The 64,526-nt window shown below is 44.0% G+C and overlaps 2 protein-coding genes and 1 long non-coding RNA gene across 8 annotated transcripts; 1 reads left to right on the top strand and 2 right to left on the bottom strand.

The window, feature by feature from the left end:
* Positions 1–30,522: 30,522 nt before the first annotated feature.
* LOC123168756 (probable carboxylesterase 12) lies at positions 30,523–31,991 on the bottom strand. The gene has a single exon (XM_044586622.1). The coding sequence runs from the start codon at positions 31,764–31,766 to the stop codon at positions 30,795–30,797; it is 972 nt and encodes a 323-aa protein (XP_044442557.1). The 5' UTR covers positions 31,767–31,991; the 3' UTR covers positions 30,523–30,794.
* Positions 31,992–44,125: 12,134 nt separating this feature from the next.
* Positions 44,126–47,168, top strand: LOC123165160 (uncharacterized). Of its 6 annotated transcripts, none has more exons than XR_006482812.1 (5): positions 44,126–44,640; positions 44,728–44,821; positions 44,903–45,768; positions 46,256–46,701; positions 46,819–47,168. It is a non-coding gene; the product is annotated as an uncharacterized lncRNA (long non-coding RNA). The 6 variants fall into 6 exon arrangements; XR_006482811.1 differs by having other exon boundaries at positions 44,127–44,640; positions 46,256–46,688; XR_006482810.1 differs by having other exon boundaries at positions 44,127–44,640; positions 46,256–46,688; positions 46,813–47,168.
* A 4,155-nt stretch (positions 47,169–51,323) lies between these two features.
* On the bottom strand, positions 51,324–52,851 carry LOC123169184 (2-hydroxyisoflavanone dehydratase-like). Its single transcript, XM_044587032.1, has one exon. The coding sequence runs from the start codon at positions 52,565–52,567 to the stop codon at positions 51,593–51,595; it is 975 nt and encodes a 324-aa protein (XP_044442967.1). The 5' UTR covers positions 52,568–52,851; the 3' UTR covers positions 51,324–51,592.
* Positions 52,852–64,526: the final 11,675 nt, after the last annotated feature.

The following is a 64,526-nucleotide window of genomic DNA, read 5'->3' as shown; positions in this document are numbered from 1 at the left end:
TCCATCATCATTATCAGTACATCCTGCGCAGGTGTGTTAGGATGCACTTGATCCCAGAAAGGTATCTATCCTTCAAACCAGAGGAGTGCTTCAAACTAACAACAGTCCAACAAAAGAGGGTCGTGCTACAGCAGCAGAATACATGGCTCAGTCTACATATCAGTACGAATCAAGTTGTGCATATTTGCCGTTGGCATGAACCACATCGCCGCATGTCAGGTTTGCAAAAGCCATCCATCGCATGGAAGCTTGATGCCTTTCACACACTGAAGATTATCTCGCAACAAGCTGTGTCGACGAATCTCTGGATATGGTGATTCATAAAACCCAAGGTATGATGTGTAAACACAGTCCCCCCTGGCGAATGGAAGTTGCATAGCACAGTAATCATCGCCGGTGATATGATCGATGATTGGTTGGATGATCGGATAATTGAGCCCGAGGAACATGGAGTGGTTGCCGAGGCTGTAAACCCGCCTCCAGTTGAATACGCCTGGCCCAACAGAGCTGGGATCTTTCTCGAACACGAAGCAGCCATAGCCATCAATGTCAAGAACGCCCCAGGCATTGTACTGCATGTGGTTTGATGAAATGGTTTGGTCAATTTGGTACGTGCAAATGAGCATCAAATGACCACCGTCAGCTGAACGAGCGATAAACCACCACCCATCGGCTGGTATGATTCCAGGTCATGGAATCATGAAGGCCAGCGCATTTGTGTCTGCTGCAACAATTCAAATTGGAGACCAAAAGGACAAAAATAAACAATCATGTTCAGAGTATGTGTGGAATTAAGATTATTATAACAGTGACACATATCATAGATAGAGAATTGCAATGCCGTGGTCATAATCATACCCCAAGTTAAAAAAATAAGCCAATGGCTTTCATATTCTAGCAATATATCATGGTTCAAACATCATGTAACAATGAGAGGAAAACAGATATGACAGGGCCTACTCATATTCTACCATAGCACTTACTACAGTTATCATATCAACTCTAAGCAATAACATGCGTTGTTATAAAAATCCTGGAAATGAGAGTAACATATAGCAATCATGAGGTTATACTCATAATATCTATTCTAACAATCATTAGATACCAATTGTTCTCATATCAACTCTAACAATAACATGTGTGGTCATAAAAATCTAGGAAATGAGAGGAACATATAGCAATGATGTGGTTATAGACATACTATATATTCTAAATTTGTAACAATGAACAGGCAGTCGTATTCTTAAGGTAAAGATGAGATGAGATAGAACAATTACACGATGATAGATTCCACCAGTTTAGGCAGCCAATCTATGCGTCGACCGCATAAACGATGCCATCGTGCACTATAGCATCAGACAGAAGTGTTGGGTGAAGAGGATCGACGATGAGCCATAACCATGTATGGCGACCGGATTCCAGATAGACTAATCCCATGTTGAACACGGCAATGAGCTTGTAATCCATGTAGTCTTCTGATGGTGTGGGCACTTCGCAGATTACAACCTTCAGCAAACAGAGGTCGAGCCAAAAGCTCGATGCGTCTCGTGCGTAGTAGGCAGGAGTGTCTGGCGGGCCGCGAGGCTCGATGGCGGCGGTATCCAAAGATGGAAGGGTGATCTCTCGCTGGGTGTAGATATCCACGAGACGCCACGGACTACCGGATTAGTGGATGAGGACGATCCAGTTGGCCTTCATGCCCGCCCAGTAGTGGCCGCGCATGAAGGGCAGGTGGACGGGTAGTGGTAGCATGTCAAGGGGCACCACGGCAACCTCCGTAGGATCGTCAAGTCAGTGTCTGGGCCACCTGCGAGGATCGGGCATCAGCAAGCAGGGTGTCTTGAAAAGAGCCGGCCGGTTGCAGACGAGTAGACGGTACAAAGACACTGAGCATGCGGCCAGACAGACGGTGCTGAGTAGGTCCATACGATTATAGATCTGCTCCAAGAGAACATCGGGGAGGGAATTCCAATCACGGCTCTGCGTGTCAGTCGGTTCTGCCATTGGGGTTTTCGGTGCCTGTGAGCCAGCGGGGAAGTGGATTCGGGCGGGCGAGCGAAGAAGCTTCTCCTCGTGTGGCCGAGCAGTAAGCGGGGGGATATGGTACGCGCGAGCTACCAAGGAAGATAGCGCCGGCGGGCGAGCAGTGAGCGGGGGGAAATGGTGTGCGGCTGACGATGGGGAAGAGAGGAGGAAGAAGAAGAGAGGAGGAAGAAGAGTGGAAGACGGGGAAGAAAGTGCATTAAATCTCAATTCTACTACTACTACTAGGATATACCGTCCTTCGGATTGTAAATAGTTACATCGATGACATGTGGGTATACCACAAGAGGGCCCATATGTCAGTTAATGGAGGACAGAAGCGTGCTCTACTGGCAAACATGATGGCACTACTGGGTAAGGCTGATTTAGTAACACCAACACGCTGGTTCAGCTTATTAATTAAGTGTCCCATCTGCTGCAGCGTGTATTGTCACTTCACTGCGAAGACTAGTTGAATAGTTCTCTCTGACCGAGATGGGGAATAATGGATCGCGAAGACTTCCTTTCTACATTATCCCTATGCGTCTACGCTCACTTCACTCATTTTGCTCCGTACGTAGTCACTTGTTGAAATCTCTAGAAAGACAAATACTTCGTATTTGGGAACAGAGGGAGGATTTTACTCCGTATTTGGGAACAGAGGGAGGATTTTACTCCGTATTTGGGAACAGAGGGAGTATCACCATATGGAGGGAACAGAGGAAGCTTGAAATATGAACATGTCAATGGGAGGGAGTAAGCCCCATGCATGCATGCAACATGCAACACTCACACGTACACATGGACGCACGCAACACTCACGCACCCATGCGGCACACAACACACGACGCAACACACACGCTCACGCTCAAGTGCTCAACCTACTCCCTACGTCCGTGAAAGACTGTATATTTAGAGATTTACACATTGACCAGGGCATAATTAACGCCCAAAAGTTATGTGTGCATGCGACCATTGAGAGAAGAAGATTAAATGAAGGTCGTTGCATGCTGTAATTAAGGATAGACATGTAGCCTATACCTAGAGCACAAGTTGGTGCATTAGTCAATCAATATCGATTTAGATTAAAGGCTAAATGCATTGGAAGTGTAGATGTACTACACTCTTCGTTTTTTAGCTGATTTCTTTGCTCTGCCAACTGATAGGTGGGACCCAGAAACCAGGTGACAATTTAACCAGTCAACAAAGTGCCACGTCGACTATGTGGCCGGTCAGTAGGGTGCAATACGGTGTTCTACGATGAGCTAGTGATTGTATAATCACCGCAAAACTATATATAGTGACCGTAAAGAGCGTATTGTTACATACGTTGACCGCCAGTGTATTTTTCTCGTTTCAAATTAAGCCATATTAACCGGAAAGGATGCAGTATGGACTAGTACTAGTACTGCTTTGATGTGTCCCGTCAACTCACCGAACGAGGAGAAGCTTGCTTACTACGCCTCTCCCTCGCCCACGCGCGCGGTGGTTCGCAAGATGAGGAGAGGGTTTTGACTACAGCGTGCCCTCTCCCTCTCCCTCTCCCTCGCCCTCGCCCTCGCGGTGGACGTGCAGCAGTTCAATCGGTGTCAGATTGCCAGAAGGATAATGTGTATTGTAGTATCATCATTGTTGGACCTTCCGAAGAGGCGAAGAGCCAAGTGCAAGGTTCACACGAGTACGAACTGTTGAACCTCCCGAAGAGGCAAAGAGCCAAGCGCAAGGTTTTATAGGAGTTGTCGTCCTAGTAGGAGCGTACTACAACTATAGCGAACGATGCTACTGTATGATGCCACCACGTCACGTATATCCAAAGCTGTGCCACCTTTTTTTCTCAAAGAGCGTGTTGGAGCCCGTGCAACAACCACACAAGTTGCACGTACACATAACACATTTACTAGTAATAAATTCTAAAGGACAAATGCCAGTATGCCACACAAGTTCATCTCCAATTCATGTGATAAATTTGTGCACGACTAGTCTACATATATTCACAGCGCTACCGTTCACAATTTACCGTACTCCACTTACACGTTATAGATGGGCTACATGTCCTCCTCCGGGTTCCAGTCCCGGGTGTTCTTCATGGATGGCACGATCCATAGCGGTGGGCAACGGGAATCATTGTCGCAGCTTTCTAGTCCGGTTCCACACGATGGAGACTCATCCAAGCTGAAGCGGCATAAATCAGGGATAGCGTGTCCCAGCATGTCATTCATCCGACGGTGCGCACGGAAGACACAACCATGCTTCATGAACGGCAGGCCTTCCGTGTCGTGCACGGAAGGTGGCATCCGCTTCACAATGGGGTAGTTGTCCCCAATGAAAAGCGAGTACTCTCCAAGAGTGTTCCTCGGCACCCACGTAGCATCACGGGGGTCGAACTCGGCGCCGTTCATCTGGTACACGCGGCATCTCATATCTGGACACATGGTGACATACATAGTCAAGGTACATGCATAATAATGTTGTGCTCAAATATGGCGGTCAGTAATACTGTGCAGAAAATAGTACTACTCCGGTATAGAGGAAGTAAAATAATCGGCTTATTATATATAGCCACTGTTGGCTACATGGATGAGATAGTAAGACATGGAAAAACAAAAATGGTGGCAGCTAGTGGGTTCAAGTCTTCAAGGGCCTAGCTAGCTATACGCGTCCTCCAAGGTAAAAAGTACTCCTACTAGTACGTAAGTAGAGTACTAGTACAACAATGAAAGAGAAGGCGAGAGGGTTAAAAAATGGAATACCTGGGTAGATGGTGACGGTCCGATCGTGGTAGATTGTGTGACCATGTTGCACATCAGTGATACCATGGGTAACGACTGCTAAGATAGTTGATCCCAATATGCCAAAGTCAGCTACAAGGTTCCAGGTTAGACCGACTCGCGGATGCAAATGCACATCTAGGATCGGCGATCTTATTTTGATCGCAGGATGACTGGTCCCTGTAAAATAATGGAGTACCGTTAGGGATGCAAATGATGGTTTGTGCATTTCGTTTGTAATCTCCCGTACCGTAGGATGGCAACCAGATTAAACAAGTCCACTGGCTTGTCACCGTGAAGATGCGGCCTAGATGGCGCACGGCGTCTTCGAACGTGTAGGGGTACAAATCTGCCGCCGCCAACATGCGCCAGCCTCTGCCGTTACTGCATCTTGCATTGATGGCAATCCTTATGTCGAACACCGCGATGAGATAGTAATCATCGTAGCCGCGCCGCTTTGTCGGCGGGTCCGCAATTGCTATCTTCTTCAATCTCATGTAGGCATCATCATACGTATTCAAGCCCAGCCAGTTCGGAAGGCCGATCCCAATGGTGGAGAAGGGGTCTACCAGAACGGCCGCACTGCTGTGGATGTTGTGCAAAATGATGGTGGTATCCGGCCGGAGGTATGCAAGCCAATCTTCGTTGGCACCGACCCAGACCTATATATATGACGGTGGGCAGCGGAGAAATTACGGGATGGAAATGGAATAATTAAGTACTACCTGATCAAACTCCATTACTGACCTGCTCATCGGACAAAATCCGACTACCTCTCAACGTCGGCAACTCTGGCGGAGTCAACGTGCAACCATGGCTAGGGAGCGGTGGATTGTTCAAAGGATTGTCCCATAGAAGAACCTTCTCCTCGAGGACGCATGGAAGACCAACAAGCATGGCCTTTTCCCAAGCCATTTTAAGCACCGTCTTGAAATAGTTGGTGCAGGAAGCACCGAGTCTTGCGGCGGTGAGGACGTCGGAGCGGCGTGCGATTTCTCCCAGAGGATTGTCGTCCAAGGTCTCCTAGCCCCGACGAGGAGGAGAACCGCCTGGCGAATCCATGGGAGCAGCGACAAACTGCCTTCTCTTCGGGGGGAGGGGAACTGGCGAGGAGGAGATAAGAGCGTAGTAACCGCAGGACCTCGTCCCTTCCAACTGTAGATCGTTCCTTCCAACTATAGCGAAGGGGTGAGGCTATTATTTACTACTAGTACTAGCATTATGGGACGTTATGGGATTGCATTACACTGTAAATAATAGCACTAGTAAGAAATTTTTGGCACTAGCTAGTAGTTTTTGGCGTGGATTAAGAAATTTTGGGTATGTTTTTGCTATTTTTTGTACACGCCAACTAGTGTCAAAAAACTTCTTACATTATGTGACGGAGGAGTACGTACTCGTACTATAGCAGTACTAGTACTACTTTCTCAACTAGTAGTGCGTGGGTACTACTAGTGCTATGTACTATACTTCTAGTATAGTGCACCAGTTTTGAACTCTTGAATCTCAGGGCCAAGGAGCTACAGTTGGAAGTGGAGGGTACTACTGTTCTCTAGAACCATCGTTGTGCTATCAATGCAGGGAAAGTACACCTGCGTAGTGGCCTAGTGGGTACTCTCGGTGCTCTATTCAGCCGCTCCTCTCACGTAGCTGGCCTACTCAGCCGTTCCTCTCACGCACACACTAGCAGCCTGTTTATCAGCGACGGTTACTGCGGGGGCAGAACATTTGAGTTATTTGATACAGCGAGACTAGGCTTTTCGCTTCCATTTATGGAGGTGTAATGGATCTCGTCGAACTTTGTTAGTAGTTCCTTCTTTATGAATGAGATGAAGCAAAGCTTTTGCCTCCGTTTCAAAAAAACATGTCAAGAGGAATTTCTTTTATAGTAGAGCCGATAATGGAGTGAAGTCCATGCGTGCAACGCCACAAGCTACAGAGTAGTAGTAGAGCACTTTACGTACAGAGCCATATTGCACAGTTCCCAATGCCCCGCCAGGCTTTTCTGGCTCCTCGGGCTTAATTGGGAGGTGCTAGTTTAAATATGCTACTAGCTGATGAGGAAGCTGCAAGCGAGGTGCGGCTAGGGCGAGCACGCAAGCCACGAGATGCTGGGAAGGAAAACCCGTTCACGTGGCTAGGCTATCCAGTGCACCTAGATTGTGGTGCCGCACGTCCGTTTGACTTCAAAACTCAAACTCCCCGTGTAATATATTGGCTCGCAGTGAAGTTACTATTTTAAAAAAAGTCCGCCGTGCGTTCGGCTGGGATCGAACCCACAAAACGAGGTATACACTCCCGCGACCACTAGTAGTACTCGTTGGAGTACAACGCAACCTAGAATCGCCTTTTGTCGCTAGTAGTACATTGTTCCTTACAAGAAACCCCTAATAATGCAAGAAACCACTAATAATGCCAAGAAACTACTACCACTTGCATACGTGGCAGACTTAAGATAAGACTACCTTATCAACCATTGTACATGCTCTTACCAACCAGCCCTACCAAGAAACGACTACACTACAAAGTGCCGTTATAGGCACGTTTCAACCCATGGCCCTGTTTGGATACATTTGTTGTCAATTTAACCCTGCCATCCAAACACCACTTTGGTTAGAGTTAGTTCAGGGTTAGAATCTAACCTCTGACTTAGAGTATCCAAACAGGGCCCGTGTCGCCCATTAAGTCAACGCCTTCTATTCGACCGGGCGTTATGACTTGTGGGACCTATATGTCAGTCTGCACAAAGATCCCCGAGTAACCTCCTACCTCCGGCCCGTCCACCTAGTCATCCTCGACCATGGGACGCAGCTACCGCCGCCGGCAGAAGGCGAGGTCAAAACCGTCGGCGGTGCGGATCCCATCTTGCGGCAGCCTGGATGCCAGCTCCGTCCGGCGCTTGCGGCCGCTAGCTAGCCAAGATAGCTCCGTCCAGCTGCTTGTCTGCAAGGTTTGCTAGCTAGATTGGCACGGCGGCGCGGCGGCTTGCTCGCGCGCGCCACACTAAGGCCAGCCATCTGGCTCGAGCGAAGGCCAGCGCGGCGGCTTGCTCGCTCGTGAGTCACGCTCAGGCCAGCCTGCCAACCCGTGCGGAGGCCCGCGCGGCATCCGGCCCGTCCGACGGAGCGGCGGCCAACTCGCTCATCACCGGCGCCACCGACGAACACGCATCAGCACTGTTTGAAGTAATGTTCAGAAAAAATAATGATTTGAGGGGGAATAACAGGATAGAAGGTCAGATGTGGGTCCCTCGTGTCAACGGTCAAACAAAATGTGTTGGTTTAAGCTGCCTCGTCAGCACAGACGTGTGGGCCAACCCTATCATAAATGGGTTTAAACTAACCTAATCGGTAGGTGGTAGTTTTTGGCGTGTATTAAGAAATTTTGGGTATGTTTTTGCTATTTTTGTACAATAGATTCTTCCTAGGGCTGGTTGAAAGTGGTAGTTTTTTGTTAAATACTCTACATATTGTAAGTAGGAGTGAAAGTTAAGCTTTGGAACCCAATAAGCAAGGCTAGTTACATAGTGCATACGTGTACATGATTGAAAGTAAATATCAACCATGAGTGACTAATATCTTGATGGAAAACTCGAAACTATGGAATACTAGGGAAAAAATTGCATGGTTGGAAATACTAGCAATGTTCATGTGCGTTGCAACGAATCATAATTAGAATAATACTTATTCACAAACTTGATACAAAACACTCTAATTTTGATATACATATATCACTAGAGATATATTATGTTTCAATTAGAATATATTCCTTGGGCTGTTTTGGTGAGGTCAGGGAGGGATGTGGTTAGTTTTAAGATACTAATTATGGGTTTTTCTGCAAATTGGTAGACAAGTGGGATGCTTGTGAGAAAAGGCAACAACTTACCTCACAGTCGTTAGATGTAGATCTAATGGTCACAAACGACGGATGGCAGATGCACCATCATCACCAACTTAGTCTTCTGTAGGAGTACTAGCAAGATCCGTGCATTGCACGGAACATCAAGATGCATTTTTTTTAATAAAAACACTCGTTGTGATTGACCCATGCGGGAGTAATACCATGTGTAAAAACTAATGATATCTCGAGAAATAGGAGATAAGGTGAAGAGGAGTGGGGCGTGGTGGTGATCGGTGGTCGGACTGAGCAGAGGCATGGGGATTGATGACGCCGGCAGCGGCCACCAGGCCAGTTTGTTCCAGAGGCTTCCTTTCTTAATTGCTCAACAATGAGGTTGTTGGAGATAAGGATGAACGAGGGAAGGCCTTGTCTGCAAATGTGGAGAGGGGTGTGGGTATCTTTTAGTTTAATTTCCATCAGTCAGATATAGATCGGACAATCTATATTGCAAGATGGCACGCGTACCATCATCACCAACTCGGTTTTTTATAAGAGAAGAAATATAAGTATGGAGATACAAACTTATTATCGATACTTGTTTCCGTAAACTAGCATCTACATTCTATTCAACGCCTCAGCATGTGAGGCCTTAGCACAATGACTTCTCGACTGTGTAAAACAATGGTTTTCCCATCGCCGATAAGGAGGGGGTGACGGCGGCGCGCTTTTTGGCTTGCTCTAGTCCTAGTAGTCATACTAGGTGGTCTAAGCACGTGTAGATTTATTCTTTTTCACGTCTCGTGTTCGCCGTACTGTCATGACTGTTGATGAATAGATAGTAAGTTATTCACGGGGAAACCCTTGTTGAGCGTGTTTGCGAGAGAGAGAGAGAGAGAGAGACAGTGTGCGTGTGTGATATGTCTAGAGACTGAGGCAATGATAACAGATTCTTTGTGTCTATGTGTGTGGAGGATAGAGAGAGACATGTACATGGGGCTTTGTGTTGACGTGGAGACACGTATACATAATTAGAGAGTGAGTGTGCGAGATACACATGCGGACATGGGGAGAGATGAGGATCTAGATTAGTGGGTGTTTGTGCGTGTCTGTGTGTGTTTGTGCGTGCGTTTGTGTGTGAGAGGGAGTGTGTGTATGTGGAGTAGAGAGACCACTAATGATGTAAACCTAGTATAAGGGAAGGGGGAATGGTGTGACATGTGTAGTAGTGGGATATCATGGGTGCGGGCGGGGGGAGCAGACTATTTGGAAGAGACATCGATTGTGTGTGGGAGAGGGGTGTGAGAGCGAGAGAGAGAGAGAGAGAGAGAGAGAGAGAGAGCTAGCGACGGAGAGAGAGAGAGAGAGGAAGAGAGGGGGCGTTTGTGTCCATAAATGGCATATAGATAGGGAGACAATGTTGATGTTGTTTGAAATTGGCCTATGTACGGAGACGCAAGGGAAGCGAGTCATCGTGTGTGTGATAGGGACTTCATGAGAGATCTAGAATAGATGGTGTAGAGAAAAATGTGCGAGATCGAGAACGATGATACATTAGGGAGCTATGGAAAGAGTCACGACATATATGTATACAGGGAGGAGCTGGGGCGGGTCCGCATGTGGGAGAGATAGAAAGAGGAGAGTGGTGCACAAGGAGACAAAGTGTGCTTGTTTTGCAGTGGGGTGGTGTGTGAGGTGAGTGTGCGAGAACCACATAACTAGGGAGATAGACGTTTGGGGGCGACGTTTTGTGTGTATGGGAAAGATACACTCTACATAGTTCGTGTGCTTGGGAAAGAGAGATGCCGGGAGACCTAGCTAGAGAGTGGGGGAAGAGATGTGTGCATGCCCAAGAGATAAAGTGATAGAGACCTATATTGGGGTCCGGACTTTAGAAGAGAGAGGGGTGTTAATGTGCTCGTGTGTTGGTGTTTGGGGGAGAGAACGACTTCTGTGTGTATGTGTGGGGGGCGACGAGGGGGGGTGCTTCAGATAAAGAGTGAGGTGTCTATATTTGAGGGACTTTAGCGTAATTGAGATATACATGGTCAATAGTGTGTGCACTCAAGGTTGATCAATTTGTTTCATAGTTTGGACTATGAGATAACGATACTTTTGAACATGCGTGATATACTTTGGTGTACCAGAATTACAAACCTAAGATTGGAATTTTGGAATTTGACTCCATCATTAGCTTTTGTAATTCATTTAAACGGAGGTACATTTTAAGCCGGGATTTCGTGATTTCAAATTCATATATCAAACCTAGAGATATACACATACGGGCATGTTCAAACTTTATAATCATCCACTTTATTCATACACATACACATTTTTGCTTTTTTCATCATATTTAGGATAAACACATTTGGAATTTCATTTGAATTGGACCATATGATGGTATTTGCTTGTAGTAGCTCAATGATCCATATTTGAATTGAATGGACAATCTAAGTTTCGAGTTGGAAACATTGATTTTCAAACTTGCACTTTTTTTGCGTGCAAAACAAACAAATTCTCGGCCATGATATCATAGTCGGCCGTACAAGAGCATTCAGGCGCCAAAAGCTTTCAAACTTCCCGCTCACATCGAAATATCTCGCGCCCGAAAGTTTATCCCTGCGATATTCCTGTTTTACCCCTGCCACATGAACGGAAAAGGGCTGCTCTGGTAACTCCATTGTTTTCCCCTCTTTGCCCCCAACATTCTTCCCCAGAGCCCCTCCCCGACCCCCCCCCCAACCACGGCAAGCCCCCGAATCTAGTCCTCCGCCGCAGCGGTGGACCTCACACCCCGACAGATCTACCTTCCGCACCTTGGAACCCCCAACTGCCAACTCACCACTTCACCGGAGCCGCTTCAGCGACCGGCTTGTACACCGCTCCAGATCTCCTGGACCGCCATCATGGTCCACCGCACCGGATCTGCTTAACCGGCGCCCTCGTCCACCACAGTGTAGGCCCTTCACTGACTCCCTCATCCGTCCCTTTGTTGGCCCTTCATACAAGCCCTCGTCCGCCGCAACAGATCCGCCTCACCGAAAGCACTGTACAACGCGCCCGCCGAAGCCTTCGTCCACTGCACCGGACCCGCTCCACGGACGCCATATTCAACTCCACCGGCCCTGCTTTACCGACGCCGCAGCCTCATCAGGTTATTTCGATCTGTACTCCTTTGGTTTTTCTCTTTATAGTGCAACTGTTCACTTACCACAGATGAGCTTTCTTGTATGTCGACAGGCGCCGCAACCGTAGCACCGGAGCCGCTTCAGCGACAGCGACAGCCGGCCAAACTCAACCGCAACACGAGCACCATCGACGATCCTTAGCTATCAAGTATGCCAACGATACCCATACGCCGCCGAGAATCAGGTACTATTATCCAACGGCCGGCGCCTACGTTCACTTTCTTAGCATAAGCACCGCACCTTTGAATTTCTTCAGGGCATCATTCAGTTTTTCATGAGACGCGTTATTCTGCTTGCACCTGTAGGGCCATACTTTTGGCAGTGAACATGTTACATGTGCTAAATTACATACCAGTGCGCATATAGTTAATATGCTTTAGTTTTGTCCTAAGTATTACTGTACTTCCTAGATATCACTGCCTACTATTTTACTTCTTGCATGCTATATTTATGATAATGGTGTTGTTCTGATGCCACCTGTTGGTTCCATCAGACTGCTTCATGTTCTCTATGATTAATTACACATCAGCAAACTAGCATGTGGTTCCGCTGGTTTTTGTTTGTTTTACCCTACATTTTCTGATGCTAGCTATTACATCACTGCTACGAGCCTTTGTTCATTACTTTTTTGTGTGTTCTTGATCTTCCCAAGTTGCATGACTAATTTGATACTTCTATTAATTATGGAGCTGCCAACCCCATCAAGCAAAATATTTCTTATTTTGGGGCTGGCACCTCGAACAAGCATAAAAATAGAGGGAAGAAGATATATTGTCGTGTATGCACACACCCTTCTTTCATTAGTTTAGATGAACCATTGATGATCAATTCGAACCAGTGCATGCGATTAAAATTAATTTTACATAAATAGAGGGTGCAGAATAAACTACAACAAGTAGATTTGCAACCACGGGATGCTGACGATATCTTCAAAGAACATTGCAACAGCAGCGAGGCTTCATAGCAACATATGGTAAGCCAGTGTGTTTTAGTACATGTGAAATGTAATGCGTGTGGGCTACTTTCTTGGCTTGTGCCCTCAACCTGTAATCCTACAGAATAACAAATAGTTCAGTTGTCTGCTTTGCTGTATTGCTTGATTCGAATGCTTGTTTGTTACTTGTTACGCTATACCTGAGTTGGCCAATATGTCAGCAGTGCCTGCTGTACTATCGTAAAGAAATGCATGCCTAGTTCATTTGAGTCCTTAACTTTTCCTCTGAACTTCATCACAAGACTGTCTTCGTAGTTTATATGAGGCCACACTGTTAAGTGCTTTCTCAGATTATTTCAACTGCTTAGATGCCTTGGCAACTTAGCGGTGGTACACTCCCTTTCAACTAGGGATGTCAACTGGGTTCCGTTTAATCCCGATTAAAGTCCACTAGTGGTATGATAGTTCAAAAGAGTTTTTGTTTTTTGAGGAAAATGAACCAGGGAGCTAGAAAAAACTAACTAGATGGGACTGGCGGATGTCGTTTATTTGCCACTTACATCCCTAGTTTCATCTTACCATTTTAATTTATTTTCGGCTGATGCTGCTTCGAACCATTTAAATATAACTTGCCATGCTCCGCAATAATTCGTATGTCGTTTACCATGTAAGCTTACTGCCTGGATCATGCGATAACTATATCTTACTTATGTCCAGCGGAAACCTTTCAGGATGCCATTCACACTAGGACACAATGTACAACCCCAGAATCTATTTGTGGAAGCAGTGCACCATCCATGTTACCAGATGGTAGCAGTTCAGAGGCAACACCGCCGGAGAGCAGTCTGAGCACAGATATTATAGTTCTTGAGGCTGTACTAGAGGCAGAAAGAGATGGTGTGGCTGCCATGAATGAGGTAATATCGATCTTGAAGCTGGAAATTATGCAACCCAAGAATTGGAGGAAGTAAGAATGTTGCATTTGAAGACGGAGGAGGTCCTGCTGCTTCTGCTATCTGAAGCCCAAGGTAATCCCAGTTCTTCTTTAGATAGCAGTTGAAATTGTCATTAGATTATTGTACTTGCATGTTGTGTCATGTCTCTGAATGGATTATGTTGTAAGACCCCCTATGTTGTCCATGTGTTGTAATGATCCAAAATTTTTAGGCGAGGTAATCCTCAGTACTTGTATGATTGATATAAGGTGAACTGTTTTTCGTGTGAGCATATTGTATTGGATGAAATAACTGTTTGACTCAAAGTGTATCCAACCTACTGAATTCGAAGATCACGGCATTTCTAAATCATAATCATATATAAAGGTGGAATAAATCTTTGTTGTGGTTTTGAAGAAATAAATAACAAAACGTAGAATTATCTGTGGATATTCGTAATCGAATAAAAATTGGATTTGGATTTAGTTGCCAGGGCCCAGGGCAAACATGAATGCTAATTCTCCCAAGTTTTGAACGAAGCGGCTAAACACCCACTATCATTTGTGGGCTGCCCGAAGCAAGTGTTTATGAGATGGAAATTACTGTCTACCCCTGACACTTGACATCCTTATCGACCGGATTTACACTGCTGTCGATAGGGGTAGACTAGTAACTTCAATCAGACATGACACGACGGCCTCTGAGCCCATTCAGACATGGTGGGCGCCAAACATGGGCGGCAAAACACATTTGATTCAAGCTTGTCCGAAAGACATGTGTCTCTCCCTCCATTTCCCCATTCATCCACGGTGGGCGGCAAAACAAACTCTCCTCGTCCGAAATCGATGTAGACTAATATTTTAAATAGGGGCAGATGTGTAACTTCCCTCAGACGTGACACAACCTCCCAACCTGTCAGCCCCGTTCATACACCGTGGGCGGCAAAACACCCTCTCCTCGCCCAAAATCATTACCGGCAAATATTTGGGAGATGCGAGATTACCGTCCTATCCCCAACTGACGTGATGTCCGAAATTTTAAATGGGGCATAAGTTCGTAACTTTCCCACATTTCAGACAAGCGCGTCCCAAATTTTGAGATCGCCCCTCCCCCTCCATTTCCCCATTCATACACCGTCGGCGCCACGACAACCTCCCCACTGCGGCCAGCCTCCTCCTTCCGCCACCCCATCCTCCACCTTGCCGGAGCCGCTACCCCTACCCCGTCGTCCACTGCAAGAGATGGACGTCTCTCATCCACGACGTCGGACCAGGATCCTTTCATCACGTCATCTCGCTTCATCGGCGCCGTCGTCCACTTTGCCGTTGCCGCTCCTACGACCGCCTCGTCCACGGCAACAGGATTTATCCCCCAACCCGGTCGTCTGCCATCTAAAGTCTTCTTCCCCGCCGCCGACAGCCATCGCACCCGCAGCACCCTCAACGTATCAGCAGGGGCCTACACGGCGTCGCAAGAGAGGTGGTACTCTTCCATATGTTCTTAAGTTATTGATATCACCCGAAAAATAGATCTTAAATTGTTTACTGTACTTTTCTTGTCCGTACCAAATCGTAGTGGCTAGTTGAATGCAAACATTGGTTGCGAAGTAGCTTTGTCCGGTTTGCACCTTCAGATCCGCCATGTCATAGTCACTATACTCATAAAGCTTATGGTTTCCCCCCTTTATATTCACTACCATCATCGTAGGTGCTTCCCTGCTTCGTGTCGTGCTAGCACTGCTCCTCGAGACCTCAACCCATCAAGCGAAACAACATGCCACTCATAATTCCAAAGCTTACGTGTTGAAATACGAATCTGATATGATGCTCATATTACTAAAACAGAGAATGTTTAATTGGTCACCTAATGTTCCTATATTCGTTTCGAAAAGCATGTGCGCCACCCACTGGTCCAGCTAGTTCCACTTTCCTGATTTTACTTTTGATGCTTAGGGTTTTCCCCTTTTATCTACTCTACTATGATCTGTGTAGGTGCTTTCTATCATACTAGCATTACTCCACCCTTCAAGCTAAACAACACAACACTCAAAATTCCAAAGCTTAGTTGTTCAAATATGATTGTGATATGATACTAATATTAGTTAACAGACACATTTAATTGGTTAGTTAAAGGTCCCACTTGAGTTTCCAAATGCATGTCGTGATATATAGAGAGACAGCAGAATTGCATTTCTTTGTCACTTGTTGACTGTACTTTCTTGTTCATACCAAATCTTAGTTGTTATTTCAAAGCAAATATCGGTTGCTAACTACCTTTTGCGTGGTTTGCAGCTTCAGATCTGCCATCCCACTGCCACGGTCAACACTATACTCATCATGCTTAAGGTTTCCCCATTTTATGATGACCACGATCAGCCTATGTGGTTCGTGTCGTAATAGCACTGCTCCACCCATCGAGGTAAACAAGCTTAGTTGTACAAATTCAAATCTGATATTACGCTGATATTAGTAAAACTGAGAGATGTTTAATTGGTTAGCTAAATGTACCTACTTTAGTTTTGAAATGCATGTGAGCCACATATGGAGAGACCGGAAGGAATAGTATTTCTCTATGCGCTCTGGTTCATCATGGGTGGCCAACCGACATTATATAGAAAGACTTGTAATATCTTCAATCTGCTTGCTCTTCTTCTCTTCTTTAAGATGATCCTCTTCTCTTGCGGTCGACTGGTCAGGTCGAGTTATTCTCCCTTAGTATATTTTGAATCTGTCAGGTCAGGTCGACTTGTTCTTCTTTACTATATGTTGAAGTTGTCATCTGCGAAGTATCATCACTTCTGGAGCTCTCATATTTTGAGTAGTAGGCCACATTATATTAATGCACACACCAAATTACAGCATGCATGGCACCTCTTAGAAGTTGCAGAGATAGCACAAAGGGGTTTACAGGGAGGAAGTATTGGATTAGAATCACTTCTGCATTACAAAGATAATCTCACTTGTTTTTATGTTTTCATGCATGTCAGGTATTGAACATTATCAAAATGAATATGAGAATGGGCGCACGAGAGGAATATTGCGGAACGATCCACTGGCTAACAAACTTGGCATGGTGGAGGATGACCTATCTTATTCACCCATCAAGGTGCATGCTCTAACTTGGCAAGGTTGTATTGGTCGCACATATTTTGCATCTGACCTCTTGCATTACTTCTACTTTGTTACACCATCTGCTTAGTTTAAGCATCATATATGAGTATGCCATACCTATCCATTTTATGTACCTATTCCATGTGTCGTCATACTATGTTTTTCCAGTCAAATGTTGTTCTTTCGTAATAGATGTCCAAAAGGAAGAGGGTGATTGCAGATCCTCAAGGAGTACAAACTAGGTATTTGGAAAAGGTAGTGATACCTGTTAAATCAGATAGATCAGCAGCCACAGAAAACACAGGCCCAACTATAACAGACTTTACCCCTACTCCAGTGGCCAAACCCCTATTAGAACTGCTGACAGCCCAGCGTCAGGTACTGTCTATGATATCAATTCAAAATTTGAACTCCTAAATTTCTGCATGTGACTTACCTTCTCTCTTGTATGAAAACTAATTTCAGATGAATCTCCTTGCTCAAAGGATCATAGGATCTCACGACAATACTGGGCTCTGCATTGCTCTTGTCAGTACCTCTTGCCCTTTGTCAGCATACTTACACTCATTGCTGTTTGATTATGTAGCATCAGTGTAAATGTTCGCTTCTTTATCCTTCCTTTGCTTGAAATTATAAGATCTATATCTACTCTTAGATAAATATAGAATTAACACAATGGTTATGAAGTTTTGGATTGCTCATGTAAGTACCTGTTGTCATGTACTCCCTCTGTATCGAATTAATTGTTGATCAATTGGATGTATTTATAACTTAATAGTGCTAGATACATCCGTTTGAGCGACAACTAATAACAGACGGTGGTGGTATTACTGTACATGCATCGTGAGATAGTTCATTGTCTAGCATTAGTCTGCATCTTATCTGCCCTGCCCTCCACTTTCTCCAAATTATCATATCTACATTTACTCTTACCAAAATGTTGAATAAAGCCAATGCCACTTCAAACGTTGATGTCTGCATTCCTCTTGTCAGTACCTTTTGCCTTGTAACGCTGTACTTAATTAATTGCTATTTGATTATGTATCATCAGTCTGCACCTGAGCTTCATTATCCTCTATTTCTTCCAATATTATTTGATCTATATTTACTCTTTGCAAAATGTAGAATAATGGCAACGCTTATAAAGAATTTTCTTTGGGGAATTTATTGAATTATATTTCCATCAACATGGAGAAGGGCTTTGTCCAGCCCGTGTTAACATGTAATGCAAGTTCATCCTTCTCAAGCCTTCAAACTTTGTTCTAGTATAGATTTGGATAGGCATCATTTCCTCCACTGCTGTTTACATCTGATTGGATGTTTGCAACAACTACCAGTTTTAAACTGTAGTTGTAAAAGCATGTTCCTTATGCAGAACAGATCCATTTATTTGCTTATATAATTGTGAAACCTGTTACATGTCTCCTTGTTTCTCTTTCAGAGTCGTATCTCTTATGCCAGGCAGAACTTTAGGAAAGATAGTGAGCCAAACCATCTTGAGGACAGCGAGATGACCCCAAGGTCCTGTCTTGATGAAGACAGTGAGTTGAAGCTACTCACCAGCAGGTGTGAGACAACCTCTGTGCAGTCACTGCCTCAATCAGTTCGACTTCTTCAGTCTCAACTTAAAGCAGAAAGGCTTGCTTCAGCTCAGCTCCGACTTGAAGTCAAAGATGTGATGAAGATGTCAGGGGACTGCCTTGCGCACTATGGTGCCATACAGCTAGGGATGAAGCATCTATCGTTGACACAACTGAGGTCTCATCAGCTTGTTCGGCTGCTTGCGGGGGCCCGAGCTTGCCAGGTCTAGTGCCTTCTGAAGTGCTCTCAGCTTTGTATATTCTTTTGTCGGTGCCTTTATATGCACTGGTGGCGACCTTTGATGCCCAGTGTATGTAATCCGCTGTCATGTTGCGCTTTATTATCACCGGGTAGCGAATTTGATTCCTAATATGCCGTAATTTCTTTGTTGTATAGTCTAGGTTTATTCTTTGGTCGGTATGCTGTAATTTAGGCCGGAACGTTCAGTGGATCTCAGTGTTGTTGGTCTTCAGGCCGGCTCGTTACTCATATGGGCCAAAACGTGGGCCTATAATCAGCTTGGGCCATTAGCAGGTCTAAACCTATAGTAGTTTCCCGCCTTTAATAGGCCATGGGCTACATATTTACTGTAGTGACACTGGGCTTCCTACGGGCCGTAGAAACAATGGGCCTTCTACGGGCCATATCATCAATGGGCCTTAGACGGGTCGTATGATCGATTGGCCAAACATGGGCCAAAAACAGACCGCATTATGGCCGTAAACGGGCTAGAGTTGGAGTCGCCCGTTCATGGGCCGACCATAACGGGCCGTCGTTAATAGGCCGTATTTGATGACGCTATGAAAACGGCCCAACGTATTAACGGGCCACAAACGGGCCGACTGTAACCACGGGCTGAATTTGGCCCACAAGCAGAAAATGGCAGTAACGGGCCGTAAGTAACCGAATGCTGGAAATGAGCCCGAGAATAAATGGACTGCAAACGGCCCAATGGATTAATGGGCCGTTAATGGGTATAAAGTGATACACTGTTCATTACGGGCCAGTTTCACCACGGGTCGTTAATGGGCCAAGAGTTACAAAGGGCCTCGTCTGGGCCGAAAGACGTCATGGGCCATACATGGGCCGGAACTTGAAATGGGCTGGAATCATATTGGACAGCCTAGATGACGCTACTGGGCCTAATTCGGATAGGTCGTAACGGGCCCTGGGTTAGCGGGTTGTAAATGGGCTATATGCGAACAGGTCGTTAACAGGCTTTCCATGGGCCGGCCCGCCACCTTTTGACCAAGTCAAACGGGCCGGCCTATTCACAGGAATGGGCCTCTGTTGGGCCGTGCCATGTGTCGATGTATCATAGGCACCTTCGGTCCAATGAGTGGATGACATCTGTCCCAACGGTGAGCCGACACGTGTTTCCTCCAGCCAATGATGATTTTACACGTGGAAAATCCCCATTGGTCGGGGCTGTTAGCGGGTTATCGGATCCAAAACCGGACCCGATAGCTTAACGGCGTTCCGTTACGGTGGATGCCACGTGTCGGTCACCCTTGACGAAAGCACTTCTGTGACGCGCGATTTATCGTCATGGAAGTGGACACTTCTGTGATGATAATTTTGGTAATGTCATGGAACACTTCTACGACAGCACAGGTATGACTATCTTGATTCTGTCATAAAATTGTCATGGATGTACATGCATGACAAAAAATGCGAACTACTGTGACAAACACGTATCATCACGGAAGTGTATTTTTTTGTAGTGACCGTATGCTCATTACCATAAACATGAAAAGTGACATTGCCTTTGTTGCAGTCAATAACAGCCCCTGCAGTATTCAAAAAGGGTCTACCAAGGATAATCGACATACTATCGTCCTCGGGAATATCAAGAATAACAAAGTCCGTTAAAATAGTAACGTTTGCAACCACAACAGGCACATCCTCACAAATGCCGACAGGTATAGCAGTTGATTTATCGGCCATTTGCAAAGATATTTCAGTAGGTGTCAACTTATTCAAATCAAGTCTACGATATAAAGAGAGAGGCATAACACTAACACCGGCTCCAAGATCACATAAAGCAGTTTTAACATAGTTTCTTTTAATGGAGCATGGTATAGTTGGTACTCCTGGATCTTCAAGTTTCTTTGGTATTCCACCCTTAAAAGTATAATTAGCAAGCATGGTGAAAATTTCAGCTTCCGGTATCTTTCTTTTATTTGTAACAATTTATTTCATATACTTAGCATAAGGATTCATTTTAAGCATATCAGTCAAATGCATACGCAAAAGGATAGGTCTAATCATTTCAGCAAAGCGCTCAAAATCCTCATCACCCTTTTACTTGGATGGTTTAGGAGGAAAAGGCATGGGTTTCTGAACCCATGGTTCTCTTTCTTTACCGTGCTTCCTAGCAACGAAGTCTCTCTTATCATAACGTTGATTCTTTGATTGTGGATTATCAAGATCAACAGCAGGTTCAATCTCTACATCATTGTCATTGCTAGGTTGAGCATCAACATGAACATCATCATTAATATTATCACTAGGTTCATGTTCATTACCAGATTGTGTTTCAGCATCATAAATAAAAATATCATTGGGATTCTCAGGTGTGTCAACAACATGTTCACTAGAAGCATGCAAAGTCCTATCATTTTTCTTTTTCTTCTTTTTAGAAGGACTAGGTGCATCAACATTAGTTCTCTGAGAATCTTGCTCAATTCTCTTAGGGTGGCCCTCAGGATACAAAGGTTCCTGAGTCATTCTTCGCCCTCTAGTCACAACTCTAATAGCATTATCATTTAATTCATTGAGCAAATCATTTTGAGCTTTAACACTTGTTCTACTTGAGTGGTAACCATAGAAGCATGTTTACTAATAAGTTTAAGTTCACCTTTAACTCTAGACATATAATCACTCAAGTGTTCAATCATATAAGCATTTCGTTTCAATTGTCTACCAACATAAGCATTAAAGTTTTCTTGTTTAACAATAAAATTATCAAACTCATCTAAGCATTGGCTAGCAGACTTATAACGAGGAATATCACCTTCATCAAATCTATAGAGAGAATTTACCTTTACTACCTGTGTCGGGTTATCAAGACCATGTATTTCTTCAATGGGTGGTAAATTCTTAACATCTTCAGCTTTAATACCTTTTTCTTTCATAGATTTCTTTGCCTCTTGCATATCTTCAGGACTGAGAAATACCCTCTTCTTCGGGGTTGGCTTAGGAGTCGGTTCAGGAAGTGTCCAATTATTCTCATTACTCAACATATTATTCAATAGCAATTCATCTTGATCAACAGTTCTTTCCCTGAAAACACAACCAGCACAACTATCCAGGTGGTCTCTGGAAGCATCGATTAGTCCATTATAAAAGATATCAAGTATTTCATTTTTCTTAAGAGGATGATCAGGCAAAGCATTAAGTAATAGGAGAAGCCTCCCCCAAGCTTGTGGGAGACTCTCTTCTTCAATTTGCACAAAGTTATATATTTCCCTTAAGGCAGCTTGTTTCTTATGGGCAGGGAAATATTTAGTAGAGAAGTAATAAATCATATCCTGGGGACTACGCACACAACCAGGATCAAGAGAATTAAACCATGTTTTAGAATCACCCTTTAATGAGAACGGAAATAATTTAAGGATATAGTAGTAATGAATTTTTTCCTCATGAGTGAATAGGGTGGCTATATCATTTAATTTAGTAAGATGTGCCACAACAGTTTCAGATTCATAGCCATAGAAAGGATCAGATTCAACCAAAGTAATTAACTCAGGATCGACATAGAAATCATAATCCTTATCAGTAATACATATAGGTGAAGTAGCAAAAGCAGGGTCATATTTCATTCTAGCATTCAAAGACTTTTCTTTTAGCTTAGCTAATAATTTCTTAAGATAATATCTATCATTGCAAGCCAGAAAATCTCTAACAGTTTCTTCATCCATAACATAACCCTCAGGCACAACACGCAATTCATATCTAGGGGGAGAATCTTCATCATCACTTTCATCAATATTATCAGTTTTAATAATTTCATTCTCTCTAGCCCTAGCAAGTTTTTTATCAAGAAATTCACCTAGTGGCACAGTATTATCAAGCATAGAAGTAGTTTCATCATAAGTATCATGCAAAGCAGAAGTGGCATCATCAATAACATGCGACATATCAGAATCAATAGCAGAAGCAGGTTTAGGTGTCGCAAGTTTACTCATAACAGAAGGTGAATCAAGTGCAGAGTTAGATGGCAAATTCTTACCTCCCCTCGTAGTTGAGGGATAAATCTTGGTTTTTTCGTCTTTCAAGTTCCTCATAGTGATCAACAGATATAAATCCCAAGTGAATCAAAGAATAGAGTTATGCTCCCCAGCAAAGGCGCCAGAAAATAGTCTTGATAACCCACAAGTATAGGGGATCGCAACAGTTTTGAGGGTAGAGTATTCAACCCAAATTTATTGATTCGACACAAGGGGAGCCAAAGAATATTCTCAAGTATTAGCAGCTGAGTTGTCAATTCAAACAAACCTGGAAGACTTAATATCTGCAGCAAAGTGTTTAGTAGCAAAGTAGTATGGAAGTAACGGTAACGGTGGCAAAAGTAACAATAGCAGTTTTGTAGTAATTGTAACAGTGGCAACGGAAAAGTAACTAAGCAAAGATCAATATGTGAAAAGCTCGTAAGCATTGGATCAGTGATGGATAATTATGTCGGATGCGATTCCTCATGCAACAGTTATAACATACGGTGACACAGAACTAGCTCCAGTTCATCAATGTAATGTAGGCATGTATTCCGAATATAGTCATACGTGCTTATGGAAAAGAACTTGCATGACATCTTTTGTCCTACCCTCCCGTGGCAGCGAGGTCCTATCGGAAACTAAGGGATATTAAGGCCTCCTTTTAATAGAGTACCGGACCAAATCATTAACACTTAGTGAATACATGAACTCCTCAAACTACGGTCATCACCAAGAGTGGTCCCAATTATTGTCACTTCAGGGTTGCCGGATCATAACACATAGTAGGTGGCTAATGACTTGCAAGATAGGATCAAGAACTCACATATATTCATGAAAACATAATAGGTTCAGATCTGAACTCATGGCACTCAGGCCCTAGTGACAAGCATTAAGCATAGCAAAGTCGTAGCAACATCAATCTCAGAACATACTGGATACTAGGGATCAAACCCTAACAAAACTAACTCGATTACATAATAAATCTCATCCAACCCATCACCGTCCAGCAAGCCTATGATGGAATTACTCACACACAGTGGTGAGCATCATGAAATTGGTGATGGAGGATGGTTGATGATGACGACGGCGACGGATTCCCCTCTCCGGAGCCCCGAACGGACTCCAAATCAGCCCTCCCGAGAGAGATTAGGGCTTGGCGGAGGCTCCGTATCGTAAAACACGATGAATCCTTCTCTCTGATTTTTCTCCCCGAACGTGAATCTATAGAGTTGAAGTTGAGGTCGGTGGAGCCTCAGGGGGCCCACGAGGCAGGGGGCGCGCCCCCCACCCTCGTGGACAGGGTGTGGCCCCCCTGGTGTTGATTCTTTCGCCAGTATTTTTTATATATTCCAAAAATATTCTCCGTGAAGTTTCAGGTCATTCCGAGAACTTTTATTTCTGCACAAATATAACACCATGGCAATTCTGCTAAAAACAGCGTCAGTCCGGGTTAGTTCCATTCAAATCATGCAAGTTAGAGTCCAAAACAAGGGCAAAAGTGTTTGGAAAAGTAGATACGATGGAGACGTATCAGTGGCCAAGAACCAAAGTGTTGCAGTCCGCCTGGCCTTAGCACCCATGGCCTCGGCCCCACCATCATGTCGCCAGCATCAGCAGTGACAACACCTCAGTGGATCAAGCCAGATGGCACCGCCTCGCTGGGAGTGGCCCGCGAACCCCTGGCCACAGATCTACAGCAAAGGCAGTTGCCAATCCATTGCCGGAGGGCGAGCTCTGTGGACACCGAGAAGGATGGCACGCCACCGGGAGGGGCAAGGAAGATGCGCGAAGTAGAGAGGCCACTGCCAAAGGCCACCAGAGCACCGCAGAGAAGGTGGACCCTGCCTCCACCGCATCGCGGCCTTTGCCATCGCTATTCTCCGACGGCGGCATGGGGAGGGACGGATAGCAATAGACGATGCTTGGTTTGTTTGGTCGCCCCCACCCCCGAGTCGCTAGGGCGAGGCGACGCGGGGTCATTACTTCCCAGCCTCTACACCAATTTTTTATCTTGATGTGTAGTCCCGCCACGCATCAAGCCTGATCCTCAATGATTTTTTTTATGAGTACCAAGATTTTATTTTGATGAGTGGTTTCACCACACACCAAACTTGATCCTCAACAAGTGATGGAAAAATTATGTGCATCACCTGTCAATTTTAGGAATTGAATGGTTAGGATGAACAACCGCATGACTAACCAAAGACCTAAGGCTCTCTTTGCTAAATGTTACCTTTGAATATGACATCTAACACTTGTCGTGAAGCAGTACTGGATCTGAATTGTGCACAATCTAGATTAATTGTTTGCCTGTGACAGTAGTAGGATGGGTTGGGCTTTAACCTTTTTCACTCTGATATTGCTGGTAGTGGTTGCTGTTAAACGAATCGGCTTAATCGGGATCTCTGATCCTTACTTGCTGTATGATGTGGTTGTTTGCTCTGATCTTCTACTGCTGCTGCTACTTGATCTTGTACTGCTCACTTGACCATGTACTGTTGTTTTGGTCCTAGAAGAGTTTAGTTTGGCATTGTAAGCAGTTATAGCATATCTTTGTCTTGTCTTGTGTTCATAGAGAGCATATGTATCTAAATCTAAAGAAAGGCATGGAAGTCACTGTGGTTAGAAGCCACGGAGGGAACTTGACACGCTCAAGGGCCACCTGGAGTTGGTCGTCAAGCTGAAGTCGCTCGTCTCGCTATTTTAGGTGTGACGAGTGCCCAGAATTCATCGGCTTCTTAGTATGTTGTGGTGTTCAAATTACTTCTTGCTTTGAGAATTGTGCTGAAGCGCCACGCAAGCTTGTTGTGGAACATGTTCGCTTGGCATAATGAATTTGAATGGAAGGAATTCGGATGCATGCATGAATGAATTTCTGGCTTCCCAACAGAGTTGTTGATTTGGGATGAATGGATGGATCATGCTTTTTTGTTTTTCCATGTGGATGTATTGAGTCCATTGCAACTGTGTTGTCTTGCTAGTCGTTGTCGTGGGTTTACTTGGCCACTAATTAATCTTGTTCTTTCACTCTGACCAGGAATCGGTTTGACTTGATGGTGAGGATGGCAAAGAAGTCTAGAGATGGTCGACCCACAGCCACTGGATGTTTGATCCTCCGGGATGGTTAGAAGATGGATTGATTTTCCTTTCATGTTTCTAGTGTCTGTATTCCGAGTTTGTTGTTTTGGGTTGCTGGGTGCTAGACCAAGAATCATCTAGGCGTTTTGCTGGTAGTGTGAATCAGTTTCGGCGAGTGTCTCTTTGAAGTGTCGACTCTGCACGCCACTATACAAATGAGAGGTGTGTCGATGACCTGTGACCATTCAGGCTCATCTAAGAAGCTGGTCGGTCGTCTTGGATTATAATCATCAGCTTAGTTATCAGTTTCTCCTGGTGTTGGATTAGCTTCATCTTTTTGAGATATGCGTTGTCTAGATTTTGTTGTGCAACATATTGCTTGAGTTGTTGTTAATCATGATTCGGTTGGTAGGATGATTTGGACTTTATCTAGTGTAGTGATTTTTAGTGTATGTATGAATGAATTGAGCAGCTTCATTCCTCATTCTTGATTCGGATTGCCTCAAGAAATTTGTGAGCGGATCATCCCTATTTCCTTGAGTTGGCAACCGTGTGTGGCTAGAACGTTTGTGCTTTTTTCGTTGGCTGATGTATGTATGTAAGGAGAAGGAGAAAGATGGCAGCAGTAGCTCTTAGAGACCCTGTTATTGATTTCGGACTGCCACATGCATTTGTGTGTCTTTGATAGTACTCTCTTCCTCCCCTCTTATTTTGACCTACCGCTAATTTCACAACATATTTGTTGTATATCAAAAGAATTTCTTAGTAATGGTGGAACTTAATGGCACTTTCAGAAATGAAGTACAATACTAAAACTGACCATGACGACGAGATTAGGCGCAACCAACTGAATCGGGCCAAGCTAGAGCCCAACCAAGCCCACAAGTTGCTGAGGCACTAGCCATGTTTCAGGCATACACAGCCACGCGTGCCTAGGATTTGCCTAAAAATGACCCAGATTTAGGTAAAAAGTGGCAAAACTTGTCAAATCTCAAAATCCATCCATCTAGGTCAGAATCTATCGATTTAGGCGACAATCAAGCAGCTTGCCCGGCCTCAGGCTAGTTTTTAGGAAGGCAGCCTACGAATGTCTTAGCTTTCCAGGCTAGTTTGCCTGTACCGCATTGCTTGGGCTGTTGGAGGCCTTGGGCTTTTCTAGCTTACAACTGATGTGGCCTTAGCGATGGATTTTCTTCACAGTCTAGCCACTAGCCATTCTCATGATACGAAGCACCAACAGGTACTTCAACAACACGCGTGGAAGGTGTGGAAAAACTAATTAACATGAAGACAAAATATGAATCAGCCAACTTTTTAAATTGGGAGAGAATCACTTCCTGGACTCTACACCAACTTTTTATCTTGATCTGTAGTCCGGCCACACATCAAGCCTAGTCCTCAACGATTTTTTATGAGTACCAAGATTTTATTTTGGTGAGTGATTTCACCACACACCAAACTTGATCCTTAATAAATGATAGAAAATTCTTGTGCATCACCTGTCAATTTTAGGAATTGAACCAGATGGTTAGGATGCACAAGTGCATGCCTAACCAAATAGCTAAGGCTCTCTTTGCTAAATTGAATATGTGAAGCTTGTATTTGAATCAACCACTATTGGTGGTTGGAGCTCGTATTGCCGACAAAACTGAAATGAAGAATGTAGTCCATGACTTCAATTATTTTTATCATTTACTTATCCATGTCACTTAATCATCTATTTGATTCATTCACTTACTTTATGATCTGTAGCAACGCACGTGCATTTAACTAGTTAGGGCATCTCCAACAGCGATCCACATGGATGCCTGACCGGCACCATCAATGACTAGGTCTGCATTGGGGAAGATACAATCATCTATTGTGTGGATATTTCACACAATCCTTGATCGAGATCTTCGGACCGGGGTACTTTCAGGGCGTCCGTTGATGAATACGTCGGACAAGTGAGGCTGGCCAGAGATGCTCGTATCCATTGATTATATGCATTGGACATGGAAGAATTGTCTTTTGGCATGGCAAGGCCATAGAGTGCATTGCCATGATCCAACCATCATTCTTGAAGTAGTTGCATCACAAGATCTATGGATTTTAAATTCATACTTTGGGTTGCTTGGTACACACAATGACCTCAGTGTCCTCAAAAAATTTCTACTTTTGCAAGGCTCTCTTTCGGTGAGGCTCCACCTTGCAACTATGTTGTCAGTGGGCACAAGTACAAAATGGGCTACTACCTTGTCAAGGCGCGCCACCAGGCCATGTGGGGCCCCTGGTTCCCATCCCGTATGGCTCTGGTACTTTTTGGATTTCTCGCGTCACAAAAAATATCGTATTAAATCCTCATGGTTTTTTTACCTCTGCATATATTGATTTCTGAAAAAACAAAAACATGTAGAAAACAACAACTGGCTCTGCGCACTAAATTAATAGGTTAGTCCAGAAAAATAATGTGCATTGCTAAAGTATCCAAAAGTGATAATATAATAGCACGAAACAGTCAAAATTATAGATACGTATCAGTGCCACCACTTTTTCGCCATCCCACAGCTAAATGCGCTAGGCTAAGAAATCATCTGCCGCCACTTCACAACCAAACCCTTTGCGTCAAGCCATCATTCGCAGTTTGCATCTCAGTGGATAAAGGCAACCACCAGATCTGGAGGGTGGAACCCTCACGAAGACCTTTCGATGGCGACCGCAATCCAAAGCGAGGATGCCCCCATAGGCCGGAGTGGCAACACAGACCAACATCAATGATGAAGCACAACATCGCCGACTACCACTTCGCCGGAGAGAGCCTTGTCCAGACCCATCAACCTAGGGGCCAACATGGACGAATCTGGAGCATGAGAGACAGATCTGACTAGTGGCCAAGAACCAAAGCGTTGCAGTCCGCCTGGCCTTAGCACCCATGGCCTCGGCCCCACCATCATGTCGCCAACATCAGCAGCGACAACACCTCAGTGGATCGAGCCAGACGACACCGCCTCGCTGGGAGTGGCCCGCGAACCCCTGGCCACAGATCTACAGCAAAGGCAGAGAAGGATGGCACGCCACCGGGAGGGGCAAGGAAGATGCGCGAAGCAGAGAGGCCATTGCCAAGGGCCACCAGAGCACCGCAGAGAAGGTGGACCCTGCCACCACCGCATCGCGGCCTTTGCCGTCGCTGTTCTCCGACGGCGGCATGGGGAGGGACGGATAGCAGTAGACGATGCTTGGTTTGTTTGGTCGCCCCCACCCCCGAGTCGCCAGGGTGAGGCGACGCGGGGTCATTACTTCCCAGCCTCTACACCAATTTTTTATCTTGATGTGTAGTCCCGCCACGCATCAAGCCTGATCCTCAATGATTTTTTTATGAGTACCAAGATTTTATTTTGATGAGTGGTTTCACCACACACCAAACTTGATCCTCAACAAGTAATGGAAAAATTCTGTGCATCACCTGTCAATTTTAGGAATTGAATGGTTAGTGAACAACCGCATGACTAACCAAAGAGCTAAGGCTCTCTTTGCTAAATTGAATATGTGAAGCTTGTATCTGAATCAACTACCATTGGTGGATGGAGCTCATATTGCTACCAATCTGAAATGAAGAATGTAGTCCATGACTTCAACTATTTTTACCATTTACTTATCCATGTCTCTTAATCATCTGTTTGATTCATTTACTTGCTTTATGGTCTGTAGCAAGCATGCACGTTTAACTAGTTAGGGCATCTCCAACGGCGATCCGTAAATTTCCTCCCGCATCCATTCACGGGCAGGGGACCAGTCCGCGGATACGGATGCGGGAGGCCGCCATCAAACATTGCCCGCACACATTTCAACTCGTATTTTAACTAACCGAAAGAAATTCATGAAAACGGCCAATATTCATCAAAGTTCGGATAGAAAATAGCACAAATCATCCATACATAGCATGCAAATAAGTCTAGTACAACAATGTCTAATATTCGACAAGTTAATCGGATGTCCAACAAGTTTTTCATCAAGAGATCATGTCGTCCCACACATTCTCCCCCTTCAACTTCATCCAACAGTGTGTGTAAGTAAATGGCCGTCCCTCTGTCATGTGGTACATTAGGCAGCGCGTGCAGGCTACATAATGTGTAGACCAACATCGATTGAACGAATGATTTAAACAAGTTGAGCAAAAGGAAGCAAAACTTACGATCTTGTCATGTCGCGTGCAATAGCCACCTTGCCTCCAGCTGACGAACCATGTTACAAAACTTGGTGACGCTGGTCTGCATAGCGTACCAGCGATAGGACAACGACCTCACGTTTGCGTTCTTGAATGACGTACATGTCGTAGGGCGGAATGTGCTTTCGTGCGTGAAATTATTCATGCACTTGCTGCTAGAAGGTCCCCCCTCTGCTCCTGCCTACGAAATTCGCGGATACGACCAACCACGCATCACACAACTACTCATCCTCCATGGTTGAGTAGCTCGCCATCCTTCGTACTCTAAAAGACGACATAGTGTTTGAAAATAAGCTCAATGGCATTTGACTGAACGCCTGCCGGGCGTGGTGTCCACCATGGAGGTCGTCGACAGGGGGGCGGAGTGTACCTGGGTACAACGGCTCCAGGGTGGATAGAACCATCGTAAAGGCGAGCGGGCCCGTCGGTGCTGGTTGCGAACGTCCGACAATACCTCTGTAGCGGGCGGAGACGTACATCAATGGTGGGGAGATGGAGGGTGCAAATGTAAAATAAGGGAGAGAAGTTGATGACTTTCGCGGTCCGGACGTATGCGGGGCGGTTTGAGGGTGGGCGTTGGAGATGCCCTTACAATGCAAATAGGGGTTTCTCCTCAAAACATATCCATAACTTTTCACAAGATAAATATAATTAAAAAAGGAAAGACCTTTATTACTTTCGGCCTCTACAGGAAAGATGATTGAAACAAAAGTTCAGCGCAAATTGTGAAGAAACCCACTAGCTCTCTTCGCCATGGTATTGAGATAAACATCAGCCGGCTGCATCGGCGAGACCATAACCGACGGACAACAAATTAAAGGGAGAGATCTCTCGAGCTCAAACAGAGGAACATCAATGGCGATAAAATTATTCATTCCATCACGGGAACTTCCCTTTCCTTTGCCGGCGAGCGCGGCGGCTCACTTGCGGAGGAAGCTGAGGATGCGGTCCTGCAACTCGATCGCTTTCTCACACCGCGGCTTCATGCAGTAGAAGACGTGGTCCTCGTCCATGGACTCGAGCAGCTCCACCTCGCCGCCGTAGCCGCTCGCCTTGAGGTTCTCGTAGTACCAGACGCCCCTGTCCCGGAGGCCGTCCTTCTCGGCGACGCAGACGAGCACGCGGTCGCCGGCGATGCGCGCCGCGCTGCCGCCGGCCGCCTCCGAGAACGGGTTGGACAGCGGGTCGTCCAGCCCCGGCGAGCCCGGGTAGAGGAACCGCCAGAAGGCGTCGGCCTTGGCCTTCTCCGCCTTCCCCGTGGTCGCCTCCTTGCCGATCTCCGCCGCGCCGCTGAAGTAGGGGTGCACCACGATGACCCCCTTGATGCCGACCCCGCCGGGGAGGGCGCCCCGCTCGCCGGCGCGCACGGCCATGACGTGCGCGATGGTGCCCCCGGCGCTGCCGCCCGCCAGGAACACGCGGGAGAAGTCGCCGTGGTCGAGCAGCCACGGCTCTGCTGCGCCGCCGCCCGTGGCGTGGGAGGCCACCCACTTGAGCCCCTCCCAGGAGTCGTCGTATGCCGCGGGGAGCGGGTGCTCCGGCGCGAGGCGGTACTCGAGCGCCACCGCGAGGACGTTGGCCGCGGCGACGAGGCCGTTGAGGTAGTTGTGCGTCATGGGGTCGGACGCGGAGCCGATGACGTAGGCGCCGCCGTGGAAGTAGACGAGGACGGGGAGCTTGCCGGCGGCGCCGGGCGGGAGGAAGACGCGCGCCCAGAGGCCGTTGGCCGGGTCGATGACGACGTCCCTGGAGACGACGCCCGTGGCGGGGTCGACGCCGGCCGGGATCGGGGGGAAGTTGAAGAAGCGCTCCACGCGGCCGCTCTTGTACTGGCGGACGAGCGGGAAGAAGTCGAAGTGCACCTCCTCGTCCGAGCCGCCCGTCGCCGCCATTGGGACGAGCTAGCGGAGCTCTTCTGGTCGCGTCGCGTATTCGATCGTTCGTGGGCTAGCTCGCTCGTGCCGTCGCTTCGAGGCTTTGCTCCCGAGTCTCGATCGCCGGCACTATGTAATGGAGTGGTGGATGACAGATATTGGTGGACCGAACGGTTGGTGTGGTGGCAAAAATGGCGGTACGGCCACTTTTTGATGGTTTGGTGCGCGGCAGAGCAGAGCAGTGTTGGCGAATGGCGAGAGTGGAGATGCCCACCAATCCAAACGCGCGGTCGGTGCCGATCATTGCGGGCATCAAGAGGGGGGGTCTTTTTCAGGGGCAATGCTACACTCACGGGGGGTCCACGGGGAGTTTACCGGGTTGATTAAGTATTAGTTGCCAGGATTTAATTAAGGTTCGCAGGCCCCAGAGTGAAAATCGGGGGGGCAAATTAGGAGATGGCACGTAGACGTAGGCCACTCCGTAAAGGTCCGTTGAAGGAGCCCGTGAGTCTAGTATTATCCCTTTTTCAGCGTAGCTCCTCCTGGCCCCGAGACCAACGGAGTAGAGTACTACTTGGAGCTAGAGGAGGCTCTCAGCATGCACGTGATTGAAGTGCGCGCTCCGCAGCACATGTCGTCGTTTTCCATTTTTTTTACTCCGATTCGATCCAACGAAACAAACTGGAGCGACCGGTGGGACCCGACCCACCCAATTTTCTTTCTTTCTTTCTTTGTTTCATCTCTCTCAGCGAGACCCTCCCTCCCAGGGTCCCACGTCGCGCGCCAGCTCCATCTCCGCGGATCCTGGCTACTGCAGGTTGCCGGCGACTCAATCGCGACTCTTCTTCAATTCAATTCTACTCTATTCTCACAAGAAGAAAAGAAGAAAAAATCGTACCTTTTGTAGACGCCTCCAAAGCAATCCACCGGACCGGAGGGGAGCCTTCTTCCCCAGTCCCGGTGATGCTTTGGTTGCCGACGCCTCCGCTGCTCCATCGTTCGATTCGATTCACACGCCAACACCGACCTACAATTTCGGTGCTTTCCTCGCCGTGGGCGTCCGTGGGGAGCACCTCACTTCTCCCATTGTTGCGGCGCGGACCCCACCCCCCATGCCCTGCATACCATCAAGCTTGTGTCCTCCCTCTCCGGCCAGTCACCGCCACGGGACCGTCGATCTGCACCTCCTCGATTCCAGAAATCTCGTCTTCTCCAAGTTTTGTCCCTCTCTCCCACCGTGTCACCGCCCACAATGTTCGACGAAACAATATTGCTAAATCTCAGTCGACTGAGACTTGATTATGCCTCAGTTGATGTCATATTCGTGAGATCTTGCATGGAGATTCATGCAAATTTTTCTTTTAGTTTTTTCCTTTTTCTTTCTTACATGCTATGCCACTTGATTGAGACTTGATTAAGTCTCAATCGTTGATGTCATATTCGTGAGATCTTGCATGGAGATTCATGCAAATTTTTCTTTTAGTTTTTTCTTTTTCTTTCTTACATGCTATGCCACTTGATTGAGACTTGATTAAGTATCAATCGATTGAGACCTAGCCACACCCTCGACGAAATGCATACCTGCAAGTAGAGGGTGCATCAAACCTAACCCACCACCCAGTTTTTTTTAAATACTAACCCACCACCCAGTTCTTCTCAATGAAACGAATGAGAAATCCCAGTTTGAGAGTAATATATAAAAACCCTAAAGCGGCTCGCGCGCACACACACGTAAGAGTCAACTCTAACCACCAAAAAATAGTTAGCCTCTTCCGCAAGTACTCACTAAAGAAATACAAGAGCATTTAGATCACTATTTCGTTATGGAGGTTATTTTTTTGGTAATACTACAACTTCATTAGTTTATTATTATCACATACACATGCATGCATACATACATTCATGGGATCCCTACATTCATCACCATGCAAGCACAACTAGTGGGCGCGGAGAGAAGCCGAACCACACGGTCAATTTTTGGTGATAAAGTTACCGCTGACAGTCCACCTCAACAGGTACTCCATTTTCATCGACAAAGTTACCACTAACGCACTACAAGAAATATGTCAACTAGTGACCTTTTGTCAGTGACCCTGGAAGAATTGGTCATAGATCTATGACCATTTCAGACCAATTGGTCAAAAGCTGTTTGGGGGGCTCCAAACCCTAAACTATAATGACCGTTTTGGTCAGAAAGGTCGTAATTTCCTTACACGAAATGGTCATAAAGCAGATAGCACTAGTCTGCTGCCTTATTTCTAGCTGATCACGACCAATATAGATGATCATAACCTTGTAAATTGTGGTGGGTTGCTATGACTAGGCGCCACCTCATCAGTTTTGCCTATGTGTCATGTCCATGTGGCAATTTTTGCCCCATGTTGTGAAGCAACCTATATTTCTGTCATTTCCAAAATTTCCAAAAAAATCTCATAAATTCTTTGGGTCATATCTTCGTCAAATATGTAAAAAACCTTCCTTGCCTGGTTAAAAAATATTCAACAATATTCATTTTCCTATTCTGTTCAGAACAACACTTTGTGAAAGAAGTACCACTTTGGCATGTCCAAATAGTATCCATTTTCTATGGTGCCTTCCTATGCCCAAATAACCATCCTCCACCAAATGCCAGCTCAATCCATTCATTATTTCGAGCCCAGCTTCAACATTCGTATTTATGTCCAGTGTGGTACTTTGCAAAGCAAGTACCACCTGGTCTCCTCCTTTTGAGCTGAAAATTTGTGAAGACGGTCTTCTTAGTAACTGATCATCCTCAGCCAAAACTCATGCTCATTAGCCATGTACATTTCCTGTACCGCTAATCAAACACTTGGCTGCTAATTCATGTTTGAGCATCGATCAGTCTCCTCGTGAGAATCTTATGTTGTAATTTTCTTCCTAGCACCTACCTGGGGAGTGCCCAAACCACTAGACATGCCTAGGCCGCCCAGAAAACATGGCAACGCCACGGTCACGCGGTGACCACGCGGCGGGCATGCAAGTTTACGCGCTCTAGAGTTGGGGCGACCACCGCCCAAACCTCGACGTATCGCCACCAAACCATGTATTTATGATTAAATAGGTACTTATGTAACTAGAAATGATTTTTGGAAAAAATAAATAGCAAACTATGAGGCAGCTGCAGTTCAAATTTGACCCGCTTCCAACTGAATCGACGGAAATTTGTCTTTTTCACGAGAGGTGGATCAAAACTTTTTACACCCAACCATTTTGTCAATTGTGCATTAAATATGTCCTAGTATTTTAGAAAATTGATTTGGTCCAATTTTGCAACAATTATTTGGGAGGTCCTTCACAAAAAAACCTCCTTTTGGGCACTCGAAAAATGGTTTTTTCGTCCAAAGAAAATGAAAACTTCCGTAGGCAACATTGTTTGACATTCCAATATGCACCCTTGTGCACAATATGAGATCATTTGAACAAACTATGCCATGAATGTGGCCATAAGATTGATCATCTGGCTTGAAAGCCATTGATCTCCACAAATGATAGCTCGTTTTTTAGAACACTTTTTTAAAATAATTGCCGTATTATAAGTTTGTTATTTTTCCTGGGAACTTGGCCACATATAATGACACAATGTGAAGGTTTCCCAATTTTTTAATTTTGTTTGAATTTTTTATGCCCGTTTCAAAATGCAGTCAAAACGGCGGGAATGACCGTTCCTAGCTAGTGGTTGAATCTTGGAAAACCTTTGGTGTTTCTATGATTAAATAGATACTTTTGTACCTAGAAATGAATTTTGGAAAAAATAAATAGCAAACTATGAGACAGTCGCAGTTCAAATTTAACCTGTTTCCAACTAAATTGGCGGAAATTTGTCCTTTTCACCAGAGGTGGATAAAAGCTTTGGACACCCAACCATTTTGTTAATTGTGCATTAAATATGACCTAGTATTTTATAAAAATGATTTGGTACAAATTTGCAACAAATATATGGTAGGTCATTCATAAAAAAACTCATTTCGGGCACTCGAAAAAATGGAAAATGAATTTTTCGTCCAAAGAAAATGAAAACTTCCTTAGGCAACATTGTTTGCCATTCCAAGATGCCCCTTTGTGCACGATATGAGATTATTTGAACAAACTATGTCATGAATGTGGCCATAAGATTGATCATTTGGCTTGAAAGCCATGAATCTTCACACATGATAGCTCATTTCTGAGAACACTTTTTTAAAAGAATTGCCATATTACAAGTTTATAACTTTTTCTAATAACTTGGTCACATATAATGACACAATGCGAAGGTTTTCCAATTTTTTGATTTTTTTTGAATTTTTTATGCCCGTTTCAAAATGCGGTCAAAACGGCAGGCATGCCCGTTCCTATCTAGTGGTTGAATCTTGGAATTTTTTGGTATTTCTCTGATTAAATAGATACTTTTGTACCTAAAAATGATTTTTTGAAAAAATAAAGAGCAAACTATGAGGCAGCTGCAGTTCAAATTTGACCCGCTTCCAACTGAACCGACATAAATTTGTCTTTTTCACGAGAGGTGGATAAAAACTTTTGACACCCAACCATTTGGTCAATTGTGTATTAAATATGGCCTAATATTTTAGAAAACTAATTTGGTGCAATTTTGCAACAATTATTTGGTAGGTTCTTCACAAAAAAACATTTTTGCACTCGAAAAATGATTAAAAAATAGCTAGAAATATGAAAAATGCATACAAATCGGTCCTAATCCATGAAATGTTGTCTAAATCTAGTGAAAATTTGTGTGGTGCCCTTTTGCAAAATATTTTTGATAGCTACTTCACAAAATCCCTCTATTTTTAGTACTTGAAAACTATTTTACATCACTGATTTTCTGAACCAATCATAACTCTGTCCACGGATCGATGACATGGCGTCCATCCATCCATCCATCCCACATCCATCCATCCATCTCTCCATCCCACATCCATCCATCCCACATCCATCCATCCATCTATCTATAGAAAAAAGGAAAAAAAAGAAAAGAAAAAGAGATACCCCCCACCCGCAGCCCAAACCCTAGCTCAGATCGACCCCTCCCCCCGTCGCCTCCTTCCTCCCTCGTCCCCATCTCCTCGCCGCCGCCCCCTTCCCGATCTAGATTCCTCCTCCGCCGCCCCTCCCTTCCACCACCCAGTCGCCCCCTCAGCAGATCAAGCGAGCCGCCCAACCTCACCGGCCTCCTCTGTCTCTTCCGGTCAGATCCGACGGGCACATCTTCCTGCAACCACGAGCGACCACCCCGGCCTCCACTCCACCGCCGGCATCCTTTCCCCTCCCTCTCCGTAGATCCTTTTGAGCAGCCACCTTGAGGGCGGCGCCGCCACCAGCGGGAGGGGGAGGGCGCCGCCACCAGCCGCGGCGGAGAGGTAGAGCCCCGGCACCCCCGATGGCTTCGCCGTCCCCAGGAGCCACTTCACCCCGTGCTTGAGCGCCAGCTGCTGCTCCTACCGCGTTACCCCGCCGGTGAGCAGTGGCGGATGCTCCCGGCCGCTGAGGGCGCCGCCGGCGGCGGATTCCCCGTACGTGAGGGCGAAGCAGGCGCAGGTAACACGACCGCTGCCATCAGGCGCGATCCCTTCCCCTTCAGGTTCTGAAACCCAGCACCGTGCTATCTCGTCGTTCAGGCCATTCTCCATCGGGTAGGGTTTCGGGGTGCCTAATTAGATGCAACTGATAGATATGGTAGATCGACTTGCTGTGCTGCACTTCGTGTTCCTGATTGTTCGTATAAACTCGTCTCAGGATGATTCTGTTAGTTGAATTGAGCATTGTAATGGTATTCTGCACTTGCTAAATCAATAATGTTCCTCAGTGTGTTAAATCAAGCCTTGAAGAGCTGTTGTGCTTGTGCCTGTGCTGATATCCGAGACACATCTTGCATACAGATGACGCTGGTGCTGTTGTGCTTGTGCATGTGCTGTTATGTTGATCTGTGCGGGTTTCAAGCGTTAGGCTCGATTTCTTGTTGGTAGATAAATAAATACTCTTAGCAGACTGGATTTGAGGTGTTCTAGTTTATTTGGTAGACGAAATTCAGTTTAGATTCTGAATTTGTTGAATATGTGACAATTCCTTCATTCTCAAGTGCAATAGATCCTTTGTTGTAGTAAGAATTCATATTATTGTGATGTTTACTCCTGTTTAAGTTTTTCATTCTCATTGTTCTGACCGGTTACCATTTTGGTTTGCAGAAAGGTACCAAGAGGGTGCATTTCGTCAGGAACTTGATCAGGGAGGTCGCTGGGTTTGCTCCGTATGAGAAGTGTATCACTGAGCTTCTCAAGGTTGGAGGACAAGCGTGCCCTGAAGGTGGCGAAGCGAAAGTTGGGTACCCACAAGAGGGCGAAGAAGAAGAAGAGAGGAGATGTCCAGTGTCCTCAGGAAGATGAGGTGTGTAAAATTTGGGCAGTTCTGGAACTAACTAGGAGTTAGGACGCTATATTTTATTAAAAATGAGTTGCTGTGAACTAGTATCAGTTGCAAAATGTGTTACATATTGACCCGGAGGTCGGGATCATGACTCGTAGAGGCATTAAAAGTAATAATATGCATACTTGTTTCAAGGATTAGGTAAAGTTGTCATGATACATTACATTCATTCTTAGTATGGAAGTTGAAGCAACCCCTAGTACTAAATTTTTTATGGCTCGCTTCCTTTGCTATGAAGACAGAGCGGGTGGAGAGTTTTGCCGGTGTGCGCGCAAGTGCTTTGATTAGTAAAAGATGTAAACATGCTCATCATATGCTATCTGATTCTGAGTCGATTTAGATTAATTATGATTTTGTTATTCTGCTTTATGATTTACTCAATCACTATTGTTTCATGATGATTATGCAGTAATGCTCCTCTTCTTCCTCGACCACCTGAACCACCACGCCGGCGGGCTCCTGAAGCATCAACTTCAGTAACGGTGACCATCCATTCCTCCATTCCTTGCTTGCAGCTAGCGTTTTAGTTCTCCTAGAGCTAGCTAGTTTAGTCTGTTACGGTTTGGGGGTGCTTTGGGTTTCAATTCACTGCAACAGAAGCACCATTCTTTTGCCTTTTTCAGTTAGATGCCTTTGGATTGTTTGGCATCAGAACCTGTTCAAGGAGATTTGCTTTTGGTAGATGCAGAGTATAGATTAAGTATTCCATAAAATTCACCACATGAGTATACTACTTAATAGCCAATAGTTTACTTAATTTATTTCCACTACCTTGCTGTTTAACCGCTATTTTTATGGTTTGGATGTATATACAAGATGGTGGGCTATTGGATGTGGATTGTGAGTCCACGGCAAGACTGAGCATTCTTTTCTCAACTTGCTGTACACTTGCTCTGCTTGAGGCTACTATATAACTTGTGCCTTTTAACTTGATGTGCATAGCATGCAATTTTTTACTATATCACATTCACACTTTCTGAATCCTACTACCCATTTCTGTACAATATCAATAGTGCGTTTGGTTTGCATTGATCCTTAGCAGTTTGTGTCAAATGCAGGTGCTCTGCCTCTCCACGGGCTCGTTCACCATTCGTTCAACTTCAGAGCTCATCAGGTCTGTTCTTGCCCTGACCAAGCTGTTCAAGTATGTTAGGTTTGCAATAATATTTAGTATTGGTTTGGCTCTTGCAATGCATAGGCATAGCAGGATATACTCCTGTGTGCTACTAAATGTCACGGAGAAGAAACAAAGATGGCAAGTAAAAAGAAACTGTTTATAACTTGAACACCAGCTGAATTTACAGCAAAACTAATTTGTAAAACAGAACCTGGATTAGATCAACAAGTCCTTAGCATATCAAACGTGCCACTTTGGAAATGTCAGCCTGTAGCACATAATATGTTATCTTATTGCTTCTGTGTCACTGTATCCTAGTAATTCTGCTGTGTCACTTTATCCCAGTAAAGCAAGATGCTTGTTATACTCATGTTCCTGATGATATTGGTGTACACTCAATTTGGCTATTTCTTCTAGTTCTGCTACTAGTTGCTGTGTACTCCTAGTGTTGTAGTTCCTGTGTAGTAATACGGAAATATTAATGCTCAAATATGATGATGTGGCCTGCGGCGCACCTGCTTCGACGCTGACTCGTCTGTCGTCATCGCCTTCAATGACGATGGGGACACCGCAGGCGCTGTCGGCCTTGGCGGCGGCTTCCACCACTACCACATCGTCGTCACCTACCAGGGCGTCAAGGGGTGAATTGATTTGATCGTTAATATGTGGCTGGATGTGATGTTTTGCAGGTTGAAGGCGCTAAGGTGTTGGAGACGTGCATGTACTTGTTGAGCGTTTTATCTGTAGAGTGCTATATTGTGATTGGTGTAATATTGTATGGTTATATTGTGATTGGTGGAATGTAATAAACTTGATTGGTACATGGTGATTTGGCTGTTATTTGAATATATTTAAAATGTGTTCTCTGATTGGTATATCATTGAATTACAAGTTGTGAAAAATTAAAACCTGATGTTTGGGACCTAGTGCCTAGAAGAATCTGACAATGTGCATCCAGTTGACTACAATAATCTGAAAATTGAATGTAACAAAAAAAAAGAAAACCTGAAAATAAAAAATATATAGAACGTGAAAAGGCCGCACCTCAGAAAGCAAAAAAGGCCGAACCAATGGCCCAAGCCCATGTAGCCAGCAAAAAATAACAGGAAAAAATACATTAAAAAGGCCGAATTGTTGGGCTCGGCCCATGTAAAACGCCGAATCGGACCGGGCTGATTCTTGTGCCACATCAGCTTGCCACGCTGGATGCCTACGTGGTCTGTGGAGGCTGCTAGTGACCAAAATTTTGGTCAAAAAACCAACGACCTTTTACAGAAGGTCGTTAATTTCAGGTTTACGACTGCCAGCTTTGACCTTCTGTTTTTGGTCAAAAAAGGTCGCAAATGAAAAACAATGACCTTTCAGCGGCCAATAGTGAGGGTCACAAGTTGACATATTTCTTGTAGTGACGATCCACAATTTCATTCATTACTGAATGGCTGAATTTGTTACCCACCCCACGACCCTTTCTCTCATAAATTCCCCAAAAGCCCCTCCTATCTATTGAATGGATGACAGGGCGATGCTACGAGGCAAAGTGGGCGGCGAAGAAATGTCAAACACATCAGAGCAAACAATCATGTTCCTTTTTTTTGCGGCATGTTCACGACGGTTAGAGTTGGTTCTTGTTTTAAGTGCATGCAAGAAAGTACAATATTGGTATCTTCTCAAATATACCATTACATGTGGCTCAGAGATTTCAAATGGTTCAAATGTCAAGCCCTTGATTAGAAAACGTATAATCATTTTAAATCTGGTAGACGAAGATTAGGGGATATATGAGAGAGAATGATGGATAGTTAAAAACACAAAGCAACAGTGCATGCACCTACGTACACATGTGTGATTAGGCATGCACGTACTACGTGAACTCCCTTTTTCTCACGAATATGCACGAATGTGCATATCATACTTTATAGAAAGGGGGGGGGGGGTAAAGAACCCAAAGTCCACTGTTGGTGTTACATGAACTCCCTCCATGCTAGCCAAATGCATCATCTTTGATAATTTAACAATCCACGTTATGGGCACGCATCAGCCATCAACCTAGTGCAAGTACTCCCAATGTAAAGAAATATAAGAGTGTTTAGATCATGCTCTTATATTTCTTTACAGAGAGAGTACCTAATTTCATGCGGCTCCACTAAGTAAGCATCGCTCGTTACATTTCCTACTCAACTCGCTATCTAGTAATCAACGAGCAACGACACCGACCCCTATAGACACAAGCTCGTCAAAACCTTTTTTCCCTCCATTAATTCGCAACCGCCACAATTCACGCCAGCCGCCGCAACTCCTCGCATGGCCTGTCGGGAGGGCATGTCGCGAGTTGCGTGATCAGACTAGAGGTGACGGTGGAGGAGATAGACCAATAACTCACTGGAGGGGACTGCTCCTGCGTTCATGCAGGCGACCGGTCAAGGAGGCGGACTAGAGCACAAATACATTAACAATTGAAGAGGCATGGCTCTAGTGTTCTTGGGCACAACCCCAGCGCGGCGGATGTAATATAACCCTTCCCCACCATCTGCGCCAACCGAGTTTGTTCCTAGCCACGAAGAAGGACGGCCAACTGCCAAGGAAGAAGGGGAGAGTGGCGCGTCGAGAGAGGCATGGATAATGTCGTATGCTTCTCCAAGAAGAATGCAAGGACAACATGATCAATGCTCTCTCCCAGAAAATAGACAAATAATTTTGTACCGCCAACCCTCTAGGTGACATAAGAAACTTACATGTTGGTGGCCCTTTGACTTTGCACCTTCGTCGTAGCAATTGTTTTAATATGGTACACTACCACCCATGATGGCCTCTTTCCATTGGAAATAATCAAATTCAAAAGCTCTAGAATGTTTAAGGCATGTGTCGTGGGTGCGTAGTTGCTCTTGCAATTCAAGTATATATGACTTATTTTGAACTAGATCAAATATCGCCAAATATGAGTGGGTTTTAAGTATCACCAAATATATGGCAATTTTGAAACTAGATCAAATGTATATGGTACAATTCCCATAATTATTTTTAAATTATATGTGGTTGCCATAGTGTTCACATTATAAGAATTATCGTGTGCATCAAGGGCACGAGAGGAATAGTGTTTGATAACAAGCATTTCTCAACATCCTCCTCTTAGTTAGCATAATTCAGGATGAGTTGTCATTTTATGTGATGGGATGCCTAATGTCTATCTTTTTCATCTTATTATGTTTATTAATTGTTTTCACATAGATGTGCACCGAGGGTGTACTGGATGACATGACACCGTTGCTTGTTGGGTAATTAGGTTGTTACAAGCAAGGAGAAAGAGTCGATGACAACGAGAAGCGACGCGGGACAATTAAATTAGCAAGTGAGTTATAAGTACAAATTAATGAGAAGGAGCGAAACTCATACAAAGTGAGGCCTACCGAGCAAATGTCAAGCTTGGCGAAGCGAAACAATATGGGTGCGAGGGAATATGCATCACGTAATGGAGCGAACTGGATGTTACGAACAACTACATGAATTACAACTCATTTGTGGTTTTATTTTTTTAAGATTTAAAAAATTACAAAACACGAGGTTTATCATTTCAATGCAATTTGTTCGTTATAAATCAACATTTTCACGAATGTCTATGGTGTTTTAAAAAAAGTTTTGTTTTATGCTACTCCCTCCGTCCCATAGTGTAAGACGTTTTTTGACACTACAGTGTTAAAAAATAGTGTCAAAAAACGTCTTACACTATGAGACGGAGGGAGTAGAAAATAACAAACGTACATTAAATGGCTCATTCCCTTATTAGTGTACCTTTTCATCCTCGTGTGATTAACTCGAAGTCTTTACACACATTTTTGGGATAATTAATTCTTATATTCTTCTTGGTATGCTCCATAGTCTTGGATTGCATGGCTATTAGCCACAATTATTGAAGGACCAAGGAAAGAAAATAGCTTATTAAGACGGAGGATTTGATTTAGTTTTCCTTACTTGGTTAAGTCATTTCATAGATAAAATTTATTTGATATACAAATATATAGTTACATTCATATTGATTCACGACATAAAATATGACATAAGAAAAAACAAAAATATAGGTCATAAGACTAGAAAAATTTGTGATTTATATAAATTTTACACTATGATTTTATGTTTGTAATTTTACATAGCATAAAATATTTTTTACGATGATGTATATTTTCTTACGTTCTCTTTTTTACGTACTCCCTCCATTCCATAATATACTGCGCCCACGCTTTTTGAGATTTAAGTTTGACCATAAATTTAACCAACGTGGGCGACTGCGGCTGGAGCAAAAATTAATACCATTGAAAACTTCTTGCGAATACGAATTCAATGGTAAATCGGTCACATTGGTTAAATTTATGCCCAAACTTAAATCTCAAAAAGCGTGGACGCGCTACATTATGGAATAGAAGGAATATGAAGTAAGACAAAATATACGGGATTTAAAAATACGGTGCACTGATGTTAGTGGATGGGTCTACTTAATAAGCATGCAACTAGTACTACTGCTTCGCGCCTTGGCGTTCTGCGATTATTTGATTTTCATTAGATGCATATAATGCACCGGGACAGAGGAGTACCACTTTTCCCGCCGTGAAAATTCGAATGCCCGCGCTCATGTTCACAAACTAGAATGAAAATTAACCCCACCCGCCAAACAATGTGCTCCCGTGAGCGGCGCTGTGTCCGAAATATGATGGTGCTCCCGCGCACGGCACGGTCTCCGAAATATGGTGGTGCTCCCGCGCACGCCACTATCTCTCCGAAAAGTTTGGTGCTCCCGCGCGCATAGTCCCGCGCTCCCTCATTTCGAACCAAACCAAACCAAACCAAAGTGAAAGTCCAACCAACCAACCAACCCACCAAAAGAACCAAACCATAGGGAGTGGGAGTGCATTGGCCCAGAAAACCCAAACCAGCCCGCCGCTTCTGTCTTCCTCCTCCTCCTCCTCCTCTCGATTCCCCCCAACCCCAGCAGCCGCCGGCGTCCTCGTCTCCCCAAAGCAGCCGCCGGCGTCCTCGTCTCCCCCAGCCCCACCGGCGATCTCAACGCCCCTAGCACCACCGGCGTCCCCACCCTCTTCTCCTTTCCTAACTAGGCGCCAGACCCACCCGAGTAGTAGATCTGGCCGCGGCAACCACGCACCGGCAGAGGAGGACTCCTCCTCCCACCGCCACCGCACCCTCCTCCTTCCGCTCCCTAGCTGACTGCAGCGTCCAGCCTCCACAACGCCGCTCCCTCCTCGCCCCGGAAACCCTAGCCCGCGGCCATGGCGACCGAGCGCAGCACAGACCTCTCCGCCAAGACAACACCTTGGCACTGGCAAGGGTGGTATGGTATGAATCCCTCCTCCCCTTCTCTTCTTCTGGTTGATTTTCTTCATCTCCTCTTTCTGATTGCGCTTGCTTATTATTTGTGTCCAGTTTTCTCCGATCTGGTCTCGTGAATCGGTGAATGGGGCCAAAGGGAGGCTGCTCCGATCAAGGTCGCCCACCATCAAGTCCCACTGTTGCCAAGGTGACGACTTCGCTAGCCTCCCTCATGGTTTGCAACTGGTTCGTTTCGATTTGGTCGGGCTGATTCGGTTTCCTCACGCAGAGGTGCACCGCAGACCACCGTGTAAAGTCTTCATGTAAACTGGATGTGTGTACCCTGGCGACCAGACAGGCACGTTTTCAGAAAATTGAACTGAGTTTTTCCCTCAGTTCTTGATGGTGTACCTTGGCGACCAGGAGAACGACAAAGCACAATTTTCTAGCATAAGATCGGACTGCATGGTTTTCTTGTGTAGATGACATACCTGTTCTTGCTTCATATGGAATTGATGTCTGCAAGTAGTTCATATCAGTGGCAACATACGCTTCATCTTTGGTCTTGTAGCTCTAAAGAAACAGAGCAGATGCACCGACCGTTTCCTTCAGGCTTTTTGGCCTCTACACTGTTGAGATCAACATCGTAAAATACACATCTTGTGTTTTTTATCATCAAGCAATCTCTATTCTTGTGGTTTACGCTGTGTTATGAATCCTGATGAATTAAATTTAATAAATGAGATACAAGGTTATTGTTTTCTGCTTGATCTTACTTTCTTTGAACTCCACACTTTTTTTCTCTTTTTCCTCATGTCCTACTTAATTAGTATGCAAGCAGAAGCGTTCTTCTCAGTGTTGATACTTCTTTCTGGATTTTTTTCATAAGCCCTCAAAATTTTATTGTTCTGGCAAATAATAATTGATGTATTCCATTTTGCACGGTTCAGTTTGTGTTTTTGTGCATTATCTCATTAAACAAGTCTGCCTTTTGAAATTTATTTACAGGGCTGAAATTTTCTTGTACTATATTTCTTTGGAGGTACAAGATTACTACCACCAGCAGAACTGATACCAAGGGCGTCTTTAGGAGGCATGAGAGGGGAATGAAGTGCTCAGATGGGATATTCCACAACTTCAGTCCATCAAATCTCGGTAATATATTTCTACCGCACAAAAAAGAAAATGTTTTCCGCGTTGTAATGCACAGGCATATGTGCTAGTAAAATGTATTTGTGTGTTGGAGTTTTATATAAAGGAAAATAAAATAAAATTCTGTTCTACCAAATTTTACCTTTCGAATATGACATCCAACACTTGTCATGAAGCAGTACTGGATCTGAATTGTGCACAATCTAGAGTAATTGTTTGCCTGTGACAGTAGCAGGATGGGCTGGGCTTTAACCTTTGTCACTCTGATCTTGCTGGTAGTGGTTGCTGTTAAATGGATCGGCTTAATCGGGATCTCTGATCCTTACTTGATGTATGATGTGGTTGTTTGCTCTGATCTTCTACTGCTGCTGCTACTTGATCTTGTACTGCTCACTTGACCATCTACTGTTGTTTTGGTCCTACAAGAGTTTAGTTTGGCATTTTAAGCAGTTATAGCATACCTGAGTTGGTTCTTTGGATATTATTACAGGAGAGAGAGAGAGAGAGAGAGAGAGAGAGAGAGCATATGTATCTAAATCTGAAGAAAGGCATGGAAGTCGCGGTTGTTAGAAGGCACGGAGGGAACTTGACACGCTCAACGGCCACCTGGAGTTGGTCGTCAAGCTGAAGTGGCTCGTCTCGCTCTATTCGGTGTGATGAGTGCCCAGAATTCTTCGGCTTCTTAGTATGTTGTGGTGTTCAAATTAGCTTCTTGCTCTGAGAATTGTGCTGAAGCGCCAAGCAAGATTGCTGTGGAACATGTTCGATTGGCATGATGAATTCGAATGGAAGGAATTTGGATGCATGCATGAATGAATTTCTGGTTTCCCAACAGAGTTGTTGATTTGGGATGAATGGATGGATCATGCTTTTTTGTTTTGTTTGATGCCATTGCATAGGTGTACAGTGCACCGCACCACTTTGTATGTGTTTGGAGTAAGCTATTTTCTCTTGTTTTTTCATGTCCATTGCAGGTGTGTTGTCGTGCTAGTCGTTGCGGTGGGTTTACTTGGCCACTAATTAATCTTGTTCTTTCACTCTGCCCAGGAACAGCCTGACTTGATGATGAGGATGGCAAAGAAGTCTAGAAATGGTCGACCCACAGCCACTGGAAGTTTGATCATCCGGGATGGTTAGAAGATGGATTGATTTTCCTTTTATGTTTCTAGTGTCTGTAATCCGAGTTTGTTGTTTTGGGTTGCTGGGTGCTAGACCAAGAATCTTATAGTGTTTTGCTGGTAGTGTGAAGTTTCTCCTCTGCAGGCCACTGTACAAATGAGATGTGTGTCGATGACCTGTGACCATTCAGGCTCATCTAAGAAGATGGTTGTTCGTCTTGGATTATAATCATCAGCTTAGTTATCAGTTTCTCCTGGTGTTGGATTAGCTTCATCTTTTTGAGATATGCGTTGTCTGAATTTTGTTGTGCCACATATTGCTTGAGTTGTTAATCATGATTCGGTTGGTAGGATGATTTGGACTTTATCCAGTGCAGTGATTTGTAGTGCATGAATGAATGAATGAGTTGACCAGCTTCATTCTTGATTCGGATTGCCTCAAGAAATTTTTGAGCAGATGTATGTATGTAAGGAGATGGAGAAAGATGGCAGCAGTCGCTCTTAGAAACCCTGTTATTGATTTAGGACTGTCACCTGCATTTGTGCGTTCTGATAGTACTCTCTTCCTCCCCTCCTATTTTGACCACCCGCTAATTTCACAACATATTTTTTGTATATTAAAATAATTTCTTGGTAATGGTGGAACTTAATGGCACTCTCAGAAATGAAGTACAACACTAAAACTGACCATGACGACGAGATTAGGCGCAACCAATTGAATCGGGCCCAGCCAGAGCCCAACCAACCCAACAAATTGCTGAGGCACCAGCCATGTTTCAGGCATGCAAAGCCAGGCATTCCCAGGATTTGCCTAAAACTGACCCAAATTTAGGTAAAAATTGGCAAAATCCATCCGTCTAGGTCAGAATCCATTGATTTAGGCGACAATTGGGCAGCTTGCCCGGCTTCAGGCTAGTTTTTGGGAAGGCAACCTACGAATGTCTTAGCCTTCCAGGCCAGTTTGCTTGTACCGCATTGGCTTGGGCTGTTGGAGGCCTTTGGGCTTTTCTAGCTTACAGATGATGTGGCCTTAGCGATGGATGTTCTTCACAGCGATTTGGACTGAGATGATTCTGAAAGGAAATGTGCAGATCTGGAGGCCCTGAACGAGCTTTGCAGATCTGGAGCCTCCTGTACGGGTCTCATTTGTTCCAGCTGGATGCTCTCATGTTTTGTGTTTTGCTAGTGGTTGTCAGAGCCTCAGATAATTCCTTTGCCCTCAAGATGGGAATGGGCCGGCCTGGACCTGGCCTTGGACCTGGCCCGGTGGCCCCAAGGTCAATATGTGAGGCCATGGGTCAACCCATTTCATCAAAAATTTGTGGCCTCACTGACCCATTGGGTATATGAGGCCGATCCAAGATTAAGATGAAAAATCCATGAATCCAATGATCACAATCTGAAGACTGGGAAGGTCACTAGGACAACGAGTTGTACAAGTTAGAGAGGAATAGTACAGTGACCGGGATGGCGAGCTCGACGGTGACCAAGACACGAACGCACGCTGGTTTTTCTACGTGCATGTACTAATAGTTGACGTAACAATCAATCCACCTGTCTCTCTGTCTGCTTCTTGTGTACAACGCATCTCCAACAGAATCGATCGAGTTCATATACCGTAGATGTGTCCAGGGACGTCTCGAACATGGTCGGCCAGCAGTGACTAGGGCCTAGCGATTCGACTGGGTCGACTCATCTGACCCATCGGGTCGCACGATGCCGGCTCCACTGACCCATATATCATTTGAGGCCGACCCATTTGGCCCATTGGCCTTGAAATTTCGGGCCGGGTCAGTGACCCAGCGGGTCGACCCGGCCCGTTCCCATCTTGACTTTGCCCTTTCAAGAGAGTACCCTCGTCGAGCCGCCACGACCTCCTTCTACGACACATACATCGATGGTGATGTCGAGAATAGGTGCTTCAGGCGTGTAGGCACCCCGCCCACCTTGTTGTCGTCGGGATCGCCACTCGCCGGCGCGCGTAGCCGCTCACTTGCGGAGGAAGCCGAGGATGCGTTCCTGCAACTCGATTGCTTTCTCGGACCGCGGCTTCATGTAGTAGAAGACGTGGTTTTCTATTAGTGCCATTTTATTTGTACGAGTGGTTTTCTATTCTTATGTAGAATTCGAAATCTAATTCCACAAATTTCAAAAACTATTTTCACTCCTTAAAAAAAATTCGAGCGACAAACTAACAAGTTATGAGATAAATCTCGCTTCATTTAGAAACTCAAGCCACGTTCATCTTCCTCTTCTTGCACGTGATGCTATTATGAGTAAAATGATTTACGAGGAATTATAGCCAAAAAATGACTATTTTGTTTTTGTGCACATAATCTATTTTGTGCACAATCTAACCTCCTATTAATTTTTCGGCACTAATCAATGGGAGGAAGAGGAACAATGGCCGGGTGAAGAGAATCAAAGGGGCGAGCTTTGCGTTGGATCTGGCAATGGCAATGAAGTACAATTTATGTAATTAACAAAATGAAGATAAAGCATCGGTGGCTCAATAGTCTTCGTAGTCCAATAAATGCCCAACAATGTGTCATACTTACAATATGACTTTTGGTCCTAATTTATTATCACCAAACAGGTACACACTGTGCGACTCTACGTTGGAGCGGCGAAGTTTTTGTCAATATACCTTTTGACCTTGGCATTCGTCTCTATGTCGTCTTTGGGTGGCACATTACGGATTCTGGTGTGTTACATTGATGAATGTTTATATGGACACACAAAATCTCTCTCCCGCTGCAACGCACGGGCATGTGTGCTAGAAATAATAAAAGAGCTATTGCTTCTTACCATCAAAATTCCGTCTGTTTTCGTCCGTCCACCTGGCTCGAGTTTGGTACGTCCGGTTTCGTACATCGTCTTCAGCTTCGGAAGGGACATGGGCCAGAATTTGAATTATTGTTATGGGCCGCTAAAAGGTTGGTCCTTATGCATATTTTTATTTTCTTTTGTAATTAATAAGTAATTAATAGTCCCACCTTGCTCCTTGAAATAAAATCCTACCAACTTATATTCGATATTGGTTTGCAATCAAACAAGCCGAGACAACAACAGAAAAGAATGATATACTACTACAGAGATGGAAAAAAAGAAAGGCCTACGAGAGCCCCATTCATCATCTACGGCTAGAGGAGGAGAGAGTTAACAGAGAGAGATCCGGATGTGGCAGGCGGCGGGGGGTGCTGCGGGTTGTTTCATGGTGACTCCCTTCCCCTGAGACAACAGAGATTAGATAGAGAAGGAGAGGAAAAGCCAAGAAAGAGGAGGAGAGGGGCAGCAGCTGGCCTGCTCCCCGAGGTGGTTCGGGCCAAAGAGAAGTTCCTCCCGGCGTGGTTGGAGGAGAGGCAGCGTGGGGCGTCGGCTGCTGGAGTGCTCCTTCGAGATAAGATTGACTAAAAAATAATAATTACCAATTTTGCTGCTGCCCTGATTTTTCTAAACATTCTCTACCTCCCCCCAAACCTGAAATATGACCAATTTTGTAAAAGTACATATCAATTTCAGAGCTAAAGATAAACAAACCAAAAAAACTATATACTCTATATGCACATTTTAGAAAGGAAGTATACCTAATTAATAGTAATCTCAAAAAGATATGTGGCCTTCACTGTTGTATCGATACAAACAACATCACCAACACCAATCACAGTTGGATCAACTCCAAATGCAGCTGCTACGGGCCTTGGTGCGCATGTTAAACACGACGGCAAGGGCACCACACGACGGCTACTTGCCCCCCGATCACCACGGTTGGATCCTACGCGAGGAGGCGTGCGAGGGAAACGAGACAAAGAGGGAGCCATGCAAGGCCCCATTGATACGGCGGCCAGGGTGGAGGGCACAACGGTGCAGCCACCGGAAGCGTGAGGCGGAGGTGAGCATCGGCTCAACATCCATGGCGTTGATCTGTGGTGGAAAACAGAGAGATGAGAGGGCAGCGAGTGCGACAAGAACCACAAAGAGGAATACCAAACAACAAACTTTATCGAAAATAATAACATGGTAAAAATAGTTTTAAAGATGTAAACAGTATTATATATGTATAAACACTCTTTAGAAACTGGTCAAAATTCCCAAAAGGTGTTACAAATTTCCAACAAAAAATGCATCCAGAAATGTTCACAAAAAGTAAAAATATTCATATTTAATTAAAAAGAAAGTTCTCCTTCAAAAAATGCAATTTTAATAAAGCTTTCACTTTTCTTAAAATAAATAAAAGTTTACACTAATCCGAAAGGCAAGAAATAAAATGATTCATAGATTGTTCCATCAACCACTACTTTTGATTCACGGATTATTCGTGTTATTGGAGCATAATGGCACATGAATCATGTCTTATGAGTTTCTACGCCCGTTGCAACGCACGAGCATTTGTACTAGTAGAATTAAAAAAATTGAAAGACCTTTATTGCTTTCGGCCTCTACAGGAAAGATGATTTTTTTTTTGAACCGACAGGAAAGATGATTGAAACAACAAGTTGAGCACAAATTGTCAAGAAACCCACTAGCTCTCTTCGCCATGGTATTGAGATAAACATCGGTCGGCTGCATCGGCGAGACCATAACCGAGGAACAACAAATAAAGGGAGATCTCTCAAGCTCAAACATAGGAAAATCAGTGGCGGTAAAATTATTCATTCCATCACGGGAACCTTCCCTTCCCTTCACTCGCCGGCGTGCGCGGAAGCGGCTCATTTGCGGAGGAATCCGAGGATGCGGTCCTGCAACTCGATCGCTTTCTCGGACCGCGGCTTCATGCAGTAGAAGACGTGGTCCTCGTCCATGGACTCGAGCAGCTCCACCTCGCCGCCGTAGCCGCACGCCTTGAGGCTCTCGTAGTACCAGACGCCCCTGTCCCGGAGGCCGTCCTTCTCGGCGACGCAGACGAGCACGCGGTCGCCGGCGATGCGCGCCGCGCTGCCGCCGGCCGCCTCGGAGAACGGGTTGGACAGCGGGTCGTCCAGCCCCGGCGAGCCCGGGTAGAGGAACCGCCAGAAGGCGTCGGCCTTGGCCTTCTCCGCCTTCCCCGTGGTCGCCTCTTTGCCGATCTCCGCCGCGCCGCTGAAGTAGGGGTGCACCACGATGGTCCCCTTGATGCCGACCCCGCCGGGGAGGGCGCCCTGCTCGCCGGCGCGCACGGCCATGACGTGCGCGATGGTGCCCCCGGCGCTGCCGCCCGCCAGGAACACGCGGGAGAAGTCGCCGTGGTCGACCAGCCACGGCTCGGCGGCGGCTCCGCCGCCCGCGGCGTGGGACGCCACCCACTTGAGCCCCTCCCAGGAGTCGTCGTAGGCCGCGGGGAGCGGGTGCTCCGGCGCGAGGCGGTACTCTAGCGCCACCGCGAGGACGTTGGCCGCGGCGACGAGGCCGTTGAGGTAGTTGTGCGTCATGGGGTCGGACGCGGAGCCGATGACGTAGGCGCCGCCGTGGAAGTAGACGAGGACGGGGAGCCTGCCGGCGGCGCCGGGCGGGAGGAAGACGCGCGCCCAGAGGCCGTTGGCCGGGTCGATGACGACGTCCTTGGAGGTGACGCCCGTGGCGGGGTCGACGCCGGCCGGGATCGGGGGGAAGTTGAAGAAGCGCTCCACGCGGCCGCTCTTGTACTGGCGGACGAGCGGGAAGAAGTCGAAGTACACCTCCTCGTCCGAGCCGCCCGTCGCCGCCATTGGGACGAGCTAGCTGAGCTCTTCTGGTCGCGTCGCGTATTCGGTCGTTCGTGGGCTAGCTCGCTCGTGCCGTCGCTTCGAGGCTTCGCTCTCGGGTCTCGATCGCCGGCAGTATGTAGTGGAGTGGTGGAAGAACGGTGGATGCCAGATATTGGTGGAGCGAACGGTAGGTGAGGTGGCAAAAATGGCGATACGGCACTTTTTGATGGTTTGGTGCGCGGCAGAGCAGAGCAGTGTTGGCGAGAGTGGAGATGCCCCCATACAAGCGGTCGGTGCCGATCATTGTGGGCATCAAGAGGGGGGATCTTTTTCAGCGTAGCCCTCCTTCCTTTGTGCTTAAAATAATATATATTTTTCGCGAAAACTGGACCCGTGCCTTCTAGAAGACCTAGTGAGCTGCTTTGATTCGGGACATTTCATAATAGAATTTATAAAGGATTTGGATCTTTAGGTCCTACATATCCTCTTGATTCGTTAGGATTGGAATGCTTAGAAAAAAATTCAAAGAATTGGTTTACACTTTATTTTGATGGAAAATTCCATTTCACTCAAACCTTTTCTTTACATTTTTTTAAACACGGTGCAGACGTACATGCTCATGCATATGCATATACACAAATCCCTATACACGCACGCATGCACACACTACTCGTATGAGCATCTCCGAGAGACTCGGCTGGTACATCATCTTCAAATTGATGAAGTAACCACATACGCCTTCATAATCGACCAGAACGTCTATGCGAGCACTAATGTCAAGTTTAGGACTTAAACTCATATGGACTAAGGATACCACTGTCCTCCTAACCATCAAACCGCATGTGGCATCAAGCACTATATAGTCTAAATTCATGGGGTTTGCTATTCTATAGAATTAAAGTGGACATGTCAATCAATTATTTTTTCCCCTATTCCTACATTTTAAAATGCCTGCAAATCAAAGAGGTCCTCAAAATCCTACACCCTCGTTACTTATGCCACAATTACTACCAAGGAAACAAGTTTTCTTTACACTCCAATTCAATAGCCGTCACCCTTGTCCACGAAATCCTATTCCTCGCCTAAGTCATTGGATACTGACTAAACGCGAACCCCGCGGGATATTGGACCAGCCCAGGACGAGGCGGGCATCAATTTTTTTAGTCTTTCTTTCTTCCTTTTTCTAATATTTTTCTTCTGTTTTTCTTTCGGTTTTTACCCTTTTTATTTTTAATTGGAATTTATTTTTTAGTTATTTTATAAATTCATGTTTTTTTTAAATTTCACAACCCTGTTTTAGAAACACTCATGACTATTTTTAAAAATTATTTTTTTGAAATTTTCATTAATTTTAAAATGTGCAAATATTTGTGAATGTTTTTAAATTCACATTATATAATATTTTAAGAAAAATTGAGAACCATTATTAAAATGGTGAAGATTTGTTAAATTTTTTAATATTTTAAAATTTGTGACCATCTTCCCAGATCAAAAGGATTCTAAAAAGTATAAGATATTATAATTAAAAAAAATCAAATTGATGATTTTTTTCAACATGGCAATGGCTACCCGCAACCCGTGAACCGACGGGTAAAAACCCTATTAGGGTAAGGGTTTGGGAAAAATAAATACTCATGAGTTTATAAATGAGAAAAAATTGTACCCATTGGGTAAGCCGGGTATGGATACAGGAAGGCAATACCCGTACCCACATACTCGCGTATGAAAATGTAACCGCTAGCCTTGACCCAAAATCCCCTCCGCGTACCCATGTGCATGATCTTATTTAAATGTGCTGATCTTGTTTTGTGAACTCATAATTTTGTCTCTGATTTTATTGATCTTATTATAGTCTCCTTCATTTAATCATTTTAATGTAGGGGCTGCAGACGTAACTTCAATAAAAGAAAATTATAGAAAAATGTGTCCCTTTTTTGTCTTGTAATTGAAAAAAAGAAGAAAGAACATATGTGAATGTTTCTCTAAGAAGTTCACTTATAGGCTACTCATCCATGAATCTAATTTTACATTGTTTGGTATCATCTAGTTCCTGCTTATTGCTACCCGCTTTTGTAAATTAATACCATTTTGATTCCATCGCACAAAAAATCATGATATGTATGTGCTGAAATGTTAAAATGTGGTATATATTTGTTGAAGTTTTGAAGTATACATGCTGAAATTTTGTGTATATATACGAAAATGCTAAAAAAAATACATGATGAAGTGTGAATTAGGTAAGGTGGCCGAAATGGGTATGTTTACCCGCGGGTATTACCCGCACCCGAACGGGAACGGGTATGGGAACAATTTGAAACCCCGAGGTGCGGGTATGGGTTTAGGCAAAAAAAAAAGACGAGTAAGGGTTTGGGCGACCATTACCCGCACCCGAACCCGGCGGGTGCCATGTTGATTTTTTAAATATACAAACATCATTAAAATTTGTGAGCATTTTAAAAAATTAAGGAACATTTTCTAAAACTATTTAACAATTTATTTAAAAATTATATATTTTTTCTTCTAAAAGTAAAAAAAAAAGTGACTCAAGAATCGAAACCCAGACATAAGCTCTAGCACTTGATCTAGACAAATCCCCAAAAAAGGAGAGAATCAAGTGTCAACCCCTTGTCCTTATAAGCTCTATTGACTAAATATAGCAAGTCTAATATCAATAAGACGTGACACATAAAAAGAATTTTTATCACTGCACCTTATTGATCATCATAGCTAAAAAGGAACTAGATATCACGTATAGGAGGAGTGAATATATTGATGATTTAAACAATTATGGATTCTATTTTATCATAATGCGTAATTAAAGTAGTCTGATACTTTTCAAACACAAATCCTAAAATAAGTTAAGCTCAATGATAAAAGGAACTAGCAAGGAGTTCAAACTCCATTCAATGTATAAATAATACTCCCTCTGTTCCTAAATATAAGTCTTTCTAGATATTTCAATATGGACTACACACGGATGTATATAGACGTATAGTGTAGATTCACTCATTTTGCTCTGTATATAGTCCATATTGGAATCTTTAGAAAGACTTATATTTAGGAACGGAGGGAGTCGTAAGTACAAACTGCAGATCCTAATGCAAAGAGAAATTACCGATATATTTCTTGAAGTTCAAATATCCACTGAAATTCTACTTTCCATTGAGGAGCACCCTAGTCACTTGTTATTATCACCAAATCACACTCAGTGTGTAGATGTTTTTCAGATCTTTAGTCTTTAGAAGCTCAGTGAAAAATTTACAACTTCGACGTTCCCGGCGGACTCCCATAACCTAGGAGTCTCCAAACTCGAAGAGAAATTAGCATGATGAGTTCTTGGAGAAGAACTCAATCTTCTTGGGCAAGGAAAGATATCAAATCTCACTTGAATCTACTTCCTCTTACATTCCCTCAATCTCGCAAGTAAGCTGAGATCAACCGAGTCATTTAAGAGAAGGGGTGGTTTTTGGATCTCATATATGAATGATCTGAAGAGTACCCTCATTACAGGGTGAGTGTGAGGGGTATTCTATTTTGATAACACTTCAATTCTTCCATACGCTAAAGTCTAGCAATTTGTTCAACTAAATGATTTTTAAACTCAATCTCCTAGCCAATTAGCTCATGGCTTTCTAAAATTTAATCAAGGACGTCAATTATAGCGTATAATCAGTTTTATTCTCTCTTTTTGTAACTTCCACTAGTGTGTTTCGCCGATATGTGAAGGAACTATTGCAAGGTGGTTGATTCTCTTTGAGAGCTGGTTTGGACAGTGAATGTTTTCCTGTCTTTTCCCCCAAGGAGTGACCCTAGTTTATCGAACCCACGAGAGGATGTGCACTACGTCAAAGGCTCTACCAAGTCTTTGTGAGAGAATTAAATTCTAGTTTTTGTAACCGGGCCTTAACAACCTTGGGGATGTAAACACTAGAATTAAAACATGCTTGGATATGAGGTATTGATCTTTACAACCATACATTTGCGCTAGGGATCACCATGATCTTAATATGTGCTCTAGAAGACTCCCATTAAGATGTGCTTGCAACGTGATGAAGTGAGGGATCTGTCCAAATTACATCTTGGTCGATGTGCGACCTACATCAGGAGTCAGTTGTCTAAACGCATACCCTTACCGTCTCCCCGGGTTACCTCAGTTATTAAGAATATAATTCAGATGAAAGCATTGAATGTCTAATGACTACACCTTATAAATCCCCAAGGATTGGCTTTATGCTACCGTACTAAACATTCCTTTCATTGGTGTTCAGAATAGCGATATGCGTACTCCTTGCTCCTCACGTCCTCCTTGATCAAACTTTGAGATCTTGTGTACATGTGGGGTCGTAGAACGAGAAAGAGACACGAGACAACTCCGTAGCAATCAGACACATACATGATGTTAATTCAAAGCCATTCCATCGATCCCTCATACAAATACATAGGGTTCAAGAGCATTTTTTAGTCTTTCTTTCTTAAATTTTTTCCTTTTATATTTTTTCTTTTGGGCGTCAATTTTTTTATTCTCTCTTTCTTTTGGTTTTTACCATTTTATTTTTATTTATTTCCAATTTATCTTTTGTTATTTCTAAAGTTCATGAACATTCTAAATTTTACGAACCTTGTAAAAACCATTCATGATTGTTTTAAAAACATTATAATTTTGTATATTTTGTAAATGTATTTTAAATATGCAAATATTTGTGAATATTTTTCGATTTGATTTCTTTGAATATTTTTGAAAATTAGTGAACCTTTATTAAAGTTACGATGGACGATGACGATGAAAGCAAAATTTTGGTATATGGTATGTACTCCCCTTAAAAGTAGGAAGGTATCCAACGCAGTTTTAATACCTAGAGTCCACAAGATAGTATTTTCCTAAAAATAAACACCAAGCTAGCATCACAAATAAGAATATAATGAATGATGACATTTTTATTATGTTATACCTTTGGGAGGTGCATGAAATGAAGAGAAGTGCACTAATGCATAACGAACCCTTTTGTCATGTGCAGAGGGAGGAAGGAGGGGTTTGCTACTTGGCCGGGGGGAGGGGCAAGGAGCGGCTACCACAGGGGCGTGCTACTGCTGCTAGTCGGCACCAGACATTCGAGACCAGGTAGTGGAGGAGGGAGGCAGTTGCGGTGGGGCGGTGGAGGTAGGTGTTGGGGAACGTAGTAATTTCAAAAAAATTCCTACGCACACGCAAGATCATGATGATGCATAGCAACGAGAGGGGAGAGTGTCGTCCACGTACCCTCGCACACCGTAAGCGGAAGCGTTATGAGAACACGGTTGATGTAGTCATACGTCTTCAAGATCTGACCGATCCAAGTACCGAATGCACGGCACCTCCGAGTTCAGCACACGTTCAACTCGATGACGTCCCACGAACTCCGATCCAGCAGAGCTTCACGGGAGAGTTCCGTCAGCACGTCGACGTGATGACGGTGATGATGTTGCTATCGACGCAGGGCTTCGCCTAAGCACCGCTACGATATGATCGAGGTGGATTATGATGGAGGGGGGCACCGCACACGGCTTGGAACAATCAACTTTGTGTGTTCTAGGGTGCCCCCCTCCCCACGTATATAAAGGAGGGAGGGAAGGCCGGCCGGCCTCTCTAGGCGCGCCAAGGGGAGGAGGAATCCTCCTCCTAGTAGGAGTAGGATTCCTCCTTTCCTAGTCCTACTAGGAGGGGAAGGAAGGAGAGGGGGAGGAGAAGGAAAGAGGGGGCGCAGCCCCTCCCCTAGTCCAATTCGGACTAGGCCCATAGGGGGCGCGCGGCCAGCCCTCGTGGCTTCTCCTCTTTTCCCCTAAAGCCCACTAAGGCCCATATGTACTCCCGTATTCCCGTAACTCCCCCGGTACTCCGAAAAATACCCGGATCACACGAAACCTTTCCGATGTCCGAATATAGTCGTCCAATATATCGATCTTTACGTCTCGACCATTTCGAGACTCCTCGTCATGTCCTCGATCTCATCCGGGACTCCGAACTACCTTCGGTACATCAAAGCACATAAACTCATAATACCGATCGTCACCGAACGTTATGCGTGCGGACCCTATGGGTTCGAGAACTATGTAGACATGACCGAGACACGTTTCCAGTCAATAACCAATAGCGGAACCTGGATGCTCATATTGGATCCCACATATTCTACGAAGATCTTTATCGGTCAAACCGCATAACAACATACGTTGTTCCCTTTTTCATCAATATGTTACTTGCCCAAGATTCGATCGTCGGTATCTCAATACCTAGTTAAATCTCGTTACCAGCAAGTCTCTTTACTCGTTCCGTAATGCATCATCCCGCAACTAACTCATTAGTCACATTGCTTGCAAGGCTTATAGTGTTGTGCATTACCAAGAGGGCCCGGAGATACCTCTCCGACAATCGGAGTGACAAATCCTAGTCTCGATCTATGCCAACTCAACAAGTACCATCGGAGACACCTGTAGAGCACCTTTATAATCACCCAGTTACGTTGTGACGTTTGGTAGCACACAAAGTGTTCCTCCGGTATTCGGGAGTTGCATAATCTCATAGTCATAGGGACATGTATAAGTCATGAAGAAAGCAATAGCAACATACTAAACGATCAAGTGCTAAGCTAACGGAATGGGTCAAGTCAATCACATCATTCTCTAATGATGTGATCCCGTTAATCAAATGACAACTCATGTCTATGGCTAGGAAACTTAACCATCTGTGATGCAACGAGCTAGTCAAGTAGAGGCATACTAGTGACACTCTGTTTGTCTATGTATTCACACATGTACTAAGTTTCCGGTTAATACAATTCTAGCATTAATAATAAACATTTATCATGACATAAGGAAATATTAATAACAACTTTATTATTGCCTCTAGGGCATATTTCCTTCAGTCTCCCACTCGCACTAGAGTCAATAATCTAGTTCACATCGCCATGTGATTTAACACTAATAGTTCACATCACCATGTGATTAATATCCATAGTTCACATCGCCATGTGGCCAACACTCAAAAGGTTTACTAGAATCAGTAATCTAGTTCACATCGCCATGTGATTAACACCCAAAGAGTACTAAGGTGTGATCATGTTTTGCTTGTGAGAGAAGTTTAGTCAACGGGTCTGCCATATTCAGATCCGTATGTATTTTGCAAATTTCTATGTCAACAATGCTCTGCATGGAGCTACTCTAGCTAATTGCTCCCACTTTCAATATGTATCCAGATTGAGACTTAGAGTCATCTAGATTAGTGTCAAAGCATGCATCGATGTAACCCTTTACGACGAACCTTTTGTCACCTCCATAATCGAGAAACATATCCTTATTCCACTAAGGATAATTTTGACCGATGTCCAGTGATCTACTCCTAGATCACTATTGTACTCCCTTGCCAAACTCAGTGTAGGGTATACAATAGATCTGGTACACAGCATGGCATACTTTATAGAACCTATGGCTGAGGCATAGGGGATGGCGGATGCCTCCTAAAGAGTAACGGAGGTGTGCGAAGGTACATGCTCATGCATATGCATATACACAAATCCCTATACACGCACGCATGCACACACTACTCGTATGAGCATCTCCGAGAGACTCGGCTGGTACATCATCTTCAAATTGATGAAGTAACCACATACGCCTTCATAATCGACCAGAACGTCTATGCGAGCACTAATGTCAAGTTTAGGACTTAAACTCATATGGACTAAGGATACCACTGTCCTCCTAACCATCAAACCGCATGTGGCATCAAGCACTATATAGTCTAAATTCATGGGGTTTGCTATTCTATAGAATTAAAGTGGACATGTCAATCAATTATTTTTTCCCCTATTCCTACATTTTAAAATGCCTGCAAATCAAAGAGGTCCTCAAAATCCTACACCCTCGTTACTTATGCCACAATTACTACCAAGGAAACAAGTTTTCTTTACACTCCAATTCAATAGCCGTCACCCTTGTCCACGGAATCCTATTCCTCGCCTAAGTCATTGGATACTGACTAAACGCGAACCCCGCGGGATATTGGACCAGCCCAGGACGAGGCGGGCATCAACTTTTTTAGTCTTTCTTTCTTCCTTTTTCTAATATTTTTCTTCTGTTTTTCTTTCGGTTTTTACCCTTTTTATTTTTAATTGGAATTTATTTTTTAGTTATTTTATAAATTCATGTTTTTTTTAAATTTCACAACCCTGTTTTAGAAACACTCATGACTATTTTTAAAAATTATTTTTTTGAAATTTTCATTAATTTTAAAATGTGCAAATATTTGTGAATGTTTTTAAATTCACATTATATAATATTTTAAGAAAAATTGAGAACCATTATTAAAATGGTGAATATTTGTTAAATTTTTTAATATTTTAAAATTTGTGACCATCTTCCCAGATCAAAAGGATTCTAAAAAGTATAAGATATTATAATTAAAAAAAATCAAATTGATGATTTTTTTCAACATGGCAATGGCTACCCGCAACCCGTGAACCGACGGGTAAAAACCCTATTAGGGTAAGGGTTTGGGAAAAATAAATACTCATGAGTTTATAAATGAGAAAAAATTGTACCCATTGGGTAAGCCGGGTATGGATACAGGAAGGCAATACCCGTACCCACATACTCGCGTATGAAAATGTAACCGCTAGCCTTGACCCAAAATCCCCTCCGCGTACCCATGTGCATGATCTTATTTAAATGTGCTGATCTTGTTTTGTGAACTCATAATTTTGTCTCTGATTTTATTGATCTTATTATAGTCTCCTTCATTTAATCATTTAATGTAGGGGCTGCAGACGTAACTTCAATAAAAGAAAATTATAGAAAAATGTGTCCCTTTTTTTGTCTTGTAATTGAAAAAAAGAAGAAAGAACATATGTGAATGTTTCTCTAAGAAGTTCACTTATAGGCTACTCATCCATGAATCTAATTTTACATTGTTTGGTATCATCTAGTTCCTGCTTATTGCTACCCGCTTTTGTAAATTAATACCATTTTGATTCCATCGCACAAAAAATCATGATATGTATGTGCTGAAATGTTAAAATGTGGTATATATTTGTTGAAGTTTTGAAGTATACATGCTGAAATTTTGTGTATATATACGAAAATGCTAAAAAAAATACATGATGAAGTGTGAATTAGGTAAGGTGGCCGAAATGGGTATGTTTACCCGCGGGTATTACCCGCACCCGAACGGGAACGGGTATGGGAACAATTTGAAACCCGAGGTGCGGGTATGGGTTTAGGCAAAAAAAAAAAGACGAGTAAGGGTTTGGGCGACCATTACCCGCACCCGAACCCGGCGGGTGCCATGTTGATTTTTTAAATATACAAACATCATTAAAATTTGTGAGCATTTTAAAAAATTAAGGAACATTTTCTAAAACTATTTAACAATTTATTTAAAAATTATATATTTTTTCTTCTAAAAGTAAAAAAAAAAGTGACTCAAGAATCGAAACCCAGACATAAGCTCTAGCACTTGATCTAGACAAATCCCCAAAAAAGGAGAGAATCAAGTGTCAACCCCTTGTCCTTATAAGCTCTATTGACTAAATATAGCAAGTCTAATATCAATAAGACGTGACACATAAAAAGAATTTTTATCACTGCACCTTATTGATCATCATAGCTAAAAAGGAACTAGATATCACGTATAGGAGGAGTGAATATATTGATGATTTAAACAATTATGGATTCTATTTTATCATAATGCGTAATTAAAGTAGTCTGATACTTTTCAAACACAAATCCTAAAATAAGTTAAGCTCAATGATAAAAGGAACTAGCAAGGAGTTCAAACTCCATTCAATGTATAAATAATACTCCCTCTGTTCCTAAATATAAGTCTTTCTAGATATTTCAATATGGACTACACACGGATGTATATAGACGTATAGTGTAGATTCACTCATTTTGCTCTGTATATAGTCCATATTGGAATCTTTAGAAAGACTTATATTTAGGAACGGAGGGAGTCGTAAGTACAAACTGCAGATCCTAATGCAAAGAGAAATTACCGATATATTTCTTGAAGTTCAAATATCCACTGAAATTCTACTTTCCATTGAGGAGCACCCTAGTCACTTGTTATTATCACCAAATCACACTCAGTGTGTAGATGTTTTTCAGATCTTTAGTCTTTAGAAGCTCAGTGAAAAATTTACAACTTCGACGTTCCCGGCGGACTCCCATAACCTAGGAGTCTCCAAACTCGAAGAGAAATTAGCATGATGAGTTCTTGGAGAAGAACTCAATCTTCTTGGGCAAGGAAAGATATCAAATCTCACTTGAATCTACTTCCTCTTACATTCCCTCAATCTCGCAAGTAAGCTGAGATCAACCGAGTCATTTAAGAGAAGGGGTGGTTTTTGGATCTCATATATGAATGATCTGAAGAGTACCCTCATTACAGGGTGAGTGTGAGGGGTATTCTATTTTTGATAACACTTCAATTCTTCCATACGCTAAAGTCTAGCAATTTGTTCAACTAAATGATTTTTAAACTCAATCTCCTAGCCAATTAGCTCATGGCTTTCTAAAATTTAATCAAGGACGTCAATTATAGCGTATAATCAGTTTTATTCTCTCTTTTTGTAACTTCCACTAGTGTGTTTCGCCGATATGTGAAGGAACTATTGCAAGGTGGTTGATTCTCTTTGAGAGCTGGTTTGGACAGCGAATGTTTTCCTGTCTTTTCCCCCAAGGAGTGACCCTAGTTTATCGAACCCACGAGAGGATGTGCACTACGTCAAAGGCTCTACCAAGTCTTTGTGAGAGAATTAAATTCTAGTTTTTGTAACCGGGCCTTAACAACCTTGGGGATGTAAACACTAGAATTAAAACATGCTTGGATATGAGGTATTGATCTTTACAACCATACATTTGCGCTAGGGATCACCATGATCTTAATATGTGCTCTAGAAGACTCCCATTAAGATGTGCTTGCAACGTGATGAAGTGAGGGATCTGTCCAAATTACATCTTGGTCGATGTGCGACCTACATCAGGAGTCAGTTGTCTAAACGCATACCCTTACCGTCTCCCCGGGTTACCTCAGTTATTAAGAATATAATTCAGATGAAAGCATTGAATGTCTAATGACTACACCTTATAAATCCCCAAGGATTGGCTTTATGCTACCGTACTAAACATTCCTTTCATTGGTGTTCAGAATAGCGATATGCGTCCTCCTTGCTCCTCACGTCCTCCTTGATCAAACTTTGAGATCTTGTGTACATGTGGGGTCGTAGAACGAGAAAGAGACACGAGACAACTCCGTAGCAATCAGACACATACATGATGTTAATTCAAAGCCATTCCATCGATCCCTCATACAAATACATAGGGTTCAAGAGCATTTTTTAGTCTTTCTTTCTTAAATTTTTTCCTTTTATATTTTTTCTTTTGGGCGTCAATTTTTTTATTCTCTCTTTCTTTTGGTTTTTACCATTTTATTTTTATTTATTTCCAATTTATCTTTTGTTATTTCTAAAGTTCATGAACATTCTAAATTTTACGAACCTTGTAAAAACCATTCATGATTGTTTTAAAAACATTATAATTTTGTATATTTTGTAAATGTATTTTAAATATGCAAATATTTGTGAATATTTTTCGATTTGATTTCTTTGAATATTTTTGAAAATTAGTGAACCTTTATTAAAGTTACGATGGACGATGACGATGAAAGCAAAATTTTGGTATATGGTATGTACTCCCCTTAAAAGTAGGAAGGTATCCAACGCAGTTTTAATACCTAGAGTCCACAAGATAGTATTTTCCTAAAAATAAACACCAAGCTAGCATCACAAATAAGAATATAATGAATGATGACATTTTTTATTATGTTATACCTTTGGGAGGTGCATGAAATGAAGAGAAGTGCACTAATGCATAACGAACCCTTTTGTCATGTGCAGAGGGAGGAAGGAGGGGTTTGCTACTTGGCCGGGGGGAGGGGCAAGGAGCGGCTACCACA

This window comes from Triticum aestivum, chromosome 7D (assembly GCF_018294505.1).
Source record: "Triticum aestivum cultivar Chinese Spring chromosome 7D, IWGSC CS RefSeq v2.1, whole genome shotgun sequence".
Lineage (NCBI taxonomy): Eukaryota > Viridiplantae > Streptophyta > Magnoliopsida > Poales > Poaceae > Triticum > Triticum aestivum.
Note: the sequence above shows the minus strand (reverse complement) of the source record. Positions and strands in the feature narration are given on the sequence as shown.

Coding starts and splice junctions, on each gene's coding strand:
- LOC123168756 (XM_044586622.1), bottom strand. CDS start 31,766: ATGGCGGCGACGGGCGGCTCGGACGAGGAGGTGCACTTCGACTTCTTC.
- LOC123169184 (XM_044587032.1), bottom strand. CDS start 52,567: ATGGCGGCGACGGGCGGCTCGGACGAGGAGGTGTACTTCGACTTCTTC.